This window comes from Diuraphis noxia, unplaced genomic scaffold, assembly GCF_037042655.1.
Source record: "Diuraphis noxia isolate RWA-SAM2 unplaced genomic scaffold, SU_Dnox_SAM2 contig0001, whole genome shotgun sequence".
In the NCBI taxonomy this organism is placed as follows: Eukaryota; Metazoa; Arthropoda; class Insecta; order Hemiptera; family Aphididae; genus Diuraphis; species Diuraphis noxia.
The window spans coordinates 18,492,862-18,564,950 of record NW_028301711.1 but is presented as its reverse complement, the minus strand read 5'-3'; the positions used below and the strand labels follow the sequence as shown (position 1 = coordinate 18,564,950).

The window sequence follows — 72,089 nt, the reverse complement described above, 5'->3', positions numbered from 1 at the left end:
ACATCCTCTTAATTCGAAACACGTAACGTACTAACGTGTACCTATACGCAGAATAGTTTCTATGGAAAAATCATTTTTTTTTGTGGAAGTCGCTGCATATGTAATGTGTGTAGTTTGTCGTTGTAACAGGCCACGTGTTCAGTTCATTTTTCGTTAATTCATAATGATGTGTAATTTTATAAAAATTTTGTAGATCTGTAGATGAAAACGTTTCTGTGATAACCATTAACCAGTCATTGTGTAGTAAGCGATTTGTTGAAATGCTGTATAGGTTCTTAAATGTTGTAATGCAATATCCTACACGTCACAGAAGTAGAATAATTAACTGCGAAAATTATTCATTTAAATTTTTTTTCTGTTTGAGAATGAAAGTCGTTCAAACGTTCAAATTTTTTGGCAAGGGTGTACAGGTGTACAACGCACCTGTATATTACTCTTCCCAATCTGGCCGCCGCCAAGGTGGAATAAAAAAAAATCATAGTGAGTAGACTCGTACCAAATACAAATTTCAATCGAGTATTCTATTAATGAAATTGTACATTGTTTATTTGTGTTTCAGGATGTTTTAGGTGCAAGAGGAGGGCCCCCTCCACCACATAGTGCGGAATTGCTTTGGTGAGTATGTGTGATATTCTACCACGACCTGCAGTTGTGGGTAATTTTAAATAGTTGCTGACGAAAATGCTAATTCCATACATTTTATAAATTTCAGAGCATGGAAACATCCAGTAAGTTTTCATTTGAACAATATTAGTTAAATACAATGTTTTGTAATATTAAATTAATTTTATTTGTTTTAAGCTCAGCAATAAATGTTTTTTTCAATCTATTTGGTTTTTTTGTTAGTTTTAACTGTTTTTGAACAGATACTCGTATAATATATCCATAAGATAATATCTATAATGTGTGGTGTATATTAAATCGAAAGGCGAAGTAGGTATGCAAACGTACATCGGGGTTTTGAACTTTGTGATGTAGCATTTGTTCTTAAACAGTTATGAAGTCACTCAACAGTTGAAAAATAAAGGGTAGAAAACTGTATGTTTACTCTCCTTTTCATTCGGAAAAAAGGTTGTGTACACAGGTGGAAAATTATAACTATTATAATTAAAGGTGACAAACCATGTCATATAATATAATCCGATTAATATAATTATTACGTATCTTAGTGATCTAATGTAAGCAAAGCAACAGGTAATTAGTTTGCACTGGCGGTAGTAATTCATGATATTTTTTCATATTAAATTGTATTATAAAGTTATTCATTAAAAATATAATGTCAAGTTTATGTTATATGCATGTAACAATAAGATAAACGACATATTAAGTTTGTAATATATTATATAGTATGTAGAAAATTATAAATACAGTTTAAGTCAAATAATATGTTAAATATTAAATAGTGAGTTATTCATACTACACGATGTTAGTGTTTAATCAAACATTACGTGTAGTAATCAAATTAATGAATCAACATAAATTCTTTTAATTAAACTATTAAATTAAAATGGTAATTTTTCTATGTTTTTTTAACAAACATAAAGTATGAATTAAGAAATTAACAGTAATTCACTGTGAGTGTATAATACAAATTTGATTTTAAACATCGTAGCATAAGATTACAACGTTATTAATTTCAACTTACAAATCTTCTTAATAAATATAAATGTTACATATTCAGTTGTCTTCAAAATTTATCAAACAGATAGGTAGACATAGACAATATGGCCCGACGTTGCCCACCACCCTCCCCTCCACCATAGGTTTGCTATTTTAGCCCTGGGGGTTTTGGGGGCCGAGCCAGTAGGCGAAGGGAGCTACTATATACACTTATTTATGTACAATGTTAAGACAATGTTGAATTGTTGTAATTTTTTAAAAATGTATTATATATCATGTGTTAAAAGAATATATTATTAATTAATTGATATTAAATTTATTCTGTAATTATTCTTGATTATTTTTAATATACGTAAGTACAAAAAAATAACAAAATGGTCCTCCACGCGGCATTATAGTAGTGTTGCGCGCATGCGTATAAACGTAAAATTGAAAACTTTGGAAGGCCATAACTTCAAAACTAAGTGAGAGCGACCAATCCTGATTGCACCATCGTTCTTAACTCGATGAGTTACATAAGATTCGATAAAAAAATTCAAAATGGCGAGGGGGAGCTAAACTGCAATTGTTCCTAAAGAATAATAATCATATTAACTAATTAAACTTAAGCTATAACATATAAAAACTTATAATAATTTTTAATTCAACGTTATTTTATACATCGACGAAAAACTATTGATAAAATGATAAATTATTATATAGATATGCAAATCCTATAAGTCTTATGCCCTAAAAATACACCCATTATGTGGATGTAATATTGACAAAATATTATGGTAATATAATTAAATAATGAAACACTATTCAACTAGACTTCTATTATAGACTGGTAAAATGGTAAGAGAACGAACGATGCTAAATTAGTAAATAAAAAATTATAACTATAGACGAGTTCGTGAAATACTGAACTGTAGTCGTAGTTACGTAGTACGTACAGACTAAAGATAGCTCGGCTGACGCGAATGCGCTGCGACGCGCGACGGACACCTGGACTTTCTGGTTTTATTTTAGAATATAGTTAAACAGACTAAAATATATATAGTTAATGCAGGTGTTTAATAAATTCCCACAAGTAACATAGCTAGGGATGATCGGGGGATGGTCGTTTTTTCGCCAAAAAATCGAGAGATACCCCCCCCCCCCCCCCCAACCGTTGAGAAGTTTTTTCATTTGCCGGGTGAGTCCCGCGGTAGACCAACAATGCACAATGAGATCACCGTCTCCGTGATATTTGAAGCAGACTCATCAGAACTGCACAGTAAGCGATGCCTCCCGTATATATAAATAATGTTTAATTTGCCTTTTATTTACATAATATTAAATTAATATATTTATATTATTTAGTTGGTTGTGTTCCAATTGAAAGATTTTTTAAAGAAATAGATGATGAAGGTCCACCAGTGTGGAAAGTCATTAAATATAAGGAAAGAAAACGCTTAAAAAAGAATAAGTATCAGAATGATGTAAGTTTATTTTATTTTTATAATCTGGATTAAAAACTAAATAACTAATAAATTATTATATCTTTAGAAAGCCTTCAGATACATAAGTATAGAAATTAATGATTTGAGGGCGATGGGCCATGAGGTTGTACAAATTGAACAAATTGATATGTATTTAAAAAAAAATGGCATATTTAATATTAATGTTATAAATCACATACAAAACAATAATGCCCAAATTCAAGATTTAATTAACCCCAAAAATAAAATTCAAACAATAGGTACTTTACATAAACAAATTTACAACATCATTCGGCAAAACAATCTTTTTCATAATTATATCGCTCATAAAAATATAATAATTAAAAAAATAATATCTGAAAACAAAAATTTAAAAAAACAAAAAACACATACTATTAATAACTATAAGAAAAAAATCACTGATGCCATTAACAGCAAACAGTTGGAGAATTTAGTTGTATTTGAAATTAAGTAAGTTTCTTACACATTGATATATACATATTTACATATTTTAAACATATATTATTTACAGGAAGCAAATTCCAAAGGATGGAACTTTCAATAATCTTGTCCTTGAGGTTGAATGGTCCATTGGTAGATATGATCTGTTTGAACATTTTAAATATTTCAATATTATACCAAAAATGCTGTACATTAAATTCAAACAACTTAGTGATGATTATTTGTTTATTAAAAATAAACATAAATATATACATAATATTTTCAAATACACAAATTTTTATGAATGTGTGTCATATGATAAAGAGTAAGACTATTTTTATATTATACACTATATACATTTTTAAACATATACATTTACATTTATATACAATTATTTACAGTAAACAGAATCCAGAATTTGCTAAACTAATGCACGAAACAATATCAAAGGTTAGGTTAGGTTAACCTTTTTTTTTTTTTTTTAGTACACCGTAACAGGGCGGAAATTGTCGTTCGACATTGCGTCCGCCCGGTTACATAATTTATTAAGCAAAATGTCACATCGATAGTTGGATGCCTACAGGGACAATACCCCTGTGTGCAACCTCACAGAAAAATTTAATTTACAAAAAAAAATAAAATAAAAGTGTTGCTGGCATGTTATCCATCCATCGGCTGGAGTGCAGGATCTTCCGGAGCCGACCGTAGTCCGTCTTCAACGTACACCACCAGAAGCCTGCTGCCTCACCCATTCCTTCTGTTCTCTCGTTGCCATAATCCTCCCGATCAGCGACGAGACCCTCTGCCAGTCCGAGCTGGACCTCAACATGATGCTCGTAATGTTCTCTGGCAGGAGCTGATCGACCTCCAGGTAGACGCAGGCTTCTACCCGCCACCGGTGGAAGGCGTCACATTGAAACACCGCATGTTCCGCATCGTCATGAGCCGCCCCACACAGCGCGCAGATATTGTTTTCGGCTTTCCCAAACCGATGTAGGTACTCGCCGAAACAACCGTGTCCGGTCAGGACTTGGCTGAGGTGAAAAGACACCTCACCATGCTGCCTCCTCAGCCAGGGTGCAAGATCCCCAATGAGCCTGTTGGTCCACCTACCTTTCTCCGCATTGTCCCAGGCCGTTTGCTACTTGCTCATCAGCTGATCTCTTGCTGTGATCTTCGATACGCCGCCATAAGTCTCTTGCCGCTCCTCGGCTAGCAGTTTGAGAGGTGGCATGCCTGACACGACCGCCGCTGCGTCGTACGATACCGTGCGATAGCAGCAGGCGACTCTCAGCATAACTCTACGATACACTGCTTCCATCCCGTGTATCGCATCTGTCGTTATGGAGGGGAGCCAGAAGGGAGCTCCGTATAACAGCTGGGAGGTAACCACCGTGGCCAGCACCTTCCTTGTCCACTGCCTAGGTCCTCGGAGATTTGGTAGTATCTGCGTGAGCTGGCGGCACGTGTCTGACGCTCTCTTCGCAGCCAGTTCAGCATGTTCTTTGAAGTGCAGCCTCGGGTCTAACGTTACTCCTAAATATTTCACTGCTTTCTTGGACTCAAACCGATGTCCTCGAAAAACTACCGTCATGTGGTTCCGTTTGTTACGGTTTGTCAAAAGTATTACTTCGGATTTTTCGGTGGCCAGCTCCAACCCGTTGTCAGTAAGCCAATCCGTTACGTCGCCGAGTGCCCGTTCAAGCCTCTCCTCCAGCAAGAATGGAACAACTGCCGTGGCCACCAGCGCCACATCATCCGCGAACGCGATAAGCTCAACGTCCGGGGGGAGTTGAATCGATAGCAGACCGTCGTATAGGACATTCCAAAGGTCGGGCCCTAGGACCGAACCTTGTGGTACGCCGCAACTAACATCGACAGATCTGGTGCTCCCGTCTGGAGCATGGACGACAATTTTTCTGTCCAACAGGTACTGCCCTATAATGTTCACCAGGTACGGCGGGGTGTTTTTCCGCACTAGAGCGTCGAGAATTTTGTCCCAGGGGGCGCTGTTGAACGCATTCTTAACGTCAAGTGTTAGCATGCAAACAAACTGATTGTACACATGTCCCTTCCCGTTCGCATTTTGGACGGCGGAACGCACCCTGGACAACGCATCCAGAGTGGACATTCCAGGTCGGAAGCCGAATTGGTTGGCCGCCTGGCCAGTCTTCGCGAGGTGCTCACGTAGCCTCCCCGTCAGCAGCTTTTCGAATAGTTTGCCCGCGGAATCTAGCATACACAGGGGGCGGTACGCGAACGGGTCCTCCAACGCCTTGCCAGGCTTGCGCAAGAGCACGAGATTAGCGATCTTCCATATCGGCGGGTAGTAAGCGTTGCTAATGCAGCAGTTGTACAGCGCTGTAAAGTACTGAGGGAAAAGGCCGACCGCAGTCTTCAGAACTTCGTTCGGGATTCCGTCGGGCCCTGGCGCCTTGCCCTTCGGCAGTCCCCTCGCTGCCGCTTTCACGTCGTCCGCGGTAAAGCGCACTCGGTCGAGGTCTTCCTGGCTGACCGGTAAGAGGTTTCTCGAGCGGAGAGGTTTGCTTGGGAAGAGGGTGTTGACGAGGTTAGGTTAACCTAACCCAACCTAACCTAACCTTCAGTTTTGAATTCAGCATGAAAAAACACGTATTTTGGGGGAAAAAAATTCAAAAAAAGGCCGAGGAGCGTAGCGACGAGTGCCGATACACGCGTAATCACTGCAACTTTGAACTTCCATAACTTTTGAACGGTTAATTCCGCAAATTTTTTCAAACAGTTTTGAATTCAGCATAAAAAAACACGTATTTTTAAGAAAAAAAGGGTGTCCGGTAAAGTAGATTTGTTCCTTTAGTGATTCTACGAAATGCAGTCATATTATTTTATTAATTTCCTATTGGCTAGGATAGGTAACTGCCATTTGGCATATTTGTGTGTCGTAACTTTCAATTTCATGAAATAAGTAATTAATTATTAATAATGAACATAATACTATCAATTAATTTGTGATATTATGTGGAAGTCAAACTGCAGACTGCGGTCTGCGGCTCTGCGCTGCGCCCGCCTACCGCCGCCGCATATGCGTAGACTACTACTAGCGATTACAGCGTTATCCGATCTAACTAACCAAGCGTCCGCAGCGCCTTGTAGCGGCACCCGATTATTACCACGCCGCCGAAAACACGGCCAGTGAGAAATCTATAGTATTTATATTCAATGGTATTACATGAATAATTTAAAAATGCACCCATTAAAGAATACAATAAGCGTCTTATTAATTACTAAAACATTAATTATAGGTACTTATTGACGTTTATGACATTATTTAATATTATTAGTAATTATTTATAAACATAATATTTGTATTTAATTAAATTTGTTAATATAATTTGGATATAATTATGAATTGTAATGTTGGTCCTATATTGTTCTATATATATATATATATATGTACAATATAATTGAGAAAATCTGTTGTTGTATTTTACTACATTAATTTCAAGTATCATTAAAGTACCTATGAAGAATTTAAACCACTGATTTTTGAAATTTAGAAAATATTTCAATCAGCATGTCATAAGTTTGCCAACCCTGGTCTAGACAATATGTTTCAAATAATCATTAAGTATTAAGTAAACTGATTGGTTCTATTCACTTTAAATATAATACAGCCTATAATCCATATCTACCTACCAGCCTACCTATTATTATTTATTGTTTATAAAAAACACAATATATGTATACATATTGATGTTATACATAACAATAACTATATAGTTGAAGGGTGATAATTCAAAACGTGGTATTGCCAAAAATTTAAAAATCGAGATAAACATCGATTTTAATATAAAAAAACTCGAGGAATTCAAATCTGGAAAGTAAGAAAAATCTTATTAATTATAATTAATGGTTCGACTGATAATACAATAAAATAATATTGAATACTAATAGGTTTACGTACTCTCTTTCGTATTCAACTTTATCCAAAAAGACAAGATTAGGTGCCAAAAACCATTTTTTTTATTTGATGCTGGTGATCCTGTACCTAGCTTTCATTTGCTTCTTGAATAAGAGTCCCTGATATTCCTCCAGCGTTTTTTAGTATCTTCCACTAAGATTATTAAAATAAATGTATTTTATTTTATTTTGATAACATAGATAGATAATGGTATTTGTTTATTATTAACTTACAAGATTTCCCAATTTTATTAATTGATATATTTTTCCATATATCATCTTCATCACATTGTTTTTATAATTTGCTTTTGCAATATTGTATAAAACGGGGTTGTTTTGTATTTCCTGTACAAGGACTTCATCTTCTGATGGTAAAAATATTATTTTTGACGTATTGTTGCACTGATGAGTCGCGGCGTACTGCTCTTGGAGCAGTCGTGTACTCGTGTCGTCGTCCGCGACGACATATCGCACGTTGCAAACCAGTCTTTATGATTATCGTACTAGCAGTTATTAACGACATGTCGCGACGACCGGTCGTCGCGACCAGTCGTGCCAAAGAAACCGTACCTTTAGTCTAACATTTTATACTAAGTCATATGGCCTTTGGCGTTTGAGACACCTTATGTCTTGTGAGTTGTCAAGTAGTTGAATTGCTGCTGGATTGGTGTGTTGATCTAGCCTCATAGCGTGTTTTCGGGCGATCTTTGTAATTTCGTCCTGGACGGAGGGCATCATCAAATCTCGGTGGATAGTGTCATTTCTGTCGTACCGGCACGCTGCGACAATAGTACGGAGAGCAATGTTTTGACAACGTTGAATAATCTCATTATTGGACTTACTGGCACAACCCCACAGTTGTATTCCATAGGTCCTAGCCTAACCTATTGGTTTAATTATCGCTACGTACAAAAGACGTTTGCTTGTAAGGTCTAGTTCAGAGTGTCTTCCGATTAGCCAATAATTATATTATATTAGCTCAATTTATCTTTAATTTGCAACTTTTTCTGTCGAACGTGATGTTTCCAGTTTAATCGCGAGTCAATATGCATTCCTAGATATTTTGCAGCATCGTTCTTTGGAATGATCTGTTGATCCAACATTACTGGACAATAAACACTTTTACGCAAAGTTTAATATAAGTGTACCGATTTGTCACTGTTAATTTTGATTTTCAACCACTTAGTACAGTTGGAGACGTTGTTAAGTGTTCGTTGAATTTGATCAGTCGCAGTCTGCTGATCTTCATCAGTTGCCAATATTGTTGTGTCATCGGCAAACATGGCTGTCATTGAATAGTTGTTTATTGGAATGTCAGCTGTGAAAAGTAAGTACAAAATAGGTCCGAGGACCCTTTCTTGGAGTACTCTAGCTGATATATTTTTCCAGTCAGTTATTGCTTCTTCGTGAATAACTCTGATCTGACGTTCAGACAGATAGGATTCGATAAGTACGCACCAGGTTTGTGGCAATTGTTCGCGTAGTTTAATAAGTAATCCTTTGTGCCAAACTTTATCGAAAGCTTGCGCAATATCGAGGAATACTCCACAGCAGTATTTTTTTTTCTTCCAGTGCCTTGTTTATTACATTTGTGACACGATGGACCTGTTAAATTGTTGAGTATTCTGACTATAGTTGCTATGTATTGGTTATTGCGTACTAATACCATTAAGTTGTGTGTTTGAATAAATCGCACAATGCACTAAAATAAAAATATATATTTAATGATGATAATTTAGAATTGTCATCATATTTAATTTATCCTTTAATATACACATGGTTTAGAACAAAAAAAACTTCTACTAATGTTCAACTCAGTTGAAAATTTAGCCTTTAGTTAAAATTTAATGATCTTATAAAATAAAAATTAATTTAAACTGCAACAATTCAAAAATAACTGGGTCTATTATTAGGGTTCAGATGCCAATCAATTTGCATTTTTACTTTGGAATGTTTGATATAATGCTTTTCCATATACAAAGATGCTTTATGTGTTCAGTATAACTAACAGTAACAGTACCTATTCTAACAAACTTTTTTTACTATAGGAATTTATAACAGAATTCATTCTGGCCTTACTTTTAAGTATTATAATATTGTAATATTAAAAAACCTATTGTAAGAAATACAGTCACTGTAGGAATATTTATCAACATAAATATGTATGTAAGTTAGCTAACCTGATTAAAATGAAACCAGCACCCTATCAACTGACTATCAAGTAAAACTCTTCTTGCTGCATTTCTAAGAGCTGTCTCGTAGTCTGTTATGAGCTGTAGCCCATGCCAATTGAGTATATCAAATGAAAGGTAAACTCTTAGAAATTACCACAACCTTGAGTACACTAGTTCAGTTCTTTGGTTGAGTATCGCATATACTACTAGAATAGATTGCCAAAAAACAATAAATTATTATACCTATACATTTTCTATACTGATTTGTATATTTTGGAAATTATTTTACTTCATTAATATGTTTAGTGATGAAAAGAAAAAATTGTTTTATGTTAAATTTTAACTGATTAATTCAGATCAGCAACTTTTTGTAAGGGTTTAAATGAATATTTACTATGTTATCCAGAAGAACATGAATGGTAACCAATTGTTCCATGTCTCCTGGAGTCCTTGGTAGCACAGCAAATGTTCCGTCAATAGCTATGACGTCTCATGTATGGTGAATAATGTCTTAAAAATTCAATGTTGGCAAAAACCAATCCACCAAACACAGTCTCTTCACCAACTAAGTATTCCAGAAAAATGGACTGGTCATGTCATTGAATAGTGAAATTAAACGTCCTCGCCATCTCTGCGACACAATTGTATCGCCCATTGCTGCTAATGAAGCTGGTACTGGTGGGTTATGTCTTTCTCGGATATTCCGCATCATATTTAATGCAGCATCCACAGTAGTTACCATTGCTGCATTTGGGTATCTGCCAATATTATTAAAAAGGTTATTTGTATTAAGTATTTCATTATAAGCAGTACAATGATGTTGGAATTTTCATAATACTTTTGAATGTATCTATTATCTTACCTTCTAGATTCTTCCTCATATATAACCCCGAGAGATGTGCTCTCAGCCGAAACTCTGCGTCTCAGAGCTGCCAAGAATTGCCCAATTTCTACATCATGCCCTGGCCTATGGCTGTGCAAACTATACATATAAATTGGAGCATTTTCTGGCTCCAGGTCCATTGAGGCTGTTGAACGGCAACCCCGTTCGTACCTCGTGCATCTTAGCTGTCTAAAAAATATTAGTTTTACACTAAATTAATTAAGAATAAAACAAAAAACTGACTTTGAATTCTGATAATTTACAAAACTGTATTATTAACCTTCTATTGGTGGAGGTATGGTTTGAACATATGTATAGCCGTTAGCAGCCATATATACTAAATGGCCTCGAATACCTGGCATTCTTCTTGAAGGTCTATTCTCATCGCCTCCCACATCTAAAATATTTCCAACTAATGGAGATCTAGAACGGGATCGCTCACGATGATCATCTAAATGAAGAAAATACATTCTAAGATGCCTTGATGTTGGAAGTTGGTTTTGTCATTTAATAATTTAATTTGTTTTTTATTATAATTATATTATGTTAATAATTTGATTGTCGAGCTGTAATAGTTCTATACTGAAATAACTAATAATAAAAGTAAAAAATATATTCTAAATTTATAAACAATAATTGATACTTCTTAGTAATAAAATCAATTAACTTTATGAACAATATTTGGTACCTATAATAACTACTCACCTTTAAATTTATATTTTAAATTTTTAAAACCAACCAACATTATACTTCTCTGTATACAACTATATATACTGATGGATTTTAATAAACTACTCAATTGCATGGGAATTTGCAGGAACTGCTCAAGGGGAGACAAAATATTTTCATTTTTAAATGTTTTGTTTCAGTATGTGAATAGTGATAAATTATTGTTTGTGACAAGTTTTCTTTCATATTGGTAGGGAATTTAAAAATTATTTATAAATTATACACAAATAGTTCATTAAAACTCACAGCACCTTTTAATTAATTGTTATTTAATTTTAAATTAGCAAATTCTATCTGTAACACTTTTTTACAATTCTTTAAAAGTATAAAATGGATATTATTATTTATACCAAATTAATATTAGAATTTCTTGAGTTTTTTCAGTGAATTAAAATCTCAGCCCTAGCCCCTAATAAGAATTATGATAATTTCTCAGAAATAGCCAAAGGTTAGGTTAGGTTAGGCAACTACTTGCCCCCTACGGACACCCTTGCTCAGTTGTCTAATAGAATATGCTAATTATTTGTTTGAAAAAAGATTTCGTAGGCACACTCTATACAGTAGTGTTTAGAGATTTTTCGAAAGCGATATATTATGTAGGTACCTAGCTCATTAAATTATTACTTTCTTTGCTGTGTTTTTACCAGGGATGGAAAACGTTTTTAATTTTCGTTTATGTTATGTAAAAAAAAATTGGAAAATTAAAGTCGCGGAAAAATTTTTCCTGCAAAGTATTAAAGTCATTGGCGGCTCGTGTGTATGTGCACAAGTGCATGTGCACTACCTACCCAAACTCAAGAAAAATTGAAAACACATCATAATAACACAACTATATAAGTACCTGTAATGTAATAAGGATTATTTTCAAAATATAAAAATATAAATTCAGAATATCATGAAAATAATAATATAATAATATTATATTTAATATTTGGATTGGATAAATTCGACTGCTAAACGGCCGTCCGGCTGTCCACGACGGAACGGCATCGGCGTGTATTATTATAATAGTGCAGTGCAGTTGTGCACACAATCGTTGTGCACATTTGTACAGTGTAAAAATTAAAGCAAGTCGATACACGCAGCCCGCGTTGTAATGGAATTGGTGTGCACATTTGTTTGTGTGCACATAACCAATTAAATTGTTATCAGTGAATTATTTTCGACGTCGTCGCGTCGTTGCACGTCGGCATTGGCATTATTATGTTATTATAGTTTATTTTTACTCTCATTCATTTATTATAATATTCTGAAATATAATAATTTGTATCTACTTTGTCATAGTATTTTTACTTGAAAATGTATTATTATTATTATTATGTATTTATTATTATTATACTTGTAAAAATAGATATAAGCAAAAGAAAAAGTAATAATTGGTAAATAACTTTTAAAATTTGAAAACAATTATTTAATACAATTTATAATATATATATATATATGTATATATTATATTGGTTATATTTTTTTTTATGTGCACTACTTCATTAAAAACCCACGAGCCGCCACTGTGTCTAAAGTACTTACAAAATGTGGATATTTTACATAGGTAATATATATTTGGCTCCTTAAAAAAAAGCTGTACTCATATTAAGATAAATTAAAAAAATTTGCATTAAATAAAAAATATTGTAATAGGTAAGGTAATATAAGGTAGGTATGTAAATATTTTTTTACTTACCATCAAATTGGTCCATTCTGTACAATTTGACTAGAAATAATATTTTAGGAAAATACTGTAGGTACGTGTCGGTACTAAAACTTGGAACTTTCACTAATGCAATACAAATGTATAACAGCGCTAACACTAACCGTCTAAGACTAGAGTACTAGACAATGTGGTTTTAAGTCTTACAATATACCTAACTAAGATAATTTCCTTGTGCACACTTAATTGTCGATCTTGATTGGCTGATTTAAATACTGCTAAAATACGAAGAATGAATTTTGATAAATAGTTAACCGTTATTAAGTTCGCAGAATAATTTGGCTTATTGCTGATGCGGGTGCTGATGGGATCTAATGGTTTTTTCGAATCTCCTGAAACTGTTGATATTTCCGGGAGAAATTACATTTTTTCTGTAACGACTGGTTTTTTAAATCGTTTTTCAAAAACTATTATTTTAGTTGAGTATAGTTGTTTCAAATTTGCGATTTTATATCTTATATGACAAAAATAGTACCTGCTTATTGCGCTCAACGCAAATAACAGTGTTGTGGTGTGAGGAGTTTGGGGTAAGTCATAGGCGCAATTAAGGGGGCTATACCCCCCGTTTTAAACGTAGCCCCACAGTTTTTAATCATATTTTAATTTAAATAATTAATTATCAAGGTTTGTGCTGCTGACACAATTTGACCCCCCCCCCCAAAAAAAAAAAAAACCATTTTCAGTGTATTTTATACTGTAATTGTTGGCATTTTATATTGCATTTTTTTTCATTTTAAGTGCATTTTTTATTGCATTTTTTTAGGTTTTTAGTGCATTAAATTCACTGCCCTGAATATTAAGTAGGTACTACATTAGTAAAACCTTAACACTAGTGGAGTATCCATTTATACTCATTACACTTAAGAAAAGAAACTAGCGGAGCTTATATTATATACATTTAGACCTTCATTACCTTTTTATCAAACTGGTATTCTAGTGGAGTGTACTATCAACCCTAAAAAGTAAAGGATAGGTTAGGCTAGGTAGCCTTCGGGTGGACCAATTAGTAAATAAGATAAGTAGTCGCCCCTTACGATAACTGGCCCCGGCCATAGCAGTCAGTAGCAGATGGTAGTGTTTTCTGTGATGTACAGACACGTACCGAATAGGCATAATAAGGTACTGACCGGTAGGTTGACGTAGTGTGATAATTAATATAATAACAATAAAATTACTAAAAGTCCTAAATGGCGGGAAAGTTGAATTGCACTTGGGTTCAAAAGGGCTAATGGTCGTACTGCACTCGGGTAAAAAACAGGTAGTGGTCGAACTGCACTCGTTCAAAATTAGGAGTTAAAATATAAGGTCAATATGGAAGTTCACGTTTATTATTATAATAATATATGACGATTTATAAAAAGAATAAAAAAAATTATATATATATTATTACTACAAAAATTATCAAAATTAGTTTTAAAAAAGGCGGGTAAGTCGAGGATGTCGCTCTGCTGTACAGTAGGTTATTGTAATGGATGGGATTAAATTTGAATGCAATAATAGGTATCATTGTATACGAAAAACGATTCTAAACGGAGATGATTTGTCAGTCTAGGATATATTATATTTAAATATTGTCATATATTCTATTTTGAAACAAATAAATTATTTTTCAATTTGGACGCATTTTGAATAAGGCATGGTTAATCAATTTTTCCAAAAACATTGCATGTAGTTATCATAATTCATAATACTTTATATTATCATAGATATACATATACCTGGTTTGAGGATAAATCGTTATCATTACGCGATTTCATAAAAATTTAAAACTCAAACGCTCAAAACATTTTTCCTATAATGACGCTTCAAATTTTCTCTATAGCTATTTGAAGCAAAACTTATGGAAAAGTTAATGTCAAATTTTATAACCTTAGATATAAATTCAAAAAAATTTTTAAATTTCATGGTGAATATAATTCACTTATATAAACATTCGGTGAAAATTTCATGTATCAATGGTCATTTGTTTTAAAGTTACATCAATAATAAAAATCGAATTTGTCGGAAACTGATTGTGTGTAAAATTTCCCATTTTTCCCTTAATTTTTAGTTTGTTTATCCCGATTATTTAGAAAAATATATAAGAGTTTTTTACTTTTGACCACCAAAGTACCAACTAGATTCACTTTCTGATCGAATAAGGTACTGAAGTCAAAAATCGAAGCACTTTTACTGCCCCAAAACGAGACACAAAAAAATATATTCATGGTTTTGACGATTTTTTGTCAATATTTGAACTTCAAATGCTAATAAAAAAGAAATTGTGCCTATGTATTCTTATAATTTTTTAATCACTATAAGAATAACTTATGAGAAACTTTGTATTAAAATTTCAAGTATTTTGATAGGGCCAAAAAAAATTTATTGACAATTCATAAAAAAATTAAATCATGTAAAGAAAATGCCAATCTAAATAACTGGTAAAATTTTCAAGTATCTACGACTTATACTTTTTGAATAATAACAAATATTTAAAATCGTTTGAGGATAAATCGTCATCGTTACGCTATTTCGTAAAAATTTAAAATTCAAACGCATTTAAAATTTTTCCTATAATGATGTTTAGAGTTTTCTCTATAGCTACTTGAAGGAAAACTTATGGAAAACTTAGTATTGTATTTTTAATTTTTATTTAATCCTTAGTTATAAACACAAAATTTTTTATGATTTTTCAACTTCAAAATTACTTATAATATTCGCGTTTTCGACAGATTTCGATACAATTTGAACTACCTATAAACGCTTATAAAAAAAATTGTGACTAACGATTTTTAATTTTTTTTAGCTACAATAAGAAACAACTCATAAGGAATCTTGTATTGAATTTTCAAGTTTTTTTGATAATCCAACATTTTTTTACCGACACTTCAAAAAAAAATTCTCAAAAAAATCGAAAATTTCAGTGGTCTATTATAAATAAAAAAGTTAAATATTAAACTGTATATAGATATCACTAACATAAACATTTGGTGAATATTTCAAGTATTTACAGTGATTAGTTTTTGAATTACAACCATATAAAAAAATCGATTTGGTCGAAAACTGGATTTGCGTAAAAATTCCCGTTTTTCTGTCATTTTTTTCGATATTTTTGAAAACTGTTGGAAAATGTTTACTTTTCACCTTTGCACCAAGGATATTCACTTTTACATCGGAAACCACCCCCAAAGTTTGAAGTTGAAGCATTATTTCGACTAGTTATGCTGTACACAGACTGCCAGTTCCTACCATGACAAAGAAAGGAAGAAAGTTGGTTCACAAATTTCCTGGATTTGTCACTGTTAACGAAAAGTGATCTACTTTAAAATGTTATATATTTAAATTTGTATTACCTACTTATCAAAAGACTGATATAGTTAAGATAACCTTCCTTTGTTTTAATTTGTGTTAAGATATTACCTACTTGTTGTTTAAATTCAATAATTACCTAACAAAAGGTATAAGAATAAAGAAATCATGATAAAATATTACATTTTGTTTTTATTTACATTTGCCCCATGCATTTTGTTATTTAAAATGGGTGAATATAATTATTATTTACAATTGCCCCAGTCTATGTGACTTATAAATATATATAAATACTTTTCGAGATAATTAGTGTACCCACTTAAAAGAATCACCCTGTATATATATATATATATATATAGCCTACACCTCCACCATATTTCACCACTATTTAGGCCAGTAACTCCGTATTCCTACTGGGCCGGACTACCGCCAGTACGCCTCTGAATCCAGAGGAAGTTTGATCGGCATAAAAATAACACGTTTTATGATAACGATATTGATGTTATCTGATTGATAAGAAATTCGGGAGAGCTACGTTTGATCACAGAACAATATAGAATAGACACTCGATCAGCTGATCGGGTTACTGTATCCCTACGGTTGAAGTATTGGAAATCGTACCGTATCCGTAATCTGGTAGAATGTTAGCAACGTGTATCCCTCTTAGTTACGGAATTATAAAAACGGAAACAACCAAACAACACAATGGCCAATGGGCATTACAAAACACTATATCAGTTCTGTCTCTTTTTGTGTGATAATAATGATATGATTTATTTAAGTGATAACGCATGTCACGCCCTCCTAGAGACCGTGTTTAATGCCACAGTCACCAGATTTTGCCAATTTGCCATTACACACAGTGTCTATACCCTAGTTCGATCGATTTAACTATCACATTACACACGTCCTTATATCGATCCAACTGTTCTAAATCCAAAAACATCAATATTTATCTCCACAGAGACTGATAACGAAAAAAGATAATTTTTGATTCTAATCACCTCAGCGACCCGAGGACCCCGTTTTACGGTACAGAAATCGTTTGAATTGTTGTCCGGTTACTGTCATACTTTGATGATACATTAACTGTTTTTATTCCTTTATAATATGTAAACACTTTTTGTTCTGTTGTTTTAATCACATTTGATTTCATAAAAGTTTTAACAATATTTTTTATATCATACATAACATAATCTTTATTTAACACATGCACAGTTGTACATTTTTTGAAGATATCGTAATATTAATGTGGAGATTATTATTTCTCTTTTACGAAGACATTTTTCTATTCGGCTGAATACTTGGTCAGGGGGCATGTAGCTGTGTCCCCAGACAGGAAATATAGATTCTTTCAAATATTGTATTTTTAGTGATCATATAATACAATAATGTCGCAACAACCAACTGATTTTTATTTTGTGCTGAATATGAATCCGAAAATAAATTCAATACCATTATTGGTGGATATTTTCTAACACGATCCTCAAGTTATTCCAAAAAGTGGAGAAGAGCCAGGGGTACGAAACTGTGCGTTGGCCGAATCAGGCAATGTTGGCCTTGAACACGGTCTCCAGGGAGGCGTGGTATACACGACCGTTTCACCAGCCCTCCCCATTTTGAAATCTCGAAATTTTTCTTTACCGATTTCACTCATCATTGAAAAAAAAAATTTCCCGATTTTTTTTACCAATAATTAGCACGTAATTAGCATGAATTGGCAAACCTATGCACGGAATTCGCGCGCTTATTATTACCGGGCAATCACTCTTTCTTTATTTTGACCGTTTAGATAATTTATTAATTTCAAATGTTAGTTTACAAATGGACTAGGTAGTAATATAATTAATTTTTACTAGTCTTTCCAGTAAAAATCACACACAAATTAAAGTATAGTATAACTCAAATTAAAGTATGATCATCAAAACACTCTTGGGCTTAAACTATTGGAAGAAGTATTTTCAATATCATTAGAAAACGAAACATCTTTATTGGTACCTGCGGAAGATGCTTGAAGACTTGTTGAAAATGAAAAATGTATGGGCTCCTCTATATTTGGATTTACTGTATCAGTTGTTTCTAGATAATATTCATTATTTAATACTGCATTATTTTCTTTAGAATTGTCATCATGTAGATTTTTATAGTAATTTTATTGTTCAAGTCTATAGGATCAAATTCACTCTCAGGAAATTTGGTTTTATCATGAGGAAATAAACCAGTTGACACAAATCCAGATACAATATTTTCACGTTTCATCGATGTTGACCAGTGCTCCTAGAATTTCAGAAATTTTACCCTTTGTTAATTGACCAATACCTTTTCCTACCATTTGCTTCCCAAACTTAATCAATAATTTGTTCCATTCTGCTTTTAAAGGCCCAAAAACAAATTTGTCTAATGGTTGTAGTCTGTCAGTAAGATGACTGGTAAATTTTACCAAAACTATATCAATGCACTACAGCGACCAGCATTCAGGCAATTCATCGCAGTTTTCCTTCCTTTAATTCGTTGAAATATAGCTGATATTGGTACTTTATACTCTTCAGATGCTTGAGCATATGTATAACGTTGTCCTTTAACAGCATTTACTGCTCTTTCGACATCTTCTACAGTGTATTTAGGACTTTGCCTTTTCTTTACTTAATTACGAACCCTAAATATAAATAACATCCAATTAAAAAATGTGTAGGTGTAAAAATGATAGTAAAATCATTTTTACGATTGCCCCGTACTTAAATTTACATTTATCCCATACTAAATTTATTGGGGGAAAATGTAAATATTATCATATAATTTTATATGAACGTATTACAACATTTCCGTGAAGAATATTGTATTATAAACACAATAAGGAAGATAACAAAATAAAGCAGAACTTAATACTTACATTTTTTAATGTTTTGCGGTTGACTGTTGTTGGATACTATCATTCGACAATCGGAAAAAAATAGAAGTGATTCATTTTACTATCACATAACCTCAAATTTTCGTGTTTCAACCGATACACAGCATTAAAACCGTTTATACCTTCATTCTATTGTGATAAAATGTAAAGAAAATGATAACCTTATTTTATATAATTTTTTTTTCAATTGCCCCAATTTACAATTACCCCACTTCACCCTACTTTTCGAGATAATTAGTGTACCCACTTCAAAGAATCACCCTGTATATATTATAGAGGGTGTCCCTCGGAGTTCTGACAAATGAAATAACTTTTATTCTAATCAATATTTTTTCATTTTTTTTTTTGTATAATTAATAGACGCTTGCTCTTCACATATAACATTAATTTTTTAATTTTCATTTATTTCTACAAAAAATAAAAAAAATAAAATTTGATTTAAATTTTGTTGAAAAAATTCAAAATAGCCAATTTATAAACATATTGAAAAAAATAGATTAAACGTTTTCAGTATTTAATTTGAGTAATCCGTTTGCGACTTATTAACATTTAAATATTCGTTACATTTACTGCTACTGGGCAATTTATCAAACCCCGACAGTAAAAACCAGAAGTTAAAATGAGATTACCTATATCTCAATTTAACGATACCCAAACAGTCATAATTGATAATAAGTAATAACTATAATAACAATTAGTAATAAGTACAAATAGTACAATGGTCATATCAATTGGACATTGGCACCTTCTATCCAATCTAATCTCCACTCCCACCAGGACAAGTCGAGTGAACAACATCAAACTTGCAGCCCGCAGCTGCATGCACAGCCTAACCTAACATTTTACAATTTACCAACATGGTTACAATGGTTACATAATGTAGCACTTGTTATTGATTCTTGGTATACTGTCTTATCACTTATCACTGATTCACATGTCATTATTATTATTATACTATAGTAAATATTAAATAGGTAATATAAAATAAAAATAGGTACTATAAAAAAAAAAAATTAATAGTCTAAAATATTAAATAATAAATAGTAATTTATATTTTGTATTCAATTATTTAAATGTTTCAACTTTATGCAGTGATCAGTATTATAGTATAATAAATACATTGTAATGATATTACGTAGGTATAGATTTGTCGCCAACATGTTTACAGAAAACAGTTTGGCGTATCCGGCATTCAGTACCACAATAAAAAATAAATAAATACAAGGTACCTACCTACATATATTAAAATTATTTCAAGTTTATCAATTAATAAATTGCATGAAGAGTCTTTACTATTCAATTTGAGGGAATGTCAAGTTCAATTAAGTAGATCTTAAACCAGTTAAACCAAGCAATTAAAATGTGATCCTTATTATTTTCAAGACATTCGCGATATAATGCACCCATGTCTTCAAAAACTTCCATTTTTAAGAAAGTATTTTATTTAAACGTTAAATTACCAACAAAGAAGGTGTAATGTGTACTTATCAATGCAAGTATCAAACAAGATATAAAGCGAGAAAAATGTTTATTTGATAATATTTAACAGTGACATACATATTAACGTACATTATTTCATTGCTCGAACAACAACTAGCCTAAACTAGAAAAAATATTTTTCAATAATATGTATGCAAATTGAAAACTGTAGTATTTTGATTTATTAATAAATAAAGTACTGTAATAAAACTAACAAGTTTAATCAGTTGATAACTTTCAATACCACGGGTCATCAAGAAGTATGGACTAGTTACCGACTGTTATAAAAAAAGTCTAGTCATAAAATGTAAGTATAAACAACTATATAAGGTATATTATGTTAAATAATACTATAACATACTATTTAAATTATATTTTATCATTTATGTTCCATAAATATGATCCAATTACAATTAGTTTACCGTTTGATGTGCATGAACAATGAACATACATGGAGCATTAACTGGTGATGAATATTATTTGGATTTATCTACATTTTCATCATTGTCAAAACAAATTCAAATAGAAAGTCTTATCACATAATGTAAATAACTAAATACCTATAAGATCTTAACGTATTAATATTATACGCTTAAATAATAATAAAAGTTAAATAATTCAATTCTAAATAGTGAATAATGAGTTAATTAATGACAATTTAATAATAAATAGTCAATAAAATGTATTTTTTATAAGTAAATAATACATTATGAAGATATTATTAATAAACAATTTTTTATTTTATTTTATCATTTAGGTAAAAGTGACTTTCCAAATGGATTTCATAATTCAAAAATGTATACTTACAACATTGAATATCACATAATATCTTGATTGTTCGAATATTAATATACATAGTACATACAGTATACCGTCTATGCAATCTTCTACTGTTTATATGTAGGGAAATTATCAACTATTTGTGTAGATACCAATAGATAAATTAAGTATGATTAAATTAGTTAAATTATTTAAAAAAAATTCATGTTATAGTTGTTATAATTTGAATAATATTACTATACTGAGAAAAATCTAAAAATTTAAAAAAATGCTTAGTAAATACAACTTTTTCTGAATTTAACAAAATGTGAAATTAAACTCTAAACTCTATTTTTAGAGATCATAATTAAATAATTTTAATTTTTTTTCAAATTTATCTATATCTTTGTCACAAATGAGGTGAATTATAAGCAGTAAACTTTTTTTTTTTTAGAAGTAATGATTAGATTTGTTGGATTACTAAAAGATTTTAGATTTTACACAAATACTCTGCTTATGCAATCCGTTAAGTAAATTCTAATATTTTTTAGTATATTTAGTGAATTTGGTCAGTATTTCAGAAAAAAAAATGATTTTGATAAATTTGTATCTTAACAGCAATCATTGGTGTGCACAATTGCATACCTTGAACGTAGGTTTCCTTCAATAACAAAAAGATAAATACTAATAGATATAAAGTGTATGTATAGTATCATATGCTTATGAACTGTTAATTTATAGGTAGTTATTAATAATACTGTTTTATTACAACTAAAGTTAAATAAAAAGTTGATTTTTAAATTATACACCTGCGCATGCCTAAAATAACAATATATTTGATTCATCTTTTTGGATTTAATATGTAAAATGTATGTTTAATTGATATTATTGGATTATTACATAAAAGTTAAACAGTAGTGCCCACAAATATCATTTAGTGCAAGTTTGTTAATGTTGCTGTTAAGATACATACCTTTTAGTACATACCTATTCTAAGTAGGTATCAAAATAAACAAATTATTATTTAATAATTAGAATAGTATTTTATTTAAAGGTTTTTTTTTTAAACATTATTATTTTATGGCCAACATTTAGGTTTTTGATAACGAATAACCTGTCCTCTTTTTCGGTCTTGAATAGGACACCTTGGTGTATTCTTAAACATAAAATAAAGTATAAATCATTATTTAGTCATGTAAATACATATAATGAATTACAATAAATTATTAAATATGGGAAATAGTACAAAAAACAAATTAATATTACCTTATTATTTTTATCTTCCCAATAAACATATCTTGCTTTAGCTTTCCTTATAATACATTGATCCTCCACAGTTAGTTCGCCAATTTTGAGACCATTTAAAATTTCCAAAAATTTACTGTGCTTAGGACACCACCATTCAGTACAACTCTAATAAAATACAAATTATAAATATGAGATAAAATCTATTTTCAATTAATTTAAATTATCAATACATCATTTGTCTTCAATGTGTCATCAAATACATTTATCACACTGCTCATTTCATCTTTTAATTTTAATTCCTCCATTTTTGAACATACAAGTTTTTCTATAAAAGAAATTTTGGATTCGATCGGCAGTAAATCATCTTTCTTAGCATAATTAGGTAACATAAGAGATGAGGTTAAGCTATGAAGGGTTTGGTGCTCCTGAAAGTAAATCATTTTAATATAGTAAAATATGTTGGATATGTTTTTTATTCACTATTTACTTTTTTTTTTTCTTCGTGATGTTCTGTCTTATCCTTCACCTCAATAGTGGCCATTTTTTGCTTAAGTAATTCCTACAACTATAACAGTTAATATTTTTTGTTTAAATGATTTTGCTACTTGTACTTACAATGTCTTTCTCTAAATAATCATTTTTGGTTTTAAGTGCTGACTATAAGAAAAAAAAAAAATGTAATTTGTAATTAATATTATTTATGATTGTAAAGCATTATTTATTTCACTAAATTAAATATCAATTTTGCAAGTATAGTATACTTACATTGTCTTCTTCCAAAATTTCCTTTTTGGTTTTAAGTATAGCCTATAATGTATATAAAAAAAAAAAAATTGTAACTAATATTATTAAGCATGTTTTATTTTTATTTTTAAACGTACATATTTTTCTTTATATGCTTTTTCTTGAACTTTTAATGTTACCTAATAATATTATGTTATTGTTAATAAATTATATAATATGTAATTTTTTTTCATTATTTATTATTAGGACAATGAAGTTATTGCATTAAAAAACAAAATAAATTGATTGCATTTTTGCACTAAAAATGACAAAATTTGCATTTATTTCAATAAAACGTGTTTTTTATGAAATCATAGTTAACTGAAAGTCTGAAACATATTTTAAGCTCACTTAGCAATGAATATATTAAATATCTACAAAAAAAATATGAAAATGCTACAACTTCACTGCCTGATTTACTATAATTTGGTCACTTACAAGTTCTTCAGTGAGTGACTTATTTTCAGTTTGAAGCTGAATCACTTCTTCAGCATAGTAACTGCTTTCAACTTTTTTATTGTTAAGTTGCTCATTTAACGTATGGTATTGCTGTTAATTTGTGTATTATTGTTTTCAGAATAAAATTTAAAGTAAAATTGATGTGCATATTAATTTAAATTTTTACATACCTGACGTAGAGTATCCATCTCATTCATTGCATCTTTAAATGCAGACTTGAAAAACTCTAACTCACTCATAACGTCATCTTGATTGTTTTTTAAATATTCACTATATAATGTACCGACATCTTCAAAAACTTCCATTTTTAAGAAAGTATTTACTTTAAGCTTCAAATAAAGAAGTAGAAAATAATTAATAAATGTTAAATAAAGAGACTAAAGAAAGTGTAATGTGTGTGCAATGCAAGTATCAAACAAGATATGAAACAAGAAATACTATTAAAAAAAAACTATACATACCATTTACCTGTGTACAACACACTGCAGAATATCAAAATTTTCAGTTAGATAAAACTAATAAATATACTATTTATAATATAATAATCAAGATTAGATAAGTTTCATATCTAGGTTTTGGAAATTCAGCTTTTTTTTTAAACTGCATTTTGTATTTATTAATTGGATTTTCTAATACAACTCGATACGAGACATATTGTCCATAATGTACATATTATACATATAGACAACTTATTTTATTTAGTAATTTAATTTAATTTAATGATGCCTGCTATTTATAGTAATACAGAGTATTCTGATATGTTAGCTATTTTTTATGAATGTGGTAAAAGCACATTAAATGCCTCTCGTCAATACCTACAAAAATTTCCAGACCGAAAACAACCTTCACGGGCAACATTTACCAACGTTGAAAAAACATTGCGTCAAACAGCTAGAATTCAATTTTAATAATTGACAAAAATATAAATATTTTTATAAATTATATAAGTAAGTACCTACTTACAAATTACAATCTATCGTAGCAGATATTTTGTAAAAAAACTAAAAGAAATATTAAATTAAGTGTAACATCATTTTATTTAAAAAAAACACAATTCAGTCTATGTATAATATAATAGAAAATAAAATAAAATATTGTATAAACATGAATTTGAATTAATAGGTATCTTTTAGACAATAATTATATTAAATATTATTATGGAATTAATATGCAACTGCATTGACATTTTTAAAAATAATTTATTAAATGAACTAAAAAAATAAAAATGTTTGTACAGGGAGTTTTCCAAATGGCCATCGGTTAAAAAAAAATTACACTGCTATAGATGATGCTCAAAATGTTGATGTTCTAGCTGCATTTAGTACCACACCACAAGCATCAATAAGATCCATAGCTCGGCAAACAGATATCAGGTAAATCAACTGTACATCGCATATTAAAAAACAATTTATTTCACCCGTTTAAATTGCATTGCGTTCAAGGGTTAAAACCGTCAGATCCAGAAAGAAGACTCCAATTCATATCATTAATAGTTAGTTTATATGATCAGGATAGTAATATTTTGAACAAAATATTGTGGACTGATGAAAGCTGTTTCACCAATAACGGTATGGTAAATCGCCATAACACACATTATTGGAATGATTCAAATCCATTTTGGACAAGAGAAACAAAGTCCCAGGTTCGATGGTTCACAAATGTATGGTGTGGTATATTAAATAATACATTAATTGGTCCATACTTTTATGAAGGAACCTTAACTGGTGAGCGTTATTTGGATTTTCTGGAAAACATTTTGCCAACATTGCTGGAAAATGTCCCTCTCGATATTCGAGACTGTATGTGGTTACAACAAGATGGTGCTCCCCCACATAATGCTAATGTGGTTAAAAATTATTTGAACCATAGTTTTCCGTTGCGATGGATTGGAACAAACGGTCCTGTTAAATGGCCACCACGTTCTCCAGATCTTACTCCATTGGATTTTTTTTTATGGGGATATTTAAAAGATCGTGTGTATACTGAACAATCCACTTCATTAGTTAATTTGAAAGAGCGCATCATAGTAGCATGCAGGTCCATAACCCTGGAAATGTTGAATTCAGTAACTGCGTCAATATTACAACGATACGAAAAATGTGTATCAAATCATGGAGGTCATTTTGAAAATAAATTATAGTAGTTTAAGTATGTTCTTCAAAATAAATAATCAGTTACATTAATGTTTTACAATAAAATAAATTGATACTAAATACAATTTAAGAATTTAATATGTATTAAATATTAATTATTAAACTTATTCAACACAAAAATATGTAATATTATTGATTAAACTTATGGCGTTTTCCATCACACTGCACCGTCTGCACTGTTGGCGTCTGGTGCACATAATGTATGTTCCATCTGGAACACTGGTGCGCTCTGTATGAAATTTTTTATGTTTCACCTCACTACACTCGGCCAGTTTTTTGAACTGAGTGCATTGATAGTTGCACGAGCTCCAGTCGACGGTGGGCTTTATCATTTTCTTGATACAACTGATAACAGTCTAATAATATTGATGTGACAAATTTTACCATTGTAATTTGTAATTATAATTTAATATTTATTATTTATTCGCACAAGCCTATGCATACAGTCTAATACCTACTTTATATATTATAATGAATAATCATCAACACAATGTTTTAACATTAATGAGTTATTTATCATCCAGCGAAAGCGATGACGATGAATTGATTAATTATATTTTAAAGCAGCCTGTTATAAGACCCAAAATTTCTAATTTTATTTTAAATGTTGTTTACTCATACTCAGATAAACAGGTATCTTCATCAATACTCAATACTCATTTTTATATTTAATATTTTGAATGTGCATTAAATGAGGAAGCCAAATATGATTTATTTAATATAATATACATATTATTTTTAGTTTAAAGGCAGCTTTAGAATGGAAAGAGCTACAGCTAATTATATAATAAAAACATTTGAAGATTCTTCATTTTTCCCACAGCAGTATAAATATGAACCTGGTCAAACTTCAGAAAACTATATTCTTTCATATATATGGTATTAAAACTACTTTGTTTATTTTATAAACAAACAAAAATGAATAATATAATAAGTGTTCCCAATAGGTTTTCCGCCAACAAATCATGTTTACGAGATGTGGCCGAACGTTTTGGTAATGGCTTAACCACCCAATTCCGTATTAATGATAGAGTGATGAACTTTTTGATTGACATTTCACACAAAGTTATAAATTTTGATGAAGGCATTACTAATTTAGCTAGGGAGTTTAAAAAGGTATGTACTGAAATATTTCAGATCAATTTTAGGTGTAATCGTAATGTGGTAGCCTATACATTAAATAGGCACCTAGGTACAGATAGGTAATTATAGAAAATAATCATCTTAAATCCTAAAAAATGGTGGTCAAGTGGGTGTCGCTCTGCTGTACAGTAGATTACAAGTAGGTTACTGTATAATGGATGGTGTTAAATTTGAATCCAATGATATAATATCATTGTGTAAGGTTGTTTTTTTTTGGGTAGGTATAACTCTAAAACAAATTACTGTAAATACCTACTTAAAAATATCACTAAATTTTTTTATGCTTTTTGAGCTATTTTAGACAATGACATTTTTTATATTCTTCATAAGTTTTTCTAACAAAGTAACAAACAAAAAATGTTAACCCACAACCACATTAATTTTTTATGAGGGTTTGAAGTTGATATTTTTCAATTATGGTCATTTACCCTAAATTAACGATCTCCTCAATCGATTTTTATTTTGTTGTAATTTATTATAAATAAAATGTCTTCTCAAGTCCCGATTTAGGCAACTTTTGCAGTTGGATATACATTCTGTCGACAAGATAACTAAATTCATAATATCATCATGTGTTCTGCATAATTTATGTATAGATATGGATGACCATTTTGAATTGATAGATGAAGAAAATGAGGAATTATTCAATGGACCTGAGAACATCATGTTTGAAACTGATATGTTATTAAAAAAAAATGGTGAAACAAAACGAGATGCTATAAAAAATAGCATGCAATATCAATAAAAAAATTGTATATAAATTAAATGTTTGTAATATTATAATTATTATAATATTCAGTATTAAATATATGTAACAATATACTACAATAAACATTTATTTATTTAATATTTATGTATAATAAATAATAATCCGTGTAAAATTATAAGAGAAAATAACAAAATTATATATAAAAAACCACTTGTTTGAAATTTTAAAATAAAACAATATAAAACTTTAAACTACTAACACTCAAATCATAACATTATTCAACAGCTTCAGCTAATAATCCATACATAAAAACTCATTTATTTAATAATGATCTTATTAGCTCCATTTTTTCTTGATGACGCCTTTCTTTAGATTCCTCTTTTTCCTTTAGAAATTTCAATAATATCAACTGTGAGCTATCGGTTTTTATTTTTTTTGGCTTAGATTCTGTATTATCCTTTTTATTAATAATAACAACCTTTGTACTTCTCATGACTTCTGGAATAATGCTATCATCCTTATTTGTTATTTGTTTCCATTCATTTTCATATTCATCATCCATTCTAGCTGCGCCTGTACTTCTGTTATTATTAACAATTACTTTTTTTCTCTTACTCACAGTTTTATAACGATTTTCAATCTGTGTATGTGTACATTTTACACCAAGTTCTTCTTCCATATCTTTAGCTATTTGTTTCCACATATCTATTTTCCTTTTAAATTTTTTCATGGGTCCAATAAAATTCATAAGCTGTCCGTACTTTTCCAACATAAACTTGGTCATACCATCAGTGAAAATAACTTGATGCGTAGCTTCTTTTTCACCTAAAACCCAACATACACATTGTTTAACACAAAATCAAAATAGAATAGTATTCGCTTAAAATCTACTGTACCTACATTGGATTTTAGGAGAAGTTTCATTAGAACAATCTATAATAGAAGTCGTAGCATTATAAGATATTTTATTGGGCTTGTCTACTTCTTCATTTTCCAATCCTTCATTGACATCACTAATGTTATGCCAATCAATAGTTTGACGACACTGATTATCCTTAACATTTTCTGACTGAGCTGAATTACAGAAGTTTATATTTCTAGAACAATATAAATACAGTATTTTAATTTATATCCATTATTAACAAAAAATAAACATTATTGTTAAACCACTAGCTTCCTCGCTCCGCTCAGAATCTAATAGATCATTATAAAGCACAAAATAAATTTAATTTACCTCTTAGGAATTGAAACTGTAATTTTAACATCATTAACAAGTTCTTCCAAATTTAATTCAATAACACCTTGTTCCACACAATTGGTAAGAAATTCAATTATGGTTAGAAAACAATCATTACTACCTAAATGATAATCAATTATTAGATCATACAAATTAAGTAAATATTTCCCTCCAGGGTGAAAAGTGAATTTTCCCTGTAGGTTCTCGTCTATGTGTATGTCGGAGGGGAGACATTGGTCCTCGGTTTTACAGAATTTTTTAGTATAATAAAAATGATTATTGACAGTTAATAATAATCCTGTCTTTTAGAATCAACTCGATTTGATATTTTTTAACACTGATGGTAATATTCTACAACTTCTATTTTTTAAATATGAACCCTGCTGTTTTCACTTTAAATTACTCAGCCGAGAATTTTTATGTACCTATCTAAATCAAAATTCAAAAGAGTAGTTTTTGAGTTATAAAAATTTGTGTTCTAAGGATAATAATATTGTGTATGGTAATGGGTACCTAGAGAAGGTTAGGGTCTTAAAAATATTTCAAAACAATTAAACAATAATACTACCTGTACAGGTATATACCATTATTAGTTACTACCCACTATTGACTTACCCAAATTAATTAATTATACATGAGCAGAACGCCAGAACAGCTAACTTTTTAGCAATCTCAACATAGAGGCTGATTTAGTCGTAGTAAAATATAATATGCAATATGCTTACCAGCTTGCTGTATAAAATCTAAGGCAGATTCTTCCAATTCAAACAAAAATGTTCGGTGGCCCAACAAATGACCATCGATATCGATTTTTAAATTATGAGTGGTCATTTTATAATTATGCAAGTTGACGATTTGAAACGTAGAATATAAGTAGAGTAGGCAGTGGCAAACGGCAGTAGAACTGATTACTGAAGTAGGCCGTAGTATTAGTACTTACTACTTACGCTAAGGCGACGGCTAGTAAATACGATCATACACGATACACAATTGAAATAAATTGAAGACTCGTAATTCAAATAACAATTTGGAAAATTAATAATAATTGAAGCGCGGGTTTTTCCAAATCGTTATCATTATTTAGTATCAGCTGCCTACGGTATGTTTCATCTACACTTACACCGGCCTGCACTGGTATGTTTATCAGGGAGCCATCAGTGAACTGTTTGAGTGCAATCGTGGTGCAACGGTGCAGAGTGGTGGAAAACGCTATTAATAATTTTGATTATTGATAATACCACAGAATAAAAGATAATAATATTCATTATCCACTATTCACTATCACCAAATAACATAATCATTATCACTGTAAATAATGATAATTTTGACGAAATCACAATTTAGGATAGTAGTATCTAGTAGTATTATTGTTCTGTGGTAGTATCAGTACTATCACCTTAGATAATAGCAAGGTTTATCTATAAACCTTTAGACTACCACCACGATGTAGAGAAGATATCTTCTCTACATCGTGACTACCACAGAATAGGTATAATCATAGACAACAGACACATTGGTATTATCACAGAACAATAATATTATGTATTTTTTTTTCTTGCATATGGCGTAGGTTTATTGGTGAAAAGCAAAATTAAATAAACATAAAATAAAACTAAATAAACATTAAATTAGCAAAGTAACGAGTACTAGAGTAGATAGATTTACAATAAGCTAATAAATAAATTTAACGATAACAGAGATAATAATAATAAGAAGAGCTCATATGTATTTAAAGGCGAACATTGGTCTTAGACCAGGAATGAAGTGAGATACTATGTAAAACAATAATATGTCTTATTAGATCCATATAAATCTGCGGTTTTATCAAAGAGCACGGTCTTAGAAGATATCTTCTAAGACCGTATCAAAGAGTAATAAGAGGTTTTATCGCACATATGTTGGCGGCAATGTAAAACGGCTATCATTCCTATTATAATAATATGTTATGGCACGATTATCTATACGGATATTCGTGGTCTATGGATATAATGATACTATAATACTATTATAGTTCGTTATCTCGGGTTCATTTGACTTCTAGTTATAACTGTAGTTGTCTGTTGCGTTTGGTAAATTGCCCGGTAGCAGTCAATCTAACGAATATTTAAATGTTAATAAGTCGCAAACGGACTACTCAAATTAAATACTGAAAACGTTAAATCTATTTTTTTCAATATGTTTATAAATTGGCTATTTTGAATTTGTTCCAAAAAATTTAAAACAAAATTTAAATTTTTCATTTTCTACATAAATAAATAAAAACTAAAATGTTTATATTATATGTGTAGAGCAAGCGTCTATTAATTATACAAAAAAAAAAAATTAAAAAATATTGATTAGAATAAAAGTTATTTCATTTGTCAGAACTCCGTGGGACACTGTATATATTATTTTGTTGTAAATCTTAAATCAATACTGTTAATATTGTTATGATATAAATATTAAGTACTAAATAGGTAAAATATAAATTAAGTTATTATAGATAGGTGTGTGAGATTTCATCTACTTATATTTTGTATATTTTGTAAGTCTAATCTTCAAAAACACTATTAACTTTTTATATTATTATGATACATAATACACAATACACATGTGTATTTAAAAATGTTGACCATCTATAAAGCTGGTGGGTACTTAAAAATAACGTCACTTATATTTTGCATTATAATAACTATTAAGTTGAAAAAAAACATTATTTTTAATTACAATATTTAATAAAAATCAATTAATTTATTGTTTTTTGCAATGAAAATATTTTAGACATAACATTAGAACTAGCTATTAAGTCATCAATAGTATATGAAATTTATTCAGAATACTCAACATTTTCTTTGTTTTTCTTTTTTTGTTTGTTTACGATTAGTCTGACTAATAGTTGACTGATTTAGTCAACTATTAATGTATATACAGGGTGTCCCACAGAGATCTGACATTTTGACAAATGAAATAACTTGTTCTAATCAATATTTTTAAAAAATTTCTTTTAAATATAATTCATAGACACTTGCACTACATTTTTAGAATACATTTTTTAATACTGAAAATAAAAAACTTAAAAATTGATAAAAATTTTTTTCGAAATATTCAATATAGCCAATTTGTAAATTTAATTATTAGAAAAATGTATATGGTAAAAACACTTATTAAAGTCAAAAGGCTGATATTTTACAATTTTTTTAAATATCAATATTTTCGTTAAGTAAATTACGATCTAGTTTATGTTAGAAACCTTTTAATTTCAAATAATAATAAAGTTTTTTAGAAATATTTTATAAGAAAATTTTTAAATAAGTGCATGTTAAAATCTAATTATTTTTTTTATTGTATTTATTTTAATAATATTTGACGTATAAACTATAAATTACTATAATTTTCCTAACGAAAATATTGATATTTAAAAAAATTGTAAAAAATCAGCCTTTTGACTTAAATAAGTGTATTACCATATAAATTTTTCTGAAAATCAAATTTACAAATTGGCTATAATATTGAATATTTCGAAAAAAAATTTTATCAATTTTTAAGTTTTTTTATTTTCAGTATTAAAAAATAAAAAATGTAGCGCAAATGTCTATGGATTATATTTAAAAGAAATTTTTAAAAATTAATGATTAGAACAAAAGTTATTTCATTTGTCAGAATGTCAGATCTCATTGGGACACCCTGTATATAAAAAAAACTAGAAAATCACGTTTGAAAGTTCCAGCAGGGAAAAGTGTTCGTGCTCATGATCTTTAATCATCAGAATCAAAGATGAGTGATAAAAATGACAATGATATCGATGAACCATCAGGCAATGATCCCACACAGCAAAGTAATGTTATCGAAATATTTTCAAAACATCTTCAAATATATGTAAATATTTGACTACATATTCACAAAATATTATTATAATATATTCAAATATTTTCAAAATATTGTCACATCACTTTTTGGCAGAGAAGAAAATGTTTTCAATACGTTTGCTTTCAAATATTGTTAAAAGCTTTTCATGAAAATATTGTCAAAACGAAATACCAACAATATTATTAAAAGCTTTTCATGAAAATATTGTCAAAACAAAATACCAACAATATTGCTATAATAAATTAAACGATTATTTGTATTAGATTCTCGAGAAAATATTGTCAAAACCAAATACCAATAATATTTTCATTATATTTTTATAGAATATTACCAAAACTTAGTAGAAGTCATGTTGCTAAAAATGTATTCACATACAAATAAAATATCATACATAAGTATAGGGAATAATCAAACCTTATATCCAACAAAAACAAAAAGCTGTTTTTACACTGTTTTATTACAATATTGTACATAAACATATTATAAAAGAAAATTATGAATAAATATTGAATATAATATATAAATTTGTGAGAAAATACATAACACCACATAACAATTTTTGATGATAATTAAATGATATTATAAAACAATATAATACAAATGGCAAACATTTAGTAGATACACAATAAAAATACATAAAAAACCCTAATTTTTTAAAAAAGGCAATACTTAGAAAATTATTTATATTATTCTTGTAATTATATAATAAATAGAAGTATAGGTTAAACTGCATTAACACACAGTATATACATAGACGATATAATAAAATATTTTAAATCATATAGTATAAATAATAAACACATAAAAGAAAATTAATATTGAATATTATACTATAGTATGTGTATGGATACATAATCAATACAATAAAAATGGCCAACTTTTAGAATTTACAAAATATAAATACATATAACAATTAAATTAGGAAAAAAGAGTAGTTAGAAAATGTTTTATATTATTCAAGTAATAATATGGATAATAAAAATTAAATTATAATATTTTTAAATAGTTAATTATGTAAAACTGCATATAACACACATTAAAAGTATACAATATAATAATAATTAATAATATTTATAATATATATAAGTCCTATTATAATAATCACAATATTATATAAATTATACAAAATTAATTTTGTTATTTTCAAAAAAAAAAGAATAAAATATACTAAGTACACATGAAAAAACATTTTAAATAATTGAAATTTTACCCTCTTAATGATGATAAGACACATTTATTAAAAGAAAAAATTTTGATCATAAATAGTGATTTGATTTTAAGATTTATCACTAATAGAACTTTTCTCCATGGTCTTTTTTATGCGAGCTGATGATTGAGCCATCCAATTTTTCAACGGTTTTTCTATTTCAATATCACTAACATCTTTATATTGTCTCATTTTTCTTATGGATTCTAATACAATAAATGAGTTATAACACTTATTAGTACATGATAATATTATTATTGTATATGACATATTATGTTATAACTACATAATATAGTAAATATTTCAATGCATAAATAATTAATACTGAACAATAGAGCAATTAGAAATGTAATAATAATTCAATAAATTTTAATATTTTGAAATTTAAATTTGACATTTAAGTTACTAACAATACAATTATTAGAGTATATTTTATTTAATACTTAGTCATATGGATTTTAATTTTATAAATAACTAATGATAATATACCTAATTAAATTGGTATTATATATAATACATACATGTATTATACAATTATACTTAAAATAAAATATAATTCATTTTTGTTAATGTGAGCTATAAATATAATATTAAATGTTAATTAGAGTTAATTATTGACCTATTATCAAAGTTGAAGATAAGTTTTTCTGTTATATTGTACATTTTTTATTTTTAAATAAAATAATTTTTGTATGTATCATTACTATTATTTTTAATGCTATATAAATGCTGTACTATTATTTACCAAAAATAATTCTACATGTTTGAAGAGTTGAAAACTGCTTTTTTCCTTTGAACCCAATATAAGAATAATTTGCCAAGAAGTTGTCGGTAAATAGTTTTTGCATGATTTTCCGCACAGTTTCAGACATATTTGAACCAGTGAGACGAGACAATTCTAAAACCTGTTATACATATTTAATTTTTAATAAGTCGCTCATATATGATATTTAATTTTTTCTTTAATCACCACTTTGCTTCTGAATGTTTGTTCCTTGGTAAGTTTATCTTCCACAATATCTAAATCAGCGTCATTATTGATATGTAACATATCATCAGTATTATCAAAACTACCATCAAAATTTAATGCTTCAGATTGGATATTATTCAATTTGTCCAATATTTGTTGTTGTACTGCAAATAAATTATCAATACTTTCTTGAATGTTTTTCAAATCGTGTTTCATAACAATGATATTTCTGTTTATGGATTTTTGAAAAGCTATATTTCCTGTATAATACACAAAATATTACTTTATCATACAAAAAACATCATGGCACACAATTTGTATCTTACCATCATCTCTACGATCACCAGAATTATTTGGAGTAATTGTATTATGTGGAATCAATGTCGGAGTACGTAGCTGTGCATTATTTTCTGAATCAAATAAATTATCGTTTACAGATACTTCATAAGATTCGGAATCAATGGATATATCAAATAGATTGCTTTTTGATGAAGTATTTGTTTTTTTTGGAATATGTGATTCAGGCCTAACACTGTCCACTTTGTGTCCTTCAAATGACTTATTATTAGATATAAAATTATCTTCTGTTGTTCCTGAAACATCTTTTAGTAAAACTTTAAATTATAATAATAATATCACAAATAGTAATAAATAGGTAGGACTAGCTTGCGTATGATTATAATAATTTATAACTAACTAATCGACAACTAACACACCTACTAAAATTGTGTATAAAGAACTGAAATACCTATATGACTAACCCTATGGAGGTATAACATATAATTGTATACATTTTTATAGTAGTATACTTTCTCTTACCTTCAAAATTGTCTAATGTTGGAGGAGATATAACATCAAATGTATGATCATTACTAGATTCTAATATTGCGTCAGATGAATAGTACACTTTTTTTCTTTTTTTCCTGGTTTCTTTGTCGTCTTCATTCGAAGAAAGCTCAGATGTATCTTGCGCTTTCAGAGATTTTAAACGAGCTTGATGGAAACTCTCTAGTAATATAATTTTAAATATATAAGCACTGACATAAAAACTCTCTCTATTAGGTACCTATAGGTATATTAGCTAATAATTTAATAAACCTTGTCATGATATATTATTTATTATATTAGCTAGGTACCTATATTATATTTATTATTGTTGTACTTATTAAAAATCAAAACTTACGTATATTTTGTTGAAGAGGACGGGCATTATAATAATCAAAATCTTCTTTGTTTGGTTGAATACGTGTTTCTATAAACTTCTTTAGGTTACATTTTTTTTTGGGCCACGCACATGTACCTTTGTGATACCATGTATCAGGTACAACATCTACACTATTGTCCACAGTAAAACAGACAATAGTCCACATAATTCTAAAAAGATTAAATATTTTGTATTAAAATACTAAAATATAAACTTTAATTTATTGGTATTGGTATAAATGCTTGTTATATTTAAGCTACCTATTTTCGTTTTACTAATCATATGAATAGTAAAACAGAAATAATAATAATAATATTCATTATTGTATCTGTATATATTGAATATATAGCAGAGAGCTAAGTAATATAGATTTAAATTTTAGTTAAACTATCTATCTATTATTATTATTCATAATGCTAATAACAATAAAAGTTTAAAACATAAATTAACACTAAATACATAGAGGACAACTTTTTACTTCTTACTCACTATATTAATTAAGAATGAATAATTGGTATAGCCGTAACTAAACCCTCAAAATGAAAAATCATCATTTTCATTTTAATATTAGAAAAATCCCATTTATATAAATTTTGAGATAGATTATTTACGTTATAAATATTTAGCTTTGATGATTTTAAAGGGCTAACAAACATTTCTTCTTGGTTTAAAAATATTTTTCCAATAAAGATTTTATTATTGGATGTCGTTGGTGATACAATTTCAGTTATTTTTACTATTTCACCACTTTGAGTTGAAAAATAACAATTTGGCTCTTTGGTAGTAAATTTAACTTTTTCGATATCACTATTATGCTGTATGTTTCCACTTTTACATTTTTCCTCATAACGTCGAACAACTTGTTGTAAAGGTTTTTCATTTTTACGGAGCATATTTTTTAAATCCTTCATATAATTTTCGAAAGGGAACGCACTACAACAATCGAGTGGCCCAAATCTATTATAATCATCAGGTAAATGAATTAGACTATGAAAATTGTATGACATAAACTGACTTCCATAGATCTGTTCAAAAGATTTAACAAAATAAACAAGAAGTTTGCGAGCATACTCAACATATTGCTTATAGTTGGGGCTTAAAAGTATTCTCATTGAAATACTTAAGGCCATAAAATTTTCATAACAGTCACTAGATAAGATGTTTTTTAAAACTACTGGTCCTGTGTACAACAAAAACTGACGGAATTCAGTTGCCTTCCAACGAGCTACATCTTCTATAGCCCTTGGTTTTCGTGGAAAATCATTAGTTACAAAAGTTTTTAGTGTCAGAAGAGAATTTGTAATTTTTCTAATTTTCCAACTAGGCAACCGAACGGTCTTTGGTCCCTTATTTTGCCAAAGAATAATTAATTTTCGCACAACTCCCAAGCAAACTAAGTGCATATAATCTAAAGAGAATATATTTACTATATCAAGGTCAGGGAGTACAGCAAGGGATGAAATTATTGAAGATGTATGATGTTCTTCATCTTTCATAGTTATGTAATCATAATGAGTTCTTTTTCCACAGTTATCAATAAATGGAAAACAGACACAATTTTCTAAATAGTCTCCTTCAATAACACACCTTTGACATGAAAAATAACCGGAATGTCCCTTAATTCTCATCAAAAACGATCTGGCTGGCGCATCACAGAAAATTGCTTTTATAATTACTTTTTTAGTAATATTATCAATCACTATTCCGTGGGTAGATAGCTTAAGCATTTCTGCAACAAAATCTTTGATAAATATGTTACTATCTAGAGGTTTTTCGTGGCCATAGTATATTCCAATAGGAAAAACATTTTTATTATAAGGAAAAATATAGGCCAGAATTGGCCAAAATTGGCTTGAACTACTCTTGCTTAAAGGTAGACCATCAATTCCGATTACAATACTTATAATATTATCCAAAGAAAATATTCTAGAATACATATCAATACCAGTTTCTAACCCAAAATGATAATATATGCCATTCGGCTCTATTTCTCGAATATTAAAAACTTTGGTTGATCCGGATTGAAGTAATGTACGGCTATCGACAGGAAGAAAATTAAGATTGGCATCATTTTTCAAGATTTTTAATAATGCATTAGAGGCATTATGTGGAACATTGAAATTTACCATCCATGATCTTAATTTATTTTTAATATTTTCACTGTATACTGAACTTTGTGTAAGAGGAATTGATATTGAATTTGAATCTGCATCATCTTGAGTACAAATTACATTACTTAAAATATCTTGATTTAAATTATTATCACATGTTTTATAGAAATGTGTATTTTTAATATTATTATGTTCAGGTGCCCCACATATAGAAGTATAATTACATTTATTGATACAATCGTTATTAATATTTTGTGGAGATAATACAGTTTCTTTGACAAAACAACTATCTGGGATTTCACTTGTAGACGACCATTCTAGAATTTGCAATTCTTTTTGCAATCGTCTATGTTTTGTTCTATAACTAGTAGTTTTAATCATTTTTAAATTTATAACTGCGAACAATTTTAATTTTTTTATTATTTAGTTTGTTTGTAAATAATGGTATTTATTAAGTATATAATACTATTAGTTAGCAGTATGAATAATATCTGAAAAATAAAAATTGAAATAGTTGGTATAATAATTATTATTTGCATACAGAAAAGTGACAGTAGGCCGCACACAATAATATAAATGGCCAATTAATACTACCTACTTACAATAAGTTAAAGCTAGTTCAACCAAAATATTTAACTGTAATAATTTACAATTCCCGAATTTATCAAAAATTAGCACTTGACTTAATGCATTGTTAAATGGGTAAACAACATAATATATATTATATATATATATATATATATTTATCCATTATTTTGTATATTTCAATAAAGCTACTTCTATATAAACTATCAACCAATATTTAAGAAATGAGTTTAATGTTTTTCAAGCATAAAGCTTTATTGTAGGGAATTGAAGATAAAAATAACAAAATCTGTTTTCCAGTTTTGGTAATCTACCTCACTAAATGAAAATCTAGCAAAAAATTACTATTTTTTTTTTAATTTTGAAAATTTAGTTCTGTAACCAGAAGTCTTGATCATTTTAAACTATGGAAGATAAAAAAATTACATATAACCGAAAATATTAAACACTATTAAGTACCTAGGTATATTATATGAATTAATATGTTGGCATTATGGATTTGCTTTTACACAATACAATTGTGGAATATAATATAATTTAGCTTAACAATTTACAAATTATATGAAGTTATTATAAACTGATGTAGGTATACCTATAATAAAGTAATGCAATGCTTATTATATATTGTATAATAAGTTCTACCTCATTTAAACAACAATTTTAGCTTAATTTACAACTGCTATGATATCTAAATATATATTTTCCTTGAATTTTCCAGGATATATTATTTAGCTTATGAAGTATTTAGGGTGACACTAATTTTAAAATAAAATATCTTATTAAACGGTATTTAACATGCTTTAAAAATTATGTTTGGTATTAGGTATTTAAATAACTTAAATTACACAACAATATACCTAGTATATTTTAATATAAACTGTTATTAATATGTCATAGAAATAACTTTTTGATATAGGTAGTTAATTATTAAACTTATAATTTAAAAATATAATAATCATATGAACATATTACTGATAGTATGAAGTTCTCAGTCTTTAGTAATTTAATTAAAACACTAAAACGTGAACATTATAAGTATTTCAAATAATAATTTAACTTTTAAGACTAGGTAGATACCTACCCACATATTTTAAATGCTCAACTTTTCAAAAATAATTGTTAAACAATAGTGCAAATAGTAAATCTATAGTCTGTAACAGACAATCTACCTACTGGCCTTTAATATAATATTATATGTAGGTAAAATGTTATTTTCACACTACAGCTAATACATAGAAAATTAAAATTGTAGGTACCTACCTATATAAGTATTAAGTACTTATTATATTGTTATTGATATAATATATTAATTAATAACATAATATACATAGTTATATAATATAGGTAGTACCTAATATAAACATAAGTTAATTTAAATGTATAGTAATATATAATACACTTAATACTTATATAGGTAGTTATTAGCTATAGGTTATTAAATATTAAATTCTTACCTGATAATAATCGTCAATCGATAGTTTTACCAAAAGTCACGAGTGTCACGAGAGTCACGAGTGGACGAGTGGTTTACTGGTCTATAATATCGTGTACATTCGTGTGTACTGTGTAATAGATGAATGTCTTGTATGACGGTTGGCTACGGGTAACGGCCGCGGCGGCGGTCGGTCGTTGTTTTTGTCCCCATCGGCGGGTCGGCGGGGGTGGGGACGCATCGGATTTGCTGATAAACAAGTCTGACTTGGATATTGACCGGAATTACCCATCTAGCATATTGTAAATTTAGATTTGACGTACAGTGTATTTATATAACTCAATGCACTGCTATAATATTATGTGGCTATCGTGGCTAATGTTTTAAAATTAGTAATTAGTAATAATAAAAAAATAGGTATTCTTTACACAAACACCGCTTAATAGAACAACCGTTTTTTACAATAATTCAATTTTTAAGTGAATTACGAGCATTTTTAATTTACGCGCTTACCTATATCATTGCGCAAAACTTGCTAAAAAAAATTGACCACCGTAAAAAACATACATAGGTATATAACAAAATAACATACATAATAATACATTGCAGTTATGCTTTTACCATCAAGTATCATTATACTAGATCGATTAACACTATAATATTTAAGCTAACTAAGCTAAACTTTATAGGCAGTTATAGCAGGCGAAGCGCGTACATTAATGTACGCTTCATTAATAACAAATTTGTTATGTTATTTTATATGTAATAATTTGAAAATATTGTGACTATATTTGGCCTTAAATATTTGGAGATCAAATATTTTTAAAATATAAGATGGACAATTGATATACAATATTTGACGCCTAATAATTTGAAAATGTTGTGACTATATTTGGCCTTAAATATTTGGAGATCAAATATTTTCAAAATATAAGATGGACAATTGATATAAAATATTTGACACCTAATAATTTGAAAATGTTGTGACTATATTTGGCCTTAAATATTCGGAGATCAAATATTTTCAAAATATAAGATGGAAAATTGATATACAATATTTGACACCTAATAATTTGAAAATGTTGTGACTATATTTGGCCTTAAATATTTGGAGATCAAATATTTTTAAAATAACTGTATAATATTCTTGAATAAATATTTGAAGTATAACCTAATTCAAATATTGTGAAAATATTTATATTTTCAAATTGCTGTGTGGGATACCATAATAGAACCAACACAGTCTACACCCAGACAGCAAAATTATATTTTGTAAATATTTTCAAAAAATGTTTAAATTAATAATAATATTCTCAATTTATTTCAATTGCATGTCACTAATATAGTTTTAAAGTTCAAAAAATATTCTAACGTTTTTAATTGTCCACTTGATATTGTGTTGAAAGAATATTATGTTTTTAACCAGTGTAAAATATTATATTAAAAACGATAACTGAATATTCCTCTAACATTTTGAACTGTTTACTGGAACATTGTAAAAGTTGTATCAAAATAATTTTCATACCAGTAAAATGTTCCTAAAACATTTTGGTTATCAGAAAAAAATATTTTAGAAATTTTTTGAAAAAGTATTAATTATTGAAACTTATTAATGAATATACACACTTGCTTATCAGTTATATTATATATAATTGCTTGCCTTACTCATCCACTAAAACTATGTTACAATTAATGGATAAAAATATTATTATTAATATAATTATAGAAATAACATATATTTTAAGCTTAATATATTCAAGAAAAATAACAAAATGGTTTTATTTCTATAATCAATTTATTAATTCTGTAGTTAAACAAAAAATATCCATCGCGGAACAAATTAACTTATTTGACATATTTTATTAATAACTATACAAAAAAATTCTTCCCAAACCAATTCATACTTGCATATCTAAATTAATAAAAGCATAAAAAAATATCCGACTCGGATCAATTAGTTTTACATATTTTATTTAAAATAACAAAAACAAAAATTCTCCTTGGATCAATTTAAAATTGTATACATCAACAAAAGTATAAAAAATATCCATCTGATCAATATTAATAATTTTACATATTTTATTATAAATAACGAAAAATATCCTTCTTGGATTTTGTATAAATAATATTATTAAATTTAATCAAATAATTTATGATTTGTCTATGTTTTTATGATTCATCAATCTAAATTTGGCATGTGCTATCCAAGTTGCAAGCGGTACATCAAACTCTTTGTCAATTAAATTGTTAAACTTTCGGTGGACCCTAATGGCATCTGTGAAATATAAGACACTATTTTAGTATTTTAATTAAAGAACAAATTAGTATCTAATTTACCAATCAGTAAACGATAAATTCCAAGTTTTTGAAAACTCTTCTTCTTTTTAAAACCTTGTAAGGAGTATTCTACTAAAATTTCATCTTTAAACATTTTTGACATTAATCGCCGCACGCTGTCACCAACATTTTTTATACCAACCATTAATGATAATTTTGAGGACTGGAAGTAAAATAAAATATATTAATGTATTAAATAAATAAATAATAATACATTGATCATGTAGGTATATTGTTCCATATTATATTTATGAGACTAATTTATAAGTAATACATAGTAGACTTACTATATTAGATCTGAAGTGTTTATCATTTTCAATTTGTCTTTCAAAATGTTCAAGTTCATCATTTGATTTGATTGGAAATATTTCATCTAGAATAAAAGTTTCTTGAAATTCATTTGATAAGGTTGATGAATTCACAGGCCTATTTTGAATGCTATCCAAAATTAAATGAGACGCATTTACTGTATGAGTTAATCCAGCAATATCGTACTTCACTTTTGTTAATGTACTTATAACAAAGTTTTGAAAATCTGTAACAATATTAGTAACATATATAGTTTTACAAGGGATAGTTGTATACAACATTGTTTTAATATTGCATTTAAATTTGTATTAGTATTCAATATTAAGAGGTATTTTTTCTATTAAAACCATTACTAAACATAAAAATTCAAAAGGTTTATTTAGTTTTCATAGATAAATTATAAATAAATATAAATTAACAATATAGTCATTTAATATCTTTTGTAAATAAAATTTAACTTTTGTTTAGTTGTTACTCTGAATAAGTTAATAAATAATTGTTTGGTTAATAGAAAGTATTAGCTAATTTTAGGATATACAGATTTAAATAATACATTGTAATTTCTAAATAGTAATATACAAAAAGATATAAATTAAATTACTTACATCTAATGGTTAAGTGGCACAGAAGTTTATAGTAATTATAATTATATTAATAATAATTTATTCAAACGAATAAACCGGGTTATTATATATATTATTATATTAATAATTATGTAGAATTTGAAAGCTATTAACTCCTTCAATAAAATCAATGTTAGATTTAATAATAATAGAGTATTGATATAGACCAATGTTTCTCAACATATGGTACTAGTGGTACTTAAAAAGCTCATAGATGGTGCGTGAAGAAAATCTTTCTTTATGAAAAAATGGAATGGATTAATATTATTTGGTTTATTTAATATTAATAATAATATGAATAATAGTTGTACATAACATTTTATTTTATTTTTGTGCATTAAATGCTTATATTATTATTATAATTTATTGTAGTTCCAAATAAAATAAATTCCTATACATGGTAAAATAGCGTATATACTTTTGATAAAAAAAAAGGTTATTTGGTTAAGTGGAACATGAACATTTTTAAGCTATGTATGCGTGGTACTTTGATATAAAAAGGTTAAGAACCGCTGATGTAGACCGACCATATAATTTGTAAATTTGTAATTTTAATATAAAAACATAATAATATATATTATGAAACTCATCAAATAAATATTATTATTTATAATATTAAAATTACAATATGCATTATATTATAATTTATATAATATACTACTATAATTTTTAACTTACCTTCAGAAGGCATTGAAAAAGAAGCATTTTGTTTTTGTTTGTTGTTTTTCATGTTAGAAGATGTAGAAACTGAGACTGTATCATCTATATGAATTACATAATATATGTATAATATAATATACGATTAATAATATATATATTATTTTTTATTTATAAGAATAATAAATACTAAATATTATGAATTGAGTTAGGATGTTGATGACTTTTGCATTTTTTTTCCTTTTATTCTGTACAATGCTATCCTAGCTAAAAATTTGTTTCATGCTCCCTTGATGCAGAATATTCTAATTTTATTTTGCATTTTTTTTCATTTTTAGCTATAAATGCATTTTTTTTGTTTTTTAATGTCATTTTTCAACATTTTTAAGTCTTTTTCATCTTTTAGGGCATTTTTTGTACTTTTTATACAATGTGGGGCATTTTTCACAAATTATAGATTTTAGGGCAAATGTTACACCCAAGTTTGGAAACAAATTTAATTTATTTAAAATCTAACTTTGGATTTGGCCTATTAGTAAAAAATAATTTTAATATTATTATTGTGGGGTTTTTGTTGTGATTACAAATATTTATTAACTGATCGACGTCGTCGTCTTTTGTTCGATAACATCAGACACATATTAATTGTACAGTGCAACAATGCAATATGAATATTATTATAACATCAACATCCTAACACTAATAATGAAAATATGTTTAATATAATTTTTTTTTATTTATATTTTACTTTTTAATTTATTTTTAATATTGAAATTTATTTATAAATTATTTAAATGCTTCTACTACTACACCCATTATTATACCCATATCTCTAATAAAAATTATTATTTATAAATAAGTTTTTTCACTTACTTAATTAGTATTTTAGATAATTTTTTGAAGTTTTTAGGGCATTTTTGTGTGTTTTTTAGGTCATCAACATCCTAACTCTAATTATAAACATAGAATTACAAATAAACTTGAACTTTATTGTAATATATTATTTTACCTGAATTAAAGCGTTTAGACGAAGGTTCAGATGAAAACAAAGTTCTTTTAACTGAATTGGTTTGTGGTGTACATTGGCTGGTAGATCCATGTGAGAACCTTTGCGTAGAATGTAGCGGACTGATATTTTCAACAATAATTTTCCCAATTGGTGAATTCATCATTGTAATGTTTAAATTATTTGGTGAACATTTATCAGGTGTTGTATGAACTGAGTACAAATATTTATAATTAGTATGGGTTACAAATTACAATCAACTAAACATAATTATGAAGATGATATTGTTATGTATAATATATTATGTTATATAATATATATTATATAAAAAAAAAAAATATATTTTTGATTTTTGAATTTATAATATTTTTTACGTTAATAATTAGATCAATTATTCACTGAACAAAAATATTGAAATTATAAACATTTGTAATAAAACAAATAAATGTTTTATTGCTATCAGTTTTTTTAAAAACCAAATTTACAAATTGACTGTTTTGAATTTTTTCATTCAACTTAATAATAATCAATAATTTTTTTATTTTTCAGTATTAAAAAATAAAAATAAATAATCTTATATTATATACTAAGCACAATTGTCTATAAATTAAATATATTAATTCAACAATGTATTTAATTTTTCAGACTGTTATACGTATACCATGCATACTTGTATTTACCTGCAATTTTAGCAGGTTGACTACAACTGTACTCAGGATCTTTATCAGAATCGTAAATAAGACTATTTTCGCTTTCAGATCGAATTAGATTACAATTACTATTTTTCTTGGTTGAAAATTTCTCATTATCTATTAAATACAAATAATAAAATCATAAAATTATATCAAAATAGTAAAATATGAATAATGAATACATTTATAAAAACTGAATATTATAAGAGGTGTTCATCATATATTTATATATAATAATATTATTATTGATATTAGATATTAGACATGACATGTATAATAGTTAAAAAACTAATAAAAATAACCACAGTTGCAGCTATAATAGTAACCTGCTTGGTAATTCTATATTTAGCTTACCTGATGTAATGAAATATAGGTTATAATAGGTCCATCTATTTAATTCATGGTTAATGTTCACTGAAACAATTTTAAAATAAGGGTAAAATAATGTATTACTTGTTTTTAAAGCTGGAGGACTTGGAATTCCTTCTAATTTATGATTGAATCTTGTATAACCATGATCTTCATTTGCTGAAGATAAATCAGTAAAATATTGAGCTTTTTTTGCTTTTACGCGTGCTTCTTCTAAACTTTCTAAAAATGTATTTGAATTTTAATGTCATTTAAGATAGGTATTAATGTTGAAATAAAATAATATACTTGCCATAATTTCGACCAAGGATTCTAGCTGGATACCATTTAAAGTCTATTTCATTTGGTTGTGTTCTTCTTTCAATCATTTTTTTAGTTGAACTTTTTACTAACGGCCATGCACATGTTTTATGTATTTTTTTGTACCAAAAATTAGGAACAGATTCTACTGAATCATCCTGTAAAAAATGAACGACGTTCCACATCTAAACATAAAAATTAAGTTTAAGTTAAACCACTAATTAAAAAAATTATTTTATCTACTCACAATTATTAGTTAGATATATAATATATATTATATATACATGTTTTTATTTCTTAGAATTTTTAATAAGTATATGTATGAATTTTTAAATTACATTTATATATAATATATAAATAAAATTATATACATTTATATATAAAATATATACAATAATAGACATTTTTATTTATGTATGGATTATAGGCATAGCTATTGATGATATACCATCATATATTAACATGACTTTTTTTTTTATTTCTGAAATATCCCAGATTTTTAAATCATGAGACAGTTTTTTAACGATAAAAATATCAAATATTGTTGAATCCATTGGTTTTTCATATAACATGGTTTTGTATTCAAATGTTTTTCCAATTAGTACAATGTTATTTTGGATATGTACAATATTCAAGCACTTGACAACTTCTTCATTTTTAGTTAAAATATAACTTTCTTTATCTACTGATATGTTAATTTTTATTTTACCAACATTTAACTGACAATATTGTATTCCTTTAATATCATCAATTAATGGCCCATTCCTATGTGGTCGAGAAAGCATTTTGTGTTGTTTTAGATTTTTTACTAAATGCGTATGTGGTTGGTTGTATAACTCAGTATATCTGTTGATTAGTTGTTCGAGAGGTTTATCATATTTTCTAACATTAGACTTCAACTCCTTCATATAATTCTCAAATGCAAATGCACTACTGTTATCAAGAGGTCCATAATATCTGTAATCATCTGTTAAATGTAGAAGTCCATGAATATTGTGTGATATATGTTCACGGCCATAAATTATTTGAAATGTGTTAACAAAGTAGTCTAAAAGTTCTTTCGCATACTCTAAGTGACATGCTCGGTTTGGACTAAGTAATATCAACATAGAAACATGCAAACACATAAAGTTTGTTAATACATCTTTATTGGTCATATTTTTTAGAACAATTGGTCCAATATAGAGCAAAAATAACCTAAGTTCAGTGGCCTTCCACCTACCAATATCTTGTAATTCCCTTGTTTTCCTTGGAAAATCTGATGGGATGAAAGATTTAATCTCTAATAATGACTTGGATAGTTTATGGACATCACAATTTGGTAAACGAACTTTTAAAGGTCCTTTATTTAACCAGAGTAAAATAAGTTTCCGTACAGCTCCCAGACAAACTAAATGCATATAGTCTAATGAAAATGTTTGGATCAAATCCAATCCTGGCAATTCTACAAGTTGTGATAATGTATTTCCAACATGATGTTCTTCGTTTAACATATTAAGATAAGCTTCATGGGTTCTTTCATCTGATTTATCTTTAGAATAAGGAAAACACACTCTGTTCTTAAAATACTCACCTTCTTGAGTACATCGAGTACACGAATAAAATCCAGAGTGTCCTTTTATTTTCAAGACAAACGATTTTGCCGGCGCATCACACACAAAAACATGAATAGATACTTTTTTATTAGAACCATCAATATTAATGCCAATAACCAAAAGATCTTTAATTTCAGTAATGAAATCTGCCAAAAAATCATTACTGTCCATTGGTTTAGCATTTCCGTGATAAACTCCTATGGGAAATACATATTTTGCCTCATCAACAATAAATGCCAAAATTGGCCAAAATTGGCTGTTGCTACTCTTAGCTAAGGGCAAACCGTCAATGCCAATAGCAATTTTTATGTCGTTCAAATTAGATGTATCATATCTTTTAATCCCTGCTGCCAATCCAAAATGATAATAACTTCCAGGATCAACATAACGAATATTAGCACTTAATGTTATAGGTGTTTGTAAAAGTGTTCTACAGTCACTAGGAAGATTATCAGTATTTATAGTATTTCTTTTTTTCATGATCTTCAACAATTTATTTACAGTACTTTGACAAACTTTACACTCAATGGCCCAAGCAATCAAATCCTCTTTAAAAGTACTGATTGTTTCAATTCTTTGTACCACCTCAATTTGTTGTTGTATTACAACCTCATCTTCATCTTGTATTACTACCTCCCCTTCTTGGGTTTCAACTTCTGAATTTATAGAAGATGTAATATATGTGGTTTTGGTTGTATTATTTTGGCAAAAAGTATTAGACATTGATGGAAGTATTAGACCATTTGTAGAGAGCAAGACTTCATTTGCGAAATCCGGTTCACTGCTTTCAACATTTGTGTCTCTTGCCGAGTATATTGTTTGAATATCATGTAGCTCCCGATTAATTTTTCTTTTTTTAGTTCTATTAGTTCTAATCATTATTAACAAAGTACATGTGTGCCGTAGTTATATTATTATTATTATTTATTTTCCTATAAAAAAAAAAAAAAATAATACAAAATAATTATTTTATAATATTTAGGTAGGTAGGTATTTATACCTAAGTATTTAGTATAAAAGTATTTCAATTTGTATAAAAAAAAACCCCTTTTATCATGCATCTATATTATGATTTTATGAACTGAATTATTTATTATTTTGATACACATTGATAAATTTTACATGTTTATAGCTAGGAATATCACAGATTATACCTATAAAATATAATATATGCGTGGCACGATAACAGTTAAATCAAGTAGAACCAGTGTCATAAATTGACTTGTGCAAATATTACACATGCATCACCATGAATTAATTATATGTTGAGGAATAATAAATAATTATTCTTCACTAAAAGAAAACCTAAAGTATTTGGAAGCCCTACTAATATTATGACTTTTCTAATTCTATAAAGGTTGGTGTTTGGTTCATTGTTTGTATTAAGAAAAGAAAGATGTATAAATATTTTTCTGTTCCACTAAAAATTAAGGTTTATTTATGATAATGATCAGCAAATGAATCTCTACATTAACTAACTAGGTATCTAGGTAAATACCGGGGTAAATACTTATGATATCAGAATTAAAAAAAAATAATATTAGAGGTTATAGTCGGTTTATAGGTATTTAATATTTTATTAGTAGCTGGGAGGTATAGGAGGAACATAATTTACATTACTTAAAAAGACTTAAAACATTTATTAATTTGTGTTCTATGAATATATTTTAATTATCACCTTTCATTTTATTTACTTAAACAATATATTATTAAGCAAACAGCACTATTTGCTATGTTTTATATGTAATTAGTTATTAAATAATAAAAATATATTACCTACAAAAAATTATACACAATTAAATATTTAGATTTTTAATAGCTTGTTTGAAGTATTGTTTTAAGTCTTAACGTATACTTTTAAATAATATTACAGTAATAGAGTAATTATATTATTATTATAGGTATGTTGGATGATGAGTTAACACTTAACTTTAAATTGATATTGAAGACTAAAGAGTGGTACTGTGACCTACCTTCAAGTGTCTTAGAAATTCCTAACCGTCGGCAGAACCCTTACAACAGACCCCCTTTTATATGGTCCTTACTAAAAGAGTGGGGGCTTTGGTCATGGCGACTTGTATTTGGCTCACACTAGCATTTAATAATATAGGAAACCATTTCCTTTTGAATTTTGATGGTTAGCTCTTCCCTAATAGTATGTGTAATATGAAATTACTTTTTTAACTAAAACATTACAATGAGATTCACATTACTCTTACCATAATATTTATATTGCCAATTGTCTGATTAATTGTGAATGGGTTATGTGTGAATATAATATATAGGATTATATATTTATTAAGTAGCTACGTAACAATCGACATAGCCAATGTATCCAATATATCACAGTTTTATAAAATATTTCAAGCACAAGTATCAGAAATGCCAGATAATTTACTCAAATACCTAAGTCATGCGAAAAAAAATTGTCTACCAGTACCCAATTTTACATAATTGTGTGAACTGCATTTCATAAGCATGCTGAATAATATAAGTTATAACTCACAAAGTTATAATTCATAACAATTACGTAATAATATTACTAATTACTATTATAATAATTAAAATACCATATCATATACTTACGGCTTTCGGATAGGTAGATATTATTCTTTTTAATGTCAGTAGTAGTTCAGACTCAGAGTTCTCTTTTTAGCAATAAAATATGATCGCTTAACAATTATACTGACGGACTTGACAAACTTCTAAGTTCTAATGAACCTATAATCTAAAATATTTGAATTTAGCGTTGTGCTCGACAGCAGGCTTATTCTCCGATTTTCGGCACTCTGGTTAATATAAAGTATAAACAAAAAAAAAAGAACAAACTCATCGACCGTTATCGTTATTGCGCATTATTGTTGCCAACTGCATAAGCGCTTTTAATAATAATAATATAATGACTAGTGAGTAGTGACAACCCGCACGCTGGACGTAAATAAAATAAATATTATCAACATCGCGCCGCCAGAAAATAACAACCTATCTATATTTAGCCATATTTGTATTTCTTTTATTATGATATTATATTTGAATCCGTTTACGAATTCTATAATTAGCCACGTTCTTTTGAGCTCGCCGTGGAGTGCGTGTTCAAAAGAATCGTCACCCCTCGACTCTCTTCCTGCAACACTGATAGCATGGTGGAATGAGAGAGTGAAGTGCAGGACGGCCAGGACGTCCTTCTCTCTCCCACTAGTCACTACCCTATGCTATACTTTATTATTATTATATTTATAAAATTATAAATTTTAATACTCTGTTAACTGTTATCTATTTGTGCCTCTGCTGCTGCAGCAGTGCTTGCACATAGGTATATGATATCTGAGATAGTGATCATTGATCAAAAACCGATATCGACTTCGATTCCGATTTCCGTTTCAACATAATATATAAATAATTTTATTTTATATCCGATTGTGTTTAAAATAATATAATAAAAATAAATAATTTTTACAAGCAATATTATTTAATTTGCAAACAATATCCTGAATATACTTTCCAAATAAATTGTTTATCAATCATATAATATACAATAATTTCCGTAAACGAATTAAAATTTCGTTCAAACTTCAAAATGAGACGGGCACTCCCATTTTTATAATATCTTATATATATTTATCTTATATTATGTTTATTACAATATTGTATTACAATTTATATATCATGTAGGTAGGTCGGTATATATTCAATATGCTGGTTAAATACTGTATAATTTTATTATACAATATACTTAAGTGATTAGTTAGAAATGTTAGAATACTGATCCGAAGCCTAATGTAAATTGTAATATATTATATATATAATATTATTATAATATATTATATTTTCGCTCTTCACAGCATATTATTAAATTAATTCAGGTGAATCATTTTTGAAACCCCATAATAGCAATATTATTTTCAATTCCAATTTATATTTTTTCAGAATATTCTCATTAAGTTAAATTAAAATATTTAGAAACTAAACAGACTAAAATATTATTATAATTTGTCAATGAAAATATTATTTTGAATTCTGATTTAAATATTTGCAGAATAGTCCCACGAAGTCAAAGTTAAAATATTATATTTCTAATTTAGTTAAAAATGAATTACAATATTATGTATTAAATATAATGATTAAAAAATTCTTAAAATATAATTATAAAATGAATAATAAAATATTATAGTTTTAACTTAGATAACATATTTCTAAAATATCAATGTTACGGTTTTGCTATCTGGGCAAGTTCAGGGAATCGTGGAGTAATAAATATGCCAATTAAAGTTTTGCAAACAAATATCGAAGAAGGAACATGGGTTGCTGTCAATTTTGGAAAAAATAAGCCCAAAATATTTTCTGGGAAAGTTGTATCGGTTATTAAAAAAGGCAAAATATATGAAGGATCTTTTACATGACCTAGTCTAAACATTAAAAATATGGATAAATGCATCCATGCATTTCCCGATGTAATAGATTTTTGTGAGTTCGGCATAGATAAATTTATCAGAATTCTAAAAAAACCAAAAACTTTAAGAAGAGATAGGTGGGAATTTGAAGTAAGCTTGAAAAGTGTAATATAGGAGTTTGAAAAAAAAAACACTGAACACTGCATACACTTAATTTTTGTACATATTCGTCATATCCTATTGTAAACTCAAAAGACCGAGTACCTATGATAAGTATTTATTTATTTTTATTGTTATAAACTAAAAATGTTTAAAAATGTTTTTCTTATTGTCAACTCAAAAGACTGAGTATCTAAATGAAATATTGAATCAATCAAACAAAGTTAACCCGTGCCTATTTTAACTTAAAGTTTGAACTTTTACAATTTTTCAAAATTTTTCAAATTTTTGTACTTATATCATAAGCCGTTGATCAAATTGAAGAAATTTATTATAGATTCTAAATTAATTAAAACTACATTTACGAAAATATTAGTTCTATAATTTTTTTAATAACTTCAATTGTTGGTGAAATATATTGTAACTTAGTATAAAAATTGTGTTTTTTTTTTACTTTTCCATGAATATATTTAAAACTAAAAATGTTAACATATTGTATCTAAAATAAAATATTGTATGAGTATATAAAAATTGTATTCCATTCATCTGGTTCATCAAATAAAAATTTTGTGTCATTACCGAAACGTTCAAAAAATATTTTTCGTTACAAAATGACTAAAATCTTTTGGAACTAAAGATGAAACTTCATGAGGTTTAATTGATATTTTTTTTTTTAGTATTTCATCTGAACCATCGTTTGAAGTTAAAGCTTCAACCATCTTTTTTTTTAAATCGGCAGATACATTTTTATCAAAAAATGAAAAACCTATTGCTTCATCAGACCATAAATGTCCACAGAATTTTTTTAGAATTGTTTTTGAACCATCGGAGTCATAACAGTTATACACATCTTTAATAAAATTAAAATCTTGGTATGGTGCTGTTGCAGCATTTGGAGCCCTAAACCACGCTTTCACTTAAAGACGAATCAAAAATATACATATGTCCCTTAGCCCGATTTCCTCTTTTATATTTAAATGAAACTGATCTCTAAATAAATATATTTTTAATGAGTATAACGTTTTGGCCATCCACCTTGCGTGATGAATAGTACCAGGTTTTTTATAGTGATTTCATCAGATGGGCATCCTCCGAGAAAAAATAATATTAATTCTATTAACTCTTTGTAGTCATCTTGTAATGTTTTTTTTGTAGTTGTTGCGTACAAAATTCTATTATATCGTTACTTACGTCCATAATTTTTAGTCTAGTTTTTCCCAAGCTTGCTGGAATCGTTTAAACAGCATAACATCTGGACACGAAAAACTGGTCATATTCAATTCAAATATTGATCGTAGTATAAGTTCATAAATATGATGACGACATGGCAAATAAAGAAGGCTTTTATTTAGTAACTGTTCCAAAATAATACAAGCCCCATTTATTCTGCCTGTATTAGAAGCCGTAGTGTCACAGCACAGTGCATTTACGCGTTTAGATAAGTCCCAATTGTTTAATAATTCTAACACAGCATTTGCCATATTTTGACCAGTACCGGAATCTAATTTTGGAACGCCGATTAATTGTTCCAAGTCTTGCAATGTTACTATAACTGGAAGTCGATCATGTTGAATAAATTTACTTGTAGGCAAAAGTTTACCATTCCAATGAACTACAATGGCTTTAGAATTTGTTTAGAAATCTTCTTTTAATTTAACTGCAATGTTTTTTCGTGTTTGTAGTCGACGTTGCCTTATAGATGTTCGGTTAATAATTAAATTACAAGTATCGTGTCCTTATGCTTCAGCAGTTGCCATAAGAATGTGAACTGCATCGCGATCACTAACTTTGCAACGATCCAAAACCATGACGAGTCCGTCATTAATAAAATCAATCTTACCTCGTTTAACCGAGATCCTCGTACTTGTGGAAGGTATTTCAGTATCAGATACTGAAGTATAGTCAACTTCGTATTCTCCTTCAGAAGAAAATGAAACCAGTTCTATTTTGGTATCTGCAAAAAAAAAATATATTATAAATTATGTACCCCCACAGCATTTGTCAATCAAAATAATTGTATAAATATTAAATTTGAATTGGATTTAAAATATTTAAATTTAAAAGTTGATAAATTATTGATAATATATTTTATTTTTTACGTTGTAACCAAAACATTGTTTAGTTATAAATGAATATTGGCTTAAAAATATTTAATTTGTAATGACTATTAAAAATTGAATAAATCTTAAAATGTAACATTTAATGAACACAATAATATTTATTTTTGGTTTAAAACTCATAATTCGTTCAACCTTAATTATTAATATTTATCTTTATTCTCTATTCATTGAATAAAATATATTTTATTTCAAATGATAATTGGAAATTAAATGTATCTTATAATGTAACATTAAATAACTAAACTATATTAATATTTATTTTTTGTTAATACTCATAATTTATTCAATATTTATAATTACTATTTTATTTTAATTTTTTATTCATCGAATAAAATATATATTATTTTCAAAGGAAATCGAAAATTAAATGCAACTTAAAATGTAACATTAAACAAATACAAGGCTGGTTAAGGGGGTGGGGGGGCAAAAGATTCAATAGTAATAAGAGGCCCCCACAAAATAAGTATACCTTTTGGCCTTTTGTAATTATAAGTTTTGTATCGCCTACCTATACCCTTTTGATCCACCTCCTAGTCTCTACTGTATATCCATAAGCTATGGAGAGTCTGTATAAATACAGGACTCTGTTCATAGGGGCGATTGTAAACTCCACCGATTTACAGGTAGTCGATTTTTGGGTTGGATTTATAACATGTAAATTCCACCGATACATTATTTTTACCTGAAAAAAAAATGTAAACTCCACCGATACGTATTTTTGACCTGAAAACACGTAAACTCCACCGATGGTAAAATCATCAGATTAAAACTATATTTATAGTGTATACACATCAACTTTCGACTCACTTATCTTAAACTTCATCTTAACGACCGCCGATAAAATCATATCGCGATATCGCGAAACGAATGCATTCGATAAAATATTTTCGGAGACACATTTTAGTGCGTCCGTTGATTTCAAAATAAACACATTAAGTGAATTAACCAGTGAACGTGGAAATATGTTGCTTTGTTTGAATAATTTTAAATATTACAAACAAACAATTTTAGAGTCCGGTGAAGAAAAGTGGCGGTGTCAAAATAAAAAGTGTTCCGCGGTTTTAAAAACAATTAATTCTGGAAAAAATCGTTTAATTACATTTCAACGAACAGAACATACTCATGATGCGTCAACCGAAAATAGCCTTCAACGACAAGTGCTTAGTACTGGAGCAAAACGAAAGGCTGTAGAAAATAATTGTGAAGCACCAAGGAAAATTATCAAACACGCATTAGACGAAAATTCATTGGATAGAAATAACAGTACAATACAGGTTAGAGATGTAAACTATGCAAAAAGAAATTTATACAATGCTAGGAGAAAGACAATACCAAAAATACCTAAAAATTCATTTGACGTCCATATTTTTTTAAATGAAACCCAATGTATGACGAGTAGAAATGAAAATTTTCTTCAATACAATAGTAAAGAAAATGGTATTATTATATTCTGTACACTGAAAAAAAAACCATTGGTATTATTGACAATATTGTCTTATTAAACTTTAACAAGGTTTATATTGGTCATCAAGATAATATTTTGTCATTATAACAATAGTTTAGATAAATTAAAAATTGTATTATCTATATAAATATACATATTGTCAATAAATTAATCAAAAAATAACAAAATTAATAATACATTATTAAAACAACAATACGTATATTATCGATCTTATTATGTACGTAGTGGGTTCTCTGACCATTAATATCTATTTATAACACCGGGATTACCGAAAATCAATGGTATATTATCGTCGTGATAATACTGTTATCATTTGTTTATAAGTATATTGTTAATATGGTTAATATTCGTTATTCTTATTTAATATGATTCTATAATATTCACATTCTGTGCCAAACTGCCGAAATAAGCATATACCTACGAACTTACTAATTAATATAAAGTTTTAAATTGCACCTCTGCTGTACGTTTATGGTAAGTCAAATCATAATTTATTCTTTTTAACTGTTTTATAAATACTTAATAGTATTCAATGATATAATGTAATTTTTAGGTAGATTGTAATTGTTTAAATGAACCCAGTATTCATAGTTTTGGATAGCTCATTTGAAAAATATTAAAAACTATTGCATTACGTTTATAGTAAGTCAAGTCATAATTTTTATTTTTAATTTATTCATTATTACTTAATAGTATTTAATGATATAAATTAATTTTTAGGTTGATTGTAATTGTTTAAATGAACCCAGTATTCATAGTTTTGGATAGCTCATTTGAAAAATATTAAAAACTATTGCAGTACGTTTATAGTAAGTCAAGTCATAATTTTTATTTTTAATTTATTCATTATTACTTAATAGTATTTAATGATATAAATTAATTTTTAGGTTGATTGTAATTGTTTAAATGAACCCAGTATTCATAGTTTTGGATAGCTCATTTGAAAAATATTAAAAACTATTGCATTACGTTTATAGTAAGTCAAGTCATAATTTTTATTTTTAATTTATTCATTATTACTTAATAGTATTTAATGATATAAATTAATTTTTAGGTTGATTGTAATTGTTTAAATGAACCCAGTATTCATAGTTTTGGATAGCTCATTTGAAAAATATTAAAAACTATTGCAGTACGTTTATAGTAAGTCAAGTCATAATTTTTATTTTTAATTTATTCATTATTACTTAATAGTATTTAATGATATAAATTAATTTTTAGGTTGATTGTAATTGTTTAAATGAACCCAGTATTCATAGTTTTGGATAGCTCATTTGAAAAATATTAAAAACTATTGCATTACGTTTATAGTAAGTCAAGTCATAATTTTTATTTTTAATTTATTCATTATTACTTAATAGTATTTAATGATATAAATTAATTTTTAGGTTGATTGTAATTGTTTAAATGAACCCAGTATTCATAGTTTTGGATAGCTCATTTGAAAAATATTAAAAACTATTGCATTACGTTTATAGTAAGTCAAGTCATAATTTTTATTTTTAATTTATTCATTATTACTTAATAGTATTTAATGATATAATGTAATTTTTAGGTAGATTGTAATTGTTTAAATGAACCCAGTATTCATAGTTTTGGATAGCTCATTTGAAAAATATTAAAAACTATTGCAGTACGTTTATAGTAAGTCAAGTCATAATTTTTATTTTTAATTTATTCATTATTACTTAATATTGTTTAATGATATGATTTTTCATTTATACTTATTAATATTACATTTTTTGGTAGGTAGTGTACCTATTCATTTTAATTGATACCTAGCAGTGTTTCAAGTAAAGATTTAAATCATTTTGCTGTACTTATCCCAATGTACCTGACCTTTTGTTGTAAATTTGTAAATAGACATATTTTTAAGTTAATTTAAAAAAAATGCTTTGTTATTTATGTAAATTTAATGCAGATAGTTGGAAGGGTTTAGTTTATCACTTTAAAATTTTGCATTTACTAAAAACAGATAGTAACTATACATGTTGTGAAGAGACATGTATACAATCTTTTCTATCCTTAGCTTCATTTAAACGGCATATTCATAATAAGCATTTCCCTGAAAATATTCTTTTAAATCATCAACCGGAAGACCAATCTTGTTTTAATCCTTCAACATCAACCAATAATACTGAAAATATTAATGATGATAATCTTTTTTCTGATTATATAAATAATGCTCCATTTAATTTTGATTTAGCTAGTGAATCCGTGTATAAATCAGCAGTAGAATTTGTTGTAAACTTGCATAATAATAATAATTTTACTAGAGTAGATATTATCAATATTCAAACTGGCATATTAGACAAAATAATTAAACCAATTGTATCTATGCTGAAGAATTTAGTAGATGATGAAATTAAAGAACCAATTAAGGTGGCTAAATTTCATAGAATTGCTTCTGTTATAGAAAATCCTTTTTTATACTGTAGCACTGAGTATCGTTTGGGTGATTGGCTTATTAAAAATGAACTTCTATCTCAAATAAACCAATTTACAATTAATAATGAAATTTGCCCTGTACAATACAATGGTGAATCTATATTTAGCGAAAAAAACACAAAAGGTGTTTTGTTACCTTTACAGTTTCAGTTTAAAAAATATTTTGAACAGGGAGATAATTTTAAAGAACAGTATAATCGTTTAAAACTATATAAGGATAATGAAAGTTCTTCTATTGAACATTTTGTGCAAGGAAGTCTTTGGCGACAAAAAATATCTTTATTTCCTAATAAAACAATAATACCTTTTTTTTTATATATGGATGAATTTGAAATAAATAACCCGTTAGGCTCACATTCCACATTTCAGTCTATTTCAGCTATATACTATAGTTTTCCATTAGCCGAAAATAATTCAAAATTATCTACTATATTTTTAGCTGCATTACTAAAACACATTGATATAAAAAAATTTGGTAATGATAATTGTTTGCAAAGTCTTGTTAATGAAATAAATACACTTGAAAATGAAGGGATAGATATAAACACTCAAGATGGACATTTTCATATTAATTTTGTCTTAGGTTTAATTCTTGGAGATAATTTGGGACTTAACAGCTTATTAGAATTCAGTAAATCTTTTTCGGCCAATTTTTTTTGTCGTTTTTGTAAAGCTTCTAAGGCCTCAACTAGAGTAATGCTTGAAGAAGACTTGAGTCTTTTGCGCAATTTACACAACTATTCTGATGATGTTGCTAGTATGAATTTTCAAGAAACGGGGATTTATCAAGAATCTTTGTTAAATCAAGTGACAGGGTTTCATGTAACACAAAATTTTTGTATTGATATAATGCATGATTTATTTGAAGGGGTTTGTCACTATGATTTATGTCACATTATAAAATACTATATTGTTACTGCTAAATTGTTTTCGCTAGAAACTTTAAACAATCGAAAAATGAATTTTAATTATGGACCCATAGAGATAGGTAACATTTCACCTCCCATAAAAATGATTCATTTAGAAAAAAAACATTTAAAAATGTCAGCTAGGGAAGTTATGACCTTTGTTCATTTTTTTCCTCTTATGATAGGAGATCTTATTCCTGAGAATGATGAAGTTTGGGCCTTTTTTCTTTCACTGCTCCAAATTATAGACATTCTTCTATCATATACCTTTACGAATAGTGCAATTTCTCATCTAAAACAATTAATTTCAAATCATAATTCTATGTATACTACACTCTTCGATGATACCTTGAAACCGAAACATCACTTTTTGATCCACTATCCAACAATAATAATACATTCAGGCCCTCCTAGACATTATTGGTGTTTTCGGTATGAAGGCAAACACAAGGAAATAAAGATGTATGCTAGGTCAACTACTTCCAGGAAAAATATTACATTAACCTTAGCAAAAAAAATGCAATTAAAATTTGCTCATAGTTTAATGGTATTACCAGAAAAAAAAATTATTGTAAATGATAAACACAAAATTCAAAGTAGTTATACAGAAAATATAAATAACAAACTTAATTTATCTGTGCTACAATATGCCTGTTATACTGAATTAAAATTAAATGGAATTGTATACAAAAACGATTATTTTTTAACAAAAAACTATGATAAAATATGCTTATTTAAAATATGTGAAATTGTATTAATTACTAAACCAGATAGTATAGTGTATGTCCTGGCTAATGAAATAAAGTTAAATCATTTCAACTCTCATTATGAATCTTTTAGTGTAGATTATAGCGAAGAAGTTGTTAATCGTAATTGTATTTGTAATGTAGATGAATTTAGTGGACCTCCAATAAATATAACTAAAATGTCATCTGGTCAAAAAATGATCCGTTTAAAAGAGTATTATTAATTACATTAATAATTGTTATTAACCAATTATGCTTTAAACGTATTTGTATTTAGGTTTATTTATCATCATGTATAACTTCTAAAATATATATAGGTACTACATTAATGTTCTCTTTTTTTTTGATTAAACTATATAGATTCTGTTGTTTTTGTTTCAAATTATAATTATAAATCAAGATGGCTAATAGTAATGACAATCCTAATACACATCATGTCAATTTTTATGATGAAGATTCCTCTTGTCATGTATGTGCTATTTTAATTTTTTTTAAATAAAATTGTTATTATATTATTTTATTGTTTATACTTTACAACTTAGTAAATTAATGTTATCCATTCCTAGTTCTTATAGTACTGAAACCAGTAACAATTCATTACTTACCTAAATATTTATTTCATTGCTTATGTAGTTAACTGAAATTGGTCAGTTACCTGATTTATCAAGTAACGAGCATGCTGCTGTAAATGAAATGTTGGATTATAATTACCCATATGATGAATTACCACAACTTAAAGAACTACTTAAAAAATGGGGTTTACAGTGTGTATATCAAACCTGTGTGGGTAAGAATTCCATTTAGTTCTAAATTTAGTATACTATTTACAATAAAATATTCTTAATAAATCTAAAAATTTTAAACTAATATATTTTTGTTGTAATTTTTATTGCAATTTTTATGTAGATCAATTGATAGATATTAAAGTTCTAGCTATTATGAAAACGTATCATGTCGAGAAACTATTATCAACATTTCCTTGGGGAATAATTTTTAAATTTGAAGATGAACTTACAAAATGGCAAACAAATGCTAGTATTGTAAGCAATGACCACAATAGTAGTACAAATTTGGGTGAAATTGTGTTGTGCCCTTCAAGCAAACCAATTGTAGAAGATACTCAAAAATCATCAAATATCAAATATCAATTGAAAGTGGATGAAGTTTTAAACTCTACTACACAAGGTGCTCTAATATTAAATTATTATGAGAAAAATAATAAATTGAATGATGGCATTCGATCGACGCTGGTCGATATCCTCATTGGACGTGTCCTAACACAAAAATTACCAATGTCTGTCATCTTGGCAGAATCAATTGCCGATCAAATTGTAGTGATGTTTAAATCAGAAGTAAAGGTAATTATTGGAATTGATTCACTATGATTACTGTTAAATAATTATTTAATTGTATGTGTATCTACAGGATGTATATTTTATGAAAATTGGAAATAATAAGAATCCAAAAGGAAAATTATATGCCAAATATTATAATTGCTTAAGAAATTTAAAAAACAATGGATTAGTCCCCAGTACAGCGGTCAAACATAAAACATATAATGACAAGAAAACCAACTGGACTGAAAGAGAATTTGGTAAATTTTATTGAATGTATCTAATTGAAGATGCTTATTAATCCATATATATACCTTTTTTTGTGTATAAAATATTCCATATTTTTAGTTTCTGAAATTGAAATAGATGGCATACTAGATGCTCTTAAACATGGTTCAAGTACATATCCAGAATTAGAGTCAATGTGGAAGGCAACCATAAACTATCGTCTAAATAACATAAAATGTGCTACGTCAACAGCAGAAATTTTAAAAAGCTGGAAACATTATTTAATCCCTTATGGACATAAACTAGTAAATAATTAACATGTTTAGTGAATAAAATACATAATTTAATATTTATCAAATTATGTTTCAGATTGATATTGATTTTAACGCTTTATTTCCAAATACTAATAATATTTACCAAGATTTCAATGATAAAGCAGAAAAAATTATGAAACTGCTTGATGAAAAAGTCAAAGATACTAATTGCCGTAAAATATTAGAAAATGTATCAAATAATAATGACATTGATATAAACGAAAGTAAGATATTCAATTAAACAATAATTGTATTTTACTTTATTGTGTAAACTATATTCATTTGTATCTTACATATCTTTTGATAATGAATCTTTAAAATTTTAAATTATAGATGTCAAAAATGCTGCACTATTTTATTTATTGCATGCTATGTTTGCGCCTACGTCAAAAAAGGTAACTAAAGACAGTAACGGCAAGAAAAATATTACTAAATATTCTATCAAAGATTCTCAAGATAGCTTTATAGTATTTAAAGAATCTGTAGAAGCCCAGCAACATCACCTTGAGCAACTTCGAAACCAAGGGATTCCTATACAACCATTTATCGTGATTGTCGGTACAATAAATGTTCAAAAGGAAATATTGGTATACTTTGACTCGGTCATGTATAAGGTGCATTCAGTGCTCAGATCCATTGAAGTATGCTTTAAAATATTCCAATTGTTTAATCTAGAATATCCGTCTGAATCTTCTATTGTATGGTTGTTTATTCAAAAATATTTCTTTTGTATACATTCAAGATATGATAAACCTTTCCCTAAATTGGTTCAAATTTTAGCTGAACTTCAATAAATAGTAATTGTATTTTAAAAATGTAAAATACAGAAGTACTTTTTTAGAGTATATCTATACTGCGTTTTTATTTTAATAATTATTTGCATAAAAAATTGTAATATTTAACTAAATATCAAAACCTAAATTCAATAAAATTACAATATACATGTTTTGTAAACCCCCCACAAAAAAAAATTCTGGATCCAGCCTTGATAATTATGATAAGATAATTGTTAATTTAGTGCTGATAAAGATATTTAATTAATAATTTCAAGTATCAATTTAACAATATATTTGTCAATAATACAATGCTGATATTCATTTAACAATGGAAAATGGATGAATAAGTAATAATTATTATTACGGTGATAAGATTATTGTCAATGTAATGATGAAAAATAAATTGAATTAACAGTTTCAACTATCAATTTAACAATATATTTGTCAATAATACAATGCTGATATTCATTTAACAATGGAAAATGGATGAATAAGTAATAATTATTATTACGGTGATAAGATTATTGTCAATGTAATGATGAAAAATAAATTGAATTAACAGTTTCAACTATCATTTTAACAATATATTTGTCAATAATACAATGCTATATTATTAGAATTATTGTCTCATTAACAATTTTATACTTGTTGGTTTGACAATAAATTATCTTATTAGCTGTATATCAACAAGATTATTGTCAATCCAACATAGTTTTTTGTTAATATGATCGTGGTTTTTTTTTCAGTGTAGTAAAATAAACTTTGAGGCTATGTGTAAAACAGAAATTGTTTACATGGATGGAACATTTACATATTGCGTAAAGCATTTTTTGCAGTTGTTTACTATACATGGATACCTAAATGGCCATTACGTTCCTTTGTGTTTTTGTGTATTAAAAGATAAACACGTGTCCACTTATTCTGAATGCTTTAAAATTATTAACGAAATATGTTCATCTTATGGATTTGTTTTTGAACCAAAACAAATCATTATTGATTTTGAAAAAGCATTACAAAACGCATGCGATTTAATTTGGCCAAATGCGAAATTGATGGGTTGTAGGTTTCATGTTACACAAAGTTGGTGGAGAGCAATCCAAAGATTTGGTTTAACTGAAGATTATAAAAAAAAAACCGAAGTAGGTGATTGGCTTAGAATTTGCTTTGGATTAGTATTTTTAGACTCTGAAGATGTTTCTAATTTTTTTGCAATAGAATTAATGTCTATAAAGCCCGAAAGCTCCAAATTAACACAATTTGCAGATTATATTTTGGACACCTACATTACAGAAGAAGCATTATTTCCACCAAATATTTGGGCTCAATGTAGTGCTGAATTGAATTTAACTACGAATGCATGCGAGTCGTTTCACTCACATTTAGCTCAGTCCTTTGCTAACACACATCCAAATATACATCACTTTACAAAAGCTCTACTAGATATTCAATCATTCACTTACATTAAATTAAACAGTATTAATGAACCTAATAACCTTAGAAATTCACAATCAAAGACACGCCAAAAATATTTAAACACCATCATTTCGTCATTTAAGGCAAACAATATTACCATTATGCAATTCGTCAAAGCTGCATCTAAACATTATCAAACCAAATTTTAAAACCAAACAAATTTTTTTAAAACCTAAATTTTCTTTAAGTAATTATTTTTTTATTCATTTATTTTAATTAACATTATTTTAACTACGAACTAGTGATCACTATTAATTATTATTATATCATTTATTTTAATATTGTGTAAAAAAAGATATAAGTATCTAAATATAATATATACAAATAATAAATCTGTAATGTTAATACGTATTGTTAATAATTATAGATTTTTCTATTTTTTTCTATTTGATTTTTATATGATTTTTTTTTAAAATTATTGTTAATTAATAATTGTATATTTTTCAATTTTCTATTATTGCTATTTGATTTTTATATGATTTTTTTTATAAATTATTCTTAATTATTATTAATAATTATAGATTTTTCTATTTTTTTCTATTTGATTTTTATATGATGTTTTTTTTAAATCATTGTATTTAAATACAATAAATATAGGTATTATAATAAAACTGCACCCACATAAATTATGTAATCTTAGTTAATCAGATTGGATTTGTATTACAATTTTAAAAAAAAAACATACCAGTGGAGTTTACATTTTTTTTTTCAGGTAAAAAAAATGTACCGGTGGAGTTTACATTTTTTTTTCAGGTAAAAAAAACGTACCGGTGGAGTTTACATGAAAAAAGGTCTAAAATGGTCGCAATCGGTGGAGTTTACATGCGCCCGTTCATAGTACATTTAGAATTAGTCTACATATTATCACACTTGTAGAACTTAGTTGGTAATAAACCAATTTCTCGGGCAGAGACTTTTCTGCAACCATTTTTTAAACAAACATTTTTATCGTAAATCTCTAAATCCCTGTTTGAGTACCAACCAGATCCAATTGTGAATCTAATTCATCCCAGAAATCACTCAAACACACATAAAAATGTCATTAAAATCGATCCAGCCGTTTCTCAAAATGCTTAAAGGCGACACACACACCGACAAGTTTTCCTTTTTATATATTTTATAGATTATTAGATACGATTAATCATTAATGTTATATATAAATGGAAATATATTGTTGTTGAATCGGAAATTTGCGGGGAAAACCATATAACGGCTGTATGCCCCCGTCGTACGCCGCACTGCCATTGTATTAAAGGTCTATTTACACATAACCGTTCCGTGTCCGATCCGTATCTGTTGTCCATGCCCGTTCAGTAGAGTTAGAACCTATCTACTGAGCACAAGCGCGTTTTTACATTTTATATTTCACTGTTTTTTCGGCCTTTGAGTGTTTAAAAAAATTATAATATGACTGGAAATGTTGAAGAATCGCTAGAAGATCTAGCAGTACTTGCTCTGCTGCTGGATGAAGAAGAGGAAAAGAACAACAAACGAAAAAGGATTTGGGTTCATGATTTATGGAAAAAAAGAAAAATTGAAGGTGAATTTGCTACTTTGTATGGAGAGTTGGTAGATCACGAAACAAAATTTTTTGAATATTTTCGAATGTCACAGTACTGTTTTAATTTACTATTAAGTAAAATTGAACATGATATAAGAAAACAAGATACTTTTTGGAGACAAGCAATAACACCAACAGAACGATTAGCTGTTTGTCTGAGGTATGTATACTGTACAGATATGTACCTATTGTACCTACTTATAACCAAACTGTATGCAATTATAATTTAACTTGACAATATTATAATTTCATTAATTAATTTGAGAATAATAAAATTAATCATACAACATATTTCTTAATTATACGCCTAAAGTAATGTAAAACATTTGAAGCAATTTAAAATTTAAAAAAAAAAAACAAAAATTAATAAAATAATCAATTCAACAAACATCATATTTAAAAGGTAATTAATATTTTATTATGTATTATCTTTATTTGAAAAATGTGCAAAATATTTAGCAGCTGACTCATTTTCTCCTGGATTTTTGTATAGTATAGTTTTTGGATGTTTAAATTTGTTACTTGATTGTGGTGCATACAAATTTGCAGGTATATTTGAATATATTTCTTGCTGCGGTTGTATACTGATTTGATCTGAAATATTTTGATCAAATTGTGGGCGTGAAGATGACAAAGTTGGTATTAACATATTTTGAGTTCTTTGTAAATGTGTAACATTTTGAGTATATAAAGCAATATTTTCATTGAGAAATGGAGATGGCGGTGGAGAAAAATACTGAATAGGTGAAATAGTTGAAGTTGATGTTAAAGTATCGTTTGGCACAAGTACATTAGTAGAGTTTTGAGAATTATTCGACTCAAATTGATGAACGAACTGTGGATATGGTGTAGATACAGATGTAGTTGGTGAGCTAATATCATGTGACATTTTTATAATATTGTTCGTATTACTAATTGAAGCAACGTGACTAACTTGTAGAGAAGGTGGTGAAGAAGAATAATTTGATACAATTAGTGATGACAAATCTTTTTGCAATTGAGTACTAGGATAAGTATTGTGGTTAAGATGTTGTGCAGAACTTGATGGAAAGTTTTGATTATACTCTCAACCAAACTGTTGCTGAGGTGGTAGAAAATGTGTGGGATATGGTTTCATAAAAGTTGTTTTTTTCTTTTCTTCTTCTAGAATAATTTTCATTTCATATTCTTGAACTATAGAAAAAAATTTTGATTTCACTATGTTTAAATAGTATGGCGTAAATGATTTGAGTGTAGGTGAAAGGCCTACTAAAAAAGCATCAACAGAATGGGTTTGTGTAGTATTAGCTATATCATTTTCTCTTTTTTGCATTATATACTTCATTAAAGTACTCGAAGCCGATTCCGGAGTTTAGGTTGTACGTTTTTTTATAAATTTACGAACTGCAGATTGAGATTCTGGAGTTTTTGGTAATTTATCTTCGCCATCTGTATTGCCACTAATACCAATCTCAATATTTTGAACTGTGCTAACATTTTCGACATCATCCTCACTGTCATTATTAGAATTCTCCAAATCATCATTATTCATGGTAATATCGATGGCGAGCATTTTAAGTTTAGTTGTATAATTACGCAGTAAGTGATTTCGACATTCGATCTTTTGTATCAAGAATCTAGAGCCATATGGTAAAATCTCATTTAGACGTTTCACAACACTACTGTCTCCATCACCTATTACAAAAATCATAAAAATATTCAAAAATATATCGAATTATTTTGAAAACTTTATGATATACATATATTGAATATATTTTACAAAGCTAATATAAACATTTAGTGAAAATGTCAAGTATACAAACAGTTTTTCACTTTTGAGTTGACACAAACCTTGAAGAATAACATTTTAAAGCTTTTTCAGTCACGTAGAATAAATGTATTATAAAAACAAAAACTGTGTCTTATATATTTTGTTAATTTATATCAAGAACTGGTTTTGCAAAAATATTCTTTTTATTTTATTTTTCTCAAATATTTAGAAAATTAACAGAAACTTTTTTTGATCTCCTGCCCTCCACATACAAACTAGTAATAACAATTATAAATAATTTTATAAAAATACATACATCATTGGAAACCCGATACACTGCTGAGCACAGAATTTAAAAGCTTAGGAAAATAATTGTAATTCATTATATGGTAAGTTAATATAATAATAATAATATATATAATATTACCAATAAGTTTATTAAATTTGAGTCCATGCATTTCAACGCTTTTTGAAAAACCTTCCACTATACCATCGGCCTCCATTGCTGTGGACGCTTGTTTCCAATTTAGAAAACAATTATGTTTCGGAATTTCTTGGCTTATAGATTTCGATCTTTGGCACACTGCACAGTACCAATTTTTAATGCCGACAAATAAAACTTAACCAGTTTTGTACCCAATTATTGTAGCCTAAATAAACAATTTTTATTTTCGAATTTTGTATTATATATTATTCCTAAATATCATTGAAGAAATTATGGTTATTATCTTACCGCTCCTGATAATGCATCGTATTTAGTTTTGTAGCTGCGTTTAGACCACTGGCCATCCGCAACAACAGTACACATTGGAGTACCATCAACGTCAATATTTCCGCATTCTAAAGCTAATTGCCTCTCTTCGTTCACAGCTATTATCATTTCATCCCATGCTGTATCGTGAACAGCATTTCCAACTTTTACGAGATATTTTGAATAAGAAGTAGCTGAGCGGCAAGGTATTTCGAGCGAAGCCGATAATTCGTTTAATTGAGTAAATCCAATTCCTATTTCATATTTGTTAAATATTTTAGTAAACTTATTCAAAATGAATACTATGTAGGTACCACATGTCGAATACTAAACAAAAAATATTTGCGTAAAAGTTTGGATAGTTTTTCGATGGTTATGTTACTAAAATATGATTTCCTATTTTAATTGCGAACTATTAAAATTTTTTTAATTACTTTGTACCTATAACACTTATTTATAATTTGATTTTATATGAGTAAAAATTCAGTTCGTATAGTTCCCCTCTTTGTGCATGCTTATGGCTATGAGCACAGTATTCCATAATGTAATAATTAGGGTAGCTCTAAAAAAGCATTAAATAAACCTAAACCCTCTTCTGACCTCAACAATAAAATTCCTAGTATTTTACTAAACAATTTTAAATACATGTAGATTAGATAAATTATTATATGAGATAAAACTAAAACGTCAACTGAAAAATATCGGTAAAATGATAAACTATTTAAAATATGCATCTAATAGTATAAACTGGAAGAAATATGTCCTAATAGGGCTAAAACAAAAAACTCGAAATATATATATGCAAAATAAAATTTCAAAAATAGCTTATGAAAGCATAAATAATTTAAAAAATGTCACTTTACAGATTACTATTTATTGCTTTTCTTTACATACCAACAGATAAACTTCCACTAACTACCGCTTTATTTAATGGTAAGTAATTATTTTCTGGCTCATATTTTTCCGTAGTAATTTACCTACTTTTACAACACATTTTACATTTAAATATAAAAACTGATTTTATCCTCTTCTAATTTCCGACTGAAATTGCATATCTATAAAATTATAGCCAAATGCTGAATCGTGAACGGTGTTTTTAATTTGATCGAATAAGAGAGATATGTCTACTATTCTTCTGCCTTCAAGAGCGCTATAAGTTAATAATAGATAGAAAAAAAATATTTATTTTATAGATGATATTATATAATTTTTTATTTATTATAAATAGTGATGATAGTGTTGTGTACACTGTGTTGTGTACGCAACATAAATTTAATATACTTAGAAATCACTGTATCTGTATCAAATGACGAATCTACACATAATTGATGATTTTCCACATCAGTCACATTACATAAAGGCACACCAAATACTAAACTACTTGCTGTTACTGTATCTAACGAAAACGTTTTAGGGCAATGTGTCGTAGAATCAATTTTTAGCGTACTAGTTAGCATAGGTTCACTGTAGATAAATAATAAAACGTTATTGTTTTTAAATTTTTTTAAATAAAAATATAATATGTAGTTAATCCATTTTAACTTGCATAAACGATGGTGAAGATTCTATTTCATTAGTTCCTAATAAGTGAATATTCGACGATGTGCTAGGTCCCGCTTCCCTGTTTAAAATACACCTACGTATTTCAACTGAACTAAAATATGATAACTAGATTATTATACTTACCATGTCGATGTCACTATTTTTTTCTTCAAATTATTAAGTTTTCCTACATTTTTTTTTTATACATTTACATCTTGATGGTGCTATGCTGATTTTCGAAAATTGTATTAACAAGCGAGCATTACGGCATAACAAAATATCGTTTTATAAAAACTAATTTGCTTATATTTTAGAAAATAAATTACATTTCAAATATCCGATTCCAACAAAACATAGTAAAAATTATCATCTTTCAAACAGTCTATTACTTATGGGTCTACGACCATTATTGACTTCGTAGCATTTGAAATACAAATGTATTATTTTTGACGCAAAAAGACGGGTGTGGCGTCCTCTTAAGAAATTGATTTTATTATGGTTGGGTATATTTAAAAAATCACCTGTACATGTTCACATACAAGGCCAAAATATAAATATAATTACTAACCGTCTTTTATTAAATAAAAAATATGTAACTGTTGATTTTTCAAGAAAACCTAGGGGATTAAATGACATAGTGAGGTGGAAAGCAACAGAGTTTAGACAGTTCTTACATTATACTGGCCCAATAGTGCTAAAAGGAATTTTATTGGACGAATGTTATAATCATTTTATATGTTTACATGTAGCCTTTAGAATTATTTTATCTCCTAAAAGTACTGAAAAATTAGTCAATTTTAGTGAAAAAATTTTAGTACATTTTGTTGAAAAGTTTGAAGAAATATACGGGTCTCAATTTTCATCTCATAACATCCATGGGTTAATCCATATAGTGGATGATTATAGGAAATTTGGCTCTTTAGAGGAATGCTCATGTTTTCCTTTTGAAAACTACATGAAGTTTTAAAAAAAAATGGTAAGAAAACATGAGCGACCACTAGAGCAAGTAATTAAACGCTATCAAGAATTTTTAACCTATAGTGAATCTAAATTAAATTACAATCTATTCAATGAAATAATATACAAAAAAAAAAACATGTTAATGGACCTTTACTTGAACACTTATCTACCGTTCAGTTCCGAATAATTGTTAAAAATAATATTAAAATAGATATAAAATCTGTATCCGATTGTTATATAGGCTTTGAAAATGATAAAAAATTATGTATTTTTAAAGTTATAAATATTTGTAAAGATTCTATTAACGCACACACGAACAATCCCGTTTCAATCTGGTTTCTTGGAACTACCAAAAGCGGTGCATTCCATGGGCTCTTACTAGGGGTAATTATGTTATCCTCTTCAAGTTTCTGTACTTGTTTATCAATCTCCTGTTTATGTTTAAAAGGCAGACGATATGGACGCTCGTTAATGGGTTGTGCCGCTGCACTAGTTATAATCTCATGATATACCTCATCTGTGCAGGTTAGCTTATCCCCTTCTAGATGGAAAATGTCTGAAAAGTTTCTGCTTAGATTGAGTAATGATTCTCGTTCTTCTTGATTTAAACGTTCCGTTTTCACTGTTTCTTCGAGTATTGAAATTCTGTTCAGGACACTAGGAATTTCTGGTGTTTGTTGAATGGCATGTATCTTGCTTCTTCAAACTTCTCAAATTGTACTGCCTCTACTAAATCATGGTTGATAGTAACAGAGTAATCTGTTGGATTAATTACCGTTAATAGTATTTCTTGACTT

General features: G+C 27.9%; 7 protein-coding genes across 10 annotated transcripts; 3 read left to right on the top strand and 4 right to left on the bottom strand.

Annotated features, from left to right (window-relative positions):
- Nucleotides 1-22,469: 22,469 nt before the first annotated feature.
- On the bottom strand, nucleotides 22,470-24,186 carry LOC149060142 (uncharacterized). Its single transcript, XM_089230776.1, has 9 exons — nucleotides 24,052-24,186; nucleotides 23,861-23,971; nucleotides 23,521-23,562; nucleotides 23,405-23,446; nucleotides 23,255-23,296; nucleotides 23,127-23,198; nucleotides 22,870-23,064; nucleotides 22,658-22,804; nucleotides 22,470-22,547 (listed from the first exon to the last, which is right to left on the bottom strand). The coding sequence occupies exons 1-9, from the start codon at nucleotides 24,184-24,186 to the stop codon at nucleotides 22,470-22,472; spliced, it is 864 nt and encodes a 287-aa protein (XP_089086902.1).
- A 2,228-nt stretch (nucleotides 24,187-26,414) lies between these two features.
- LOC149060141 (uncharacterized) lies at nucleotides 26,415-27,922 on the top strand. The gene is made up of 4 exons (XM_089227898.1): nucleotides 26,415-26,667; nucleotides 26,777-26,913; nucleotides 26,982-27,150; nucleotides 27,677-27,922. Exons 1-4 carry the CDS (start codon nucleotides 26,506-26,508, stop codon nucleotides 27,920-27,922), a joined length of 714 nt encoding a protein of 237 aa, XP_089084024.1. The 5' UTR covers nucleotides 26,415-26,505.
- Nucleotides 27,923-28,199: 277 nt separating this feature from the next.
- Nucleotides 28,200-29,954, bottom strand: LOC149060140 (uncharacterized). Its single transcript, XM_089227892.1, has 4 exons — nucleotides 29,849-29,954; nucleotides 29,121-29,244; nucleotides 28,787-28,983; nucleotides 28,200-28,711 (listed from the first exon to the last, which is right to left on the bottom strand). The coding sequence occupies exons 1-4, from the start codon at nucleotides 29,952-29,954 to the stop codon at nucleotides 28,200-28,202; spliced, it is 939 nt and encodes a 312-aa protein (XP_089084018.1).
- A 3,769-nt stretch (nucleotides 29,955-33,723) lies between these two features.
- Nucleotides 33,724-40,968, bottom strand: LOC149060139 (uncharacterized). 4 transcript variants are annotated; one of them, XM_089216429.1, is made up of 7 exons: nucleotides 40,501-40,968; nucleotides 36,330-36,520; nucleotides 35,966-36,154; nucleotides 35,473-35,739; nucleotides 35,147-35,406; nucleotides 34,922-35,081; nucleotides 33,724-34,382 (listed from the first exon to the last, which is right to left on the bottom strand). In XM_089216429.1, exons 2-7 carry the CDS (start codon nucleotides 36,514-36,516, stop codon nucleotides 34,246-34,248), a joined length of 1,200 nt encoding a protein of 399 aa, XP_089072555.1. In that variant the 5' UTR covers nucleotides 36,517-36,520; nucleotides 40,501-40,968; the 3' UTR covers nucleotides 33,724-34,245. The 4 variants fall into 4 exon arrangements, with proteins under 4 accessions (XP_089072555.1, XP_089072543.1, XP_089072540.1 ...); XM_089216414.1 differs by having other exon boundaries at nucleotides 33,732-34,382; nucleotides 35,473-35,748; nucleotides 40,501-40,950; XM_089216422.1 differs by lacking the exon at nucleotides 40,501-40,968 and adding an exon at nucleotides 36,840-36,980 and having other exon boundaries at nucleotides 33,732-34,382; nucleotides 35,473-35,748.
- A 1,460-nt stretch (nucleotides 40,969-42,428) lies between these two features.
- Nucleotides 42,429-51,477, bottom strand: LOC149060138 (uncharacterized). Its single transcript, XM_089227886.1, has 8 exons — nucleotides 50,953-51,477; nucleotides 46,556-46,956; nucleotides 46,091-46,219; nucleotides 45,414-45,623; nucleotides 44,426-44,509; nucleotides 43,103-43,350; nucleotides 42,816-42,978; nucleotides 42,429-42,753 (listed from the first exon to the last, which is right to left on the bottom strand). Exons 4-8 carry the CDS (start codon nucleotides 45,574-45,576, stop codon nucleotides 42,629-42,631), a joined length of 783 nt encoding a protein of 260 aa, XP_089084012.1. The 5' UTR covers nucleotides 45,577-45,623; nucleotides 46,091-46,219; nucleotides 46,556-46,956; nucleotides 50,953-51,477; the 3' UTR covers nucleotides 42,429-42,628.
- A 6,651-nt stretch (nucleotides 51,478-58,128) lies between these two features.
- LOC149060137 (uncharacterized) lies at nucleotides 58,129-63,408 on the top strand. Its single transcript, XM_089216405.1, has 8 exons — nucleotides 58,129-58,145; nucleotides 60,964-61,072; nucleotides 61,237-61,390; nucleotides 61,510-61,961; nucleotides 62,029-62,197; nucleotides 62,286-62,470; nucleotides 62,535-62,703; nucleotides 62,813-63,408. The coding sequence occupies exons 2-8, from the start codon at nucleotides 61,004-61,006 to the stop codon at nucleotides 63,271-63,273; spliced, it is 1,659 nt and encodes a 552-aa protein (XP_089072531.1). The 5' UTR covers nucleotides 58,129-58,145; nucleotides 60,964-61,003; the 3' UTR covers nucleotides 63,274-63,408.
- A 617-nt stretch (nucleotides 63,409-64,025) lies between these two features.
- Nucleotides 64,026-64,877, top strand: LOC149060136 (uncharacterized). The gene has a single exon (XM_089227875.1). The coding sequence runs from the start codon at nucleotides 64,026-64,028 to the stop codon at nucleotides 64,875-64,877; it is 852 nt and encodes a 283-aa protein (XP_089084001.1).
- The last annotated feature ends 7,212 nt before the right edge of the window (nucleotides 64,878-72,089 follow it).

Excerpts from the sequence above, each read along its gene's own strand:
- LOC149060142 (XM_089230776.1), bottom strand. The coding sequence starts at position 24,186 with ATGGAAGTTTTTGAAGATGTCGGTACATTATATAGTGAATATTTAAAA. Across the intron at positions 23,972-24,051 it reads AGATGGATACTCTACGTCAG|CAATACCATACGTTAAATGA; the intron begins GTATGTAAAAAT and ends ACAAATTAACAG. Across the intron at positions 23,297-23,404 it reads AAATTTTGGAAGAAGACAAT|TCAGCACTTAAAACCAAAAA; the intron begins GTAAGTATACTA and ends TTTTTCTTATAG.
- LOC149060141 (XM_089227898.1), top strand. The coding sequence starts at position 26,506 with ATGAATAATCATCAACACAATGTTTTAACATTAATGAGTTATTTATCA. Across the intron at positions 26,914-26,981 it reads TATATTCTTTCATATATATG|GTTTTCCGCCAACAAATCAT; the intron begins GTATTAAAACTA and ends TGTTCCCAATAG. Across the intron at positions 27,151-27,676 it reads TAGCTAGGGAGTTTAAAAAG|TCCCGATTTAGGCAACTTTT; the intron begins GTATGTACTGAA and ends TGTCTTCTCAAG.
- LOC149060140 (XM_089227892.1), bottom strand. The coding sequence starts at position 29,954 with ATGACCACTCATAATTTAAAAATCGATATCGATGGTCATTTGTTGGGC. Across the intron at positions 29,245-29,848 it reads AGATTTTATACAGCAAGCTG|GTAGTAATGATTGTTTTCTA; the intron begins GTAAGCATATTG and ends ATTATCATTTAG. Across the intron at positions 28,984-29,120 it reads ACAGTTTCAATTCCTAAGAG|AAATATAAACTTCTGTAATT; the intron begins GTAAATTAAATT and ends ATATTGTTCTAG.
- LOC149060139 (XM_089216414.1), bottom strand. The coding sequence starts at position 36,516 with ATGTGGACTATTGTCTGTTTTACTGTGGACAATAGTGTAGATGTTGTA. Across the intron at positions 35,749-35,965 it reads AACATTAGACAATTTTGAAG|ATGTTTCAGGAACAACAGAA; the intron begins GTAAGAGAAAGT and ends TTTTACTAAAAG. Across the intron at positions 35,407-35,472 it reads TGGTGATCGTAGAGATGATG|GAAATATAGCTTTTCAAAAA; the intron begins GTAAGATACAAA and ends TGTATTATACAG.
- LOC149060138 (XM_089227886.1), bottom strand. The coding sequence starts at position 45,576 with ATGATGAATTCACCAATTGGGAAAATTATTGTTGAAAATATCAGTCCG. Across the intron at positions 44,510-45,413 it reads GTCTAAACGCTTTAATTCAG|ATGATACAGTCTCAGTTTCT; the intron begins GTAAAATAATAT and ends TAATTCATATAG. Across the intron at positions 42,979-43,102 it reads AACACTTCAGATCTAATATA|TCCTCAAAATTATCATTAAT; the intron begins GTAAGTCTACTA and ends TTTTACTTCCAG.
- LOC149060137 (XM_089216405.1), top strand. The coding sequence starts at position 61,004 with ATGGCTAATAGTAATGACAATCCTAATACACATCATGTCAATTTTTAT. Across the intron at positions 61,962-62,028 it reads TGTTTAAATCAGAAGTAAAG|GATGTATATTTTATGAAAAT; the intron begins GTAATTATTGGA and ends GTGTATCTACAG. Across the intron at positions 62,471-62,534 it reads TCCCTTATGGACATAAACTA|ATTGATATTGATTTTAACGC; the intron begins GTAAATAATTAA and ends ATTATGTTTCAG.
- LOC149060136 (XM_089227875.1), top strand. The coding sequence starts at position 64,026 with ATGTGTAAAACAGAAATTGTTTACATGGATGGAACATTTACATATTGC.